The following is a 66,250-nucleotide window of genomic DNA, read 5'->3' as shown; positions in this document are numbered from 1 at the left end:
TTTTTGGTTCATATTGCTGATCGTGTCCATATCTACTTGAGAGAGCCATTGATGGGATGGGAGATGCTTGAGAGCAATTAGCCTGTCTCCTTTTACAGACAAACGTCTTAGAATTGATATGGTGTTTTTTGCTGCACCAGAACTCCTAATAAGGTGATGCAGCCCTATGTGGAGACCAATTCTCCACAAATATAAAATCACATTGCCAAGAAAGTATATACTTAACCTCATAGAAGAAAAACCTTCTATATTTAAAGTTACTTTATGGTAGTAGAGAAAGGAGTAACAAGGAAATGGATGGGCAAAAAATCATTCAAATGGCTAGGTAATTTTTTTAAAGTAACCTGTTGCCTGAAAGAGTAACCTGTTGTCTGAAAGTAAGCCATGTGACTCAATGAGGTTTCATGAACTGGCCTGGTTTGTCAAAAACTTTGGTTCGTATTTTGATTTGTACCCATCTCTATTCAAGAGAGTTCTCACAACGTGGCATCACAAGATTTCAGTTTTCCCTCTTTGTCAACTGATTTTGTTTTAATATTTTTTTAAAAATTCCCATCAACTTGGGAATATTGTACAAACCTAGAGGCTTTCCCCAGTTTTTATAACTATTCCCCCTGCCCAATAGATACCTCATTCCAGAATGAGAGGTTTTGGATCAGCACTCAGTGATATTCACATCACTTATTCCACTCCTGTCTTCCCGACAGGAATCCAAAGAGGCTTTCATTCTCATCTCCTCCATTTTATTCTCACAACAACCCTGTGAAGTAGATTAGGCTGAGAGTGTGTGGGTGGCCCAAGCTTACTCAGAAAACTTCCATGGCAGAGTGGGGGATACAATCTTGGTTTCCCAACACTCTCTGACCACTATACAATGTTGGCTCTTTGGAATGATACAGGGTATATACAGGGGCATGAGTGTGAATAAGAAATACATTAGAAAATCCCTTTCTCAGGTAGCCCTACTTCACTTCTCAAGGTAAGCAGAGCCTTAGCAGATCGGGGTTCTCAGGTAGGTACATATGGGTGAATGGGCCATATTAAATATTTGTTAGAAAGGTCAGTCTTATAAAGTACTCTTCCAATAGAGTCCTGAAGAAGGCTTCCAATGCCGCAATTAGTGAATGACATACTGAGCTAAACTCACCCAAGGTCAGAGGTTCCCCTGACAATATATGCTGAAGGAGCTTAGCAAAGCTTAATGAAGATCATCCCCAGGTACCTTTATATAAAGCTTGAGCTGAAATTTGTAGACGGAAGGAAAACAAGATGTCCAGCCATGGTAGGGAAAAACAGATCAACAACCGGCCTTCATTGTCCTCCATAATCTTATCACTGATACTAGTATTACATGGTAAGTGGATATACATGACACCTGGTACAGGGCACTTAACAGCATACATGAAGATTCTTTCTATTAAATGTATAATTGTACTTAGAATATTATACATAAACTGACCTGGTTTCAAGATACAATATTGTCCAAACCTAGTTTTAAATTAAAGATATTCCTCCCGCAGCCAAAGAGCTTTTCTGGATGGCCCTTCACTTCTTGTTCAAAAAAAAAAAATTCTGCTCCACATACATGAATTTAAGTGGAATTTATTTGGAATCTTTCTCTTCTCTTTTGTGGTGCTTTGCTATTTTTGGTGTGTAGACTGTTTTTGCTTTTGGTAGGGTGTGTGTTTTCTGTCTAAAACATTGAGCTTTAAACATTAAATGAAGTAAAATAATTTGTAAAACTCTTAAAGTCTGGTAGAAAGTTGTGTACTTGCTGTGTCAATGATTGTTATGTTACCCAAATAAGCAGTCTCCTAGTTTGTTGGGGGAATTAGCTTAAAGGAGACAAAGCGAGTGGGGGTAACTGGGATTCTCCACCTATGTTTACATGGATTATTCCATTAAAAGAACTCTTGAAAATAACCAGGCAGACATTCAACTAGAAAGTTTTTTTTAATTGAAAGAGAAAGAGCAAATGTATAGAAAACCACACATAGCACACATACAGGGCTAACTAGGAAGAAAGCAGGGAGGTGAGGGGAGAAAACAGTTTTGGGGAAGGCAATAGTTACCAGTCTCAAGGTTAGAGGTCCATAGAGGCAGCAGCAAAACAACACAAATTTCACAAAGAAGAAGAAATGGTCCAAACGTATTTGGGGTACGTGGATGGATCCAGAACACACACACACACACACACACACACACACTGGTGGCTGGGGAGTCCAGATATAGGGGAAAATGCTCCCTGGGGCAAGTTGATGTATTTGCTCCCCAAACAATGATTTAATGGGTTTCTCCAGAGGTGGACAATGGAGTTGGGAGAGGCTTAATGGGTCTACTTGAGGTGGACTATAGGTATAAATGGTACTTGATGACCCTTTGAGTACCGGATGGGAAAAGCTACCAGGTTTGCTGAATAGAGTTAGGTGGTGCTCCATCAGTGCAGACGGGTAAGGGCAGGACATTGATGAGATTATTTCTTAGGAGACCCATTGTCCTAAATCATGTCTTTCTCCAGGGCATGGAGGGGATGTCTAGTCAGCCAGCTGTTCTGACATTCCTTTTAAAATATTTTCCATGCCCTCTTACCTGGCTGGCATCCATTTTGTTTTATTTCATGCCAGGCAGTGCCTTACCCTTATGCTATATGAGGAATGGGTTTTATGATGTTATATCTATAAACTGCTCTTCAGCAGGAGGAGGGGTCTGACTGGTGACAGTCAGTGCAGCTAATCAGTCTCCTGCAGCTCACAATGTCACCAAGATGCTATTGGGTTTGTATGAAAAGAGACAAGTGATGGATCTCAAAAAAATCGTATCTCGTACCTTCCCAAGCAAAGAGGGACCCTATTGTGTGCCGGGTATCTTGGAAGAGGATAATGGGGGCTGTCCTGAATCAAACCAACTTCATGTGTGTATTTCTTTGTCTTCAGGCCTGTGTTTCAGCTCATCCTGGAAATGGGTCAAAGGAATCAGAGCGGCACAGAACAAGTGACAGAGTTCATCTTAACTGGCTTTCAACTTTCTTTGCACATGAAAGCCCTCCTCTTTGTGGTGCTTCTAATAGTTTTCCTGTTAACACTAGCTGGGAACATCACCATTATCATTTTGGTCTGCCTTGCCCAGCAACTCCAAACAGCTATGTACTTCTTCCTCTGCAATCTCTCCCTATTGGATATCCTCTTTGTTTTGACAATCACCCCAAAGATGTTGGAGAATCTGGTTTCCTTGAAGCAAACCATCTCTTTCCTTGGCTGCGCTGCTCAATGCTATTTCTACTTCTTCCTTGGCACTGCCGAGTTCATCCTCATCTCTGTGATGTCATTTGACCGTTATGTGGCCATCTGCCACCCACTTCGCTATGCCATCATTATGAACAGTCATGTCTGCGCTTGGTTGGTCTTAGGTTGCTGGATGGGTGCTTTCCTCTCGACCATTGGCCCCATTGCCTTGCTCTTCCAGTTATCCTACTGTGGCTCTAATGTCATCGACCATGTCTTCTGTGACTATGCCCCAATAATAAAGCTATCTTGCAATGACATACATTTCATCCTAGCCTTGGAGTCTATCTTATCTTCAGTAGTGTTACTCAGTTCATTATCTGTCACTGGTTTCTCTTATCTGTACATTATCACCACCATTGTGCGTATGCAGTCTGCCAAAGGTCGTCTAAAAGCATTTTCCACTTGTGCATCCCACCTTACTGTAGCCTCCACTTTCTATGGTTGCTCTATCTTCATGTACGCTTTGCCCAGCCAGGGACGCTCTCGGAATGTCCAGAAGGCAGTAGCCGTACTCACAGCTGCAGTGTCCCCTTTGTTCAACCCTTTTATATATACTCTGAGAAATGAGAAGGTGAAGGAGGCCTTCAGAGACTGTCTGAAGTGGTCAGCATTGAAACTGTAAGCAGAATGGAGCCACCTTGGACTTCCCTTTTTTCTGGTACAGACTCCCCAGTGGAGGTTTGATGGCTGAATGCTGATAGTCTTGCATTTAGAATACAGATTTTTTTTTTCTGGAGGAGCTTGAGAGGAATGGGTGGGAACCATTTTTAATCCATGACACTAAAGCATATTTGTCACCTATAGATACTTTAGAAATGGGAGTTAGCTAGGGGAAAAACCCTTAAATGTATATGTTCAAATTAGATTCCAAATTAGAAATCTTTAAATTTTAAACATTAAAATATTGGGGGAGGGGAGAGAGACACTGGGACAAAAATCTGTATGGCAGACATCTGATTGTTTATCAGCAGGGTTGTAGCTGCATTTCCAGGTGAGACTTCGAAGAAATTGTTGGTGATTCTGTGATTGCTTTACTTTAAACACTGGCTAAGATACTGCTAAATGGGTATATCTATTTGATCAATGAGTAATTTTAAACAGATTCCACCCAGAACCATCTAATGAGATCAAGAGACCGGGAACAGCTGATGGGCTGCAGCCCTTTGTTTTAGGACTTATATCAAAAGTCTATTTCCTTCAGTGTCATTTAATTGATGCCATCAAAGATGTAGAAATCCATTAAGAATTTAAGACAGCTGAACAGCTTTCTTCAAGATCACTTGGGCACTATGAAAGCACAGGCGCTCTTGGAAAATCCAACATCAGGATGTTGGATTGGGTCAAGCTCGATGGGCTAGAGGACTGTGATTTGACAGCGGGCACAAATAGCCCTGACCTCTTGAAAATCTTTTTTAAAAATGTTCCTATTCTCGTTAGGAAGTGTTAGTCTTTAAAAGGAAAGATGATTTTTTTATAAACCCATTTCTGGATTGGGGAGGGCCCAGTTAGTACAAATCAGTGTTTGCAGTGGGATGGCATATGTAGTGGCTCTCCCTGCATGTGGTGGTGTATGACAGTGTTGTGTCATGGTTAGAGTGTCCAGTTAGGATCTAGAAGACCCAGGTTTGTATCCCCACACCGCCATAAAAACTTGCGGGGTGACTTCAAGATGTCACATGCTGTTAGCCTACCATATTTAACAAGATTGCTGTGAAGATAAAATGGAGGAGAGGAGAACTACGTAAGCCACTTCAGGTTTTCATTGGACAGAAAGACTGAATAGAAATGGGGTAAATATATAAATAACTATTCAAGGCTGTGAATACAAATAATCAACATAATCCATGAATGCAGTAATTGACCATCAGTTGTCCATCCTATGCACATTGGTGTGTGTAGTGACATATTGACTAGAGATGGACACGAACCTAAATATGACCCCAAAAAAACCACGAACCAGGCCGGTTCAGGGTTCACGAAACATGGTTCATGGAAGCTCCTTTTCAAGGAACTTCCACGAACTGTATACCGGTTCGTTGGGTCGTATTTACAAGGGCAGTTTAAATGGCCATTTCCCCAGGGAAATGGCCATTTAAACAGCCCCTTTAAGGAACTTGCAAGGGCAGGTCCCTTTAAACTGCCCAAACCCCTGCCGCCTGCCAGCTGATAGTTTAAAGGGACTTGCCACGGCAGGTCCCTTTAAACTGGCCAAACCCCAGCCCCCCTACCCCCTGACCCCCCAGCCCCAGCCCCACACTTACTTTCCCCTGTGGTGCGGCCGAAAACGGCCTCCACCACCACCCTGTGGGCCCACAGGGTGGTGGAAAAGGCCAAAAACGGCCTCCCTGTCCCTCAAATGGCCACCGCGGTGGCCATTTGACAGGTGAGAAGACTGTTTTTGGCCTCTCTACCCCTAAAATGGCTGCCATGGTAGCCATTTGAGGGGCAGGGGGGCTGTTTTTGGCTTCTTCCACCACCCAGGGACCAGCAGAGCGGGGGCGAAGGCCATTTTTAGCCTCTTCTGCCACCCTGTGTGCCCCCAGGGCAGAAGAAGAGGCCAAAAATGGCCTTCCTGCCCCTCCCAGGAGGAGAGGAAGGACACTGCGCTGCAGGGGAAGGTAAGTGTGGGGCTGGGGGTGGGGCTGGGGGGCAGGGGATAGGGGGACTGGGGTTTGGACAGTTTAAAAAGCCTTGCCACTGGCAGGTCCCTTTAAACTATCAGCTAGCAGGTGGTGAGTGGGGATCCCCCCCCCCCCCGCCGCCTGCCAGCTGATCTTTTAAAGGGACCTGCTGCTTGCAAGGCAGGAAAGGGCCCCTTAAACTGTTAAATGCTCCTTTGCCTGCCACTGTTAAGGCCAGAAAGGGGCATTTAAACCCCACGAACTGGTTCATAACTGGGCTAGTTCCATGATTTGTGGTTCATGAAATAGAAGCAACTCAATATTCCTGGACAGTGGAGGGTGTGTGTGTTCTATTTACATTTTTGTATAAAACCAGACTCTGTGTGAAAGGAAGGTCTCTCTTTGTCTCAGCTAGAAAAGTTTTGCTAACTTTTAGGCAGATTCCTACAGAATGGGCCCCAGTGCGATGCTGTCTCTTCTAGGTTGCACCAGAAGTGACGTCATTGGCTAGGGATGCGGGCGCGTTCATGCCCATTTCCCCAGATTCTTAGGGGAATAGATTAGCTGGTCTTGTTGGTTAGATCCTGCCAGGCAATGCATTTTTTCTTAAAGTGTTCTTTTTGTACTGTATATTGCGGCTACGAATACTAGGAGCACGACAATTCTTTTTAATTTGATTGGTTGGCATTTGATTGTCTGAGCAAAAAATCTGAGCATAGGACAAGTACAAGAAAAAAAATCTCTAACTGCTGCTTAACACAAATTCAATCTCAAGCATACTTCATTTGAACTTTGATTTTTTTTGTTTGTTTTTGCTTCTGCTGCTTTGGGAAGCTGTTTGTGAATCCCAGGGGGAAACACACTGATGGAAATTAGTAGTTATGAGCACTAAAGAGATTTCAGCAGGGACCATCGGGGTACCATCATGAAAGACTAGCAAGACCTTTTCTTCCTGGATATTTCTTTCTTCCTTCCATAAAAGATAATACTCAACCCTCACCAAAACAGTGCGAAAACTGGCATGCTTCATCAGAAGAACATCTCTTTTCATCCCTGAGCTGAGAGCTAGATCCGATACTGCTTGTAGCAGTTGAGGGCTGTACAAGATATCCGAGGAAGTTTAAACTCCTATATCTACCTTCCCATTCCCTAAGGTCTAGCACAGAAAATCTTCTGATCCTCCCATCTTTTATCAGGTTGGTGACTACTATGGAGAGGACTTACTTTCTCCAAAATTTTGATGGCAATTACTTCTTGTCAAATTAAGAGCCTGGGTCCTTTTTTATTAGCATCGAGTATTTCAAGAGGCTGTTGCTCATTCACTTTCCATGTTAATAATGCTGGCACTTCCTCCAGCCCCAACTTCCTATCTCCTTCAGATGTTTTTATTGGCTTTTTGTAAACTGAATTTTAGTTTTGTGTGTGTTATATCAAGTCGCCTTCTATCTATGGAGACCCTATGAATGAAAGACCTCCAAAATGTCCTATCATTTACAGATTTGCTCAGATCATGCAAATTGGAGGACTTGGCTTCTTTGATTGAGTCAAGCCATCTCATTTTAGGTCTTCCTCTTTTCCTAATGCCTTCCACTTTTTCCAGCATTATTGATTTTTCCAGAGAATCTTGTCTTGTCATGATGTGACCAAAGTATGATAGTCTTTTCAGCTTTATTTTTCTTAAATTTTCCATCCTGAAAATTGTTACACTGTACATTTTCTAAGCAATAAAAGGGCATACAATAGCCTCAAAGGCAATTCTAAATATAGTCCAAGGGCCAGAGGTTTCTTATGTTCTTTATGTAGACAACTGGTGTGCTGAAGTGATTGAAATGTGAGGTTACAATGTAGGAGATCTGGATTCCAAGACCATTCAGCCATAACCTTAGACCAGCCACTCTATCACAGCGTTATCTACATACCACACTGTGTTGTTGTGATGAGAAATCAGAGGAGGGGAGAACCACAGATGCTGTCCTTGGAAGTAGGATGGGATAAAGATTTACTTGAAAAATGGGATCAATGGGAAGTGTGAGAGGTGTGGCTTCTCTTCTGCTTGCTTCTCCCTTTGCCATCTCAATATGCTACCAACCAGGGGGAAGGTTTTGCCTTGTAGAGGCTGGATTGCGACCTCCTCGGGACTCACAACTTATTCTCTTGTCACAGTATATCTTCTCTCTAAGCAGCTTACATCAGCACTTGGCTGTTGTGGCTTCCATTTTAGTTACTGCTAGGTAAATTTGGATTTGGGGAGGGGCTGTAGCTCAGTAGAATGGTCTCTAGTTTCCATGCAAAAGACTCCAAGTTCAATCCTTGGCACCTCCAACTTAAAAAGGACTATGTATTAAAAGACCTCTGCTTTCGACCCTGGAGAGCCACTGCCAGTGTGAGTAGACAGTACTGACCCTGATGGACCACTGGTCTAATTTGGCATAAGACAGCTTAATGTGTGTTCATTTAGCAACAGCCATTATATCCAAGATATGATGGCTGTTGCTAAATATCATTCTTTAAAAATATTATTTCTTTAAAGGTAACCAGATAACCAGTTTGCAGGACCTAAGCAAGTCTGTTAATGATAAAACATTTTGGAGGTCTCTCATTCATGAGGTCTCCATGAATCGGAGGTGACTTGACATAATGTAACACACACACAACCAGATAACATACTAGATGTTTGGTTGTTGTGGATTTTCCAGGCTGTATAGCCGTGGTCTTGGCATTGTAGTTCCTGACGTTTCGCCAGCAGCTGTGACTGGCATCTTCAGAGGTGTAGCACCAAAAGAACTAGATGTTTGTTTAATTGACATCCCACCATGCAAACTCACTATCGATCACCACCTATTTTTGTCTTTTCTGGCTTTTCCTTGCAAATCAGTCTGTATGTTTATGGAGATACCTGAGAAGGTATCATCTGTCCTGGATATATTTAGTTAACATCTCTTAATGACTGCACTACAAACTGTGCTTGTTTGTTTTCTTTTGTATAGGTACCCATGACAATAATTTCCTGTTTTTCAGAAGCTTTCCAAATGTCTGAGACAAACAAAACCATCAGCAGTGTTGATGAATTCATTTTGCTAGGCTTCTCTGTAGTCTGGCAGTTGGAGATCTTCTTCTTTGCATTGCTTCTTGTTGTCTACATGCTTACTGTCACTGGAAATGTGGTCATCATTACTGCAACCTGGATTGACCATCGGCTCCACAATCCCATGTATTTCTTTCTTTGCAACCTTTCCTTCCTGGATGCCATGGTGGCCACAGCCATTGCTCCCAAGATGATGAAGGATTTCTTATCCAAGAAGAAGACCATCTCTGTGTCTGGCTGCATATCTCAGTGTTACTTCTACTTCTTCTTTGGTACCACTGAATTCATCCTCTTGGCTGTCATGTCCCTGGACCGATATGTTGCAATCTGCAACCCACTTCGCTATTCCACCATTATGAATGTACGTTTGACAATCAAGTTACTGCTTGTGTCTTGGGTTGGGGGATTCCTTTCTGTCCTTTCTCCTATCATCATCATCTCTATGCTGCCTTTCTGTGGTCCAAACATCATTGACCACTTCTTCTGTGACATTGAACCACTTATCAGGCTCTCTTGTGCTGACACTACTGTTCTGGAGATGATAGAGTTTTATCTTTCTACTATTGTACTATTGAGCTCTCTCATGCTGACAGTGGTCTCCTATGTCTATATCATTACCACCATTCTCCGCATTTCATCCAGCACAGGGCGGAAGAAGACCTTCTCCACTTGTGCCTCCCATATTACTGTGGCCTCTGTCTTCTACGGAAGTGCCATTTTCATGTACATAGTTCCCAACAAAGGCATTTCCTTTGGCCTCAAAAAAGCAGTGACCCTCCAGACCTGTATTGTCACACACTTGCTGAATCCATTCATTTATACCTTAAGGAATCAGCAAGTCAAAGAGGTGATAAAGGATGCTGTATCTCGATTCTCCACCACCAAGAAGAGTCTGAAGAAAAATTCTGGTTAAGTTCTAGGTGATGGCAACATCTCTCTCAGTGGGAAGGTAAGTATAACAATGATAATCAATCAAAGGAAGAAAGGAGTTCTAGCACTTAGGGTTGCATTTACATGGAAACTTTTGTTTCCAAAAAGTAGAAGATTTGTTTAGGGTGGTGGCAAACCTGTCCTCTGTTCATCCACTTTTCAAGCTTTCCCAATCCTTGATAAATTCTTTCTCAGATCTGGTTTGGTAAACTCTTACCAAAAAGAACATAGACCAAGCTCATTAACAAGCTGACTCAATGGGAAAATGTACTTTTTCATAGATCCTGGCAATGTTGGAACCATTTTCAGTCACAGATCCAGAGGAGTTAGCCATGTTAGTCTGCAGTAGCAAAATATTTTCTAATTTTCAATCATGGAGGAATGTTATGGTTTTATTGTTGTTCTTAAATCAGTAATTGCAATTACGAAATGGGACAATAATGTCATAACAATCAGTTGTCATGATCTACTGTCCTATTTACCTGAAAGGAAGACTATTTTTTCCCCAGAACAGGCAGCAAGAAAAATAATGGATTGCCTTAAATTCAGGTTACAGGTACATACCATGATAAAAAACTTGTAGTGTATAACCTCAACTTAGGAAGATAGTCTTACATTTAGGGTCATCTTCTTTTTTGGCAGTTCCTCTGAGTTTCCAGATTTTATCAGCTAGAGGCTTTTGAAAAATAAAACCTGGAGATTTAGATTAACTAGTAAATCATGCCAATAGATGGTTATAAAGTTATTGTACATAGTACAGCAACAATTACAGACAATTTTTTAAAAGCTCTCAAAATTTTTTGGTGGTGCAGTAGGGGAGAAAATGCAGGAAAAAATGGTAGGTGCTATAGAACAATACGCAAAAAGCATTGAACACTCTATTGCCTGTGCGGATGTGTGGCTGTGGACTCTCTATGGCCAATGTGGATACATGTGTGTATTCGTGGGGGTGATGACAGGAAAATGGAAAGTTTGCAGCCCAGGTCATTTCCTCTGCAATTTTGTGCTAATTTCCCACATATCTATCTGTCCTTCCTTTTCTCCTTTTTATACTTTTGAACTTGTAACATATGTTTGAACTTTTCTTTTTAAATTTAAAAAAAAAATTAAACAAAGATGGGTACAAAAAAGAAAAAAAAGAATGTAAGACTTAAAAGAAAATGCAAGAGACACATTACAAGGACTATCAACACGTGATAAACGAGACTTTTAAAATATAGTTTTCAGCAGGGCTTTTTTTCTGGGAAAAGAGGTGGTGGAGCTCAGTGGTGGAACTCAGGACTGCACAATGACATCACTTTGTGTCAGCTGGAACAAGGGGGGGTGTTAAAGTTTAAATTGCCCTCGGTGAAAATGGTCACATGGCCAGTGGCCCCACCCCCTGATTTCCAGACAGATTGCCCTCTGTGCCGCTCGGAATGGAGGGCAATCTAAACTCCCCTCTGTCTGGAGATCAGGGGGCGGGGCTACCAGTCATGTGACCATTTTTAAGAGGTGCCAGAACTCCGTTCCACAACGTTCCCGCTGAAAAAAAGCCCTGGTTTTCAGATGTACCATATAATCATACTTGAGAATATTTCCTCTCTTCATCTTACTGAGCCTCACCACTAAATCAGCAGACTTTTAAAGAACTGTATAATCAAATTAATGTTTGAACTTCATAGACAGATGGGATAGGAACTTTAACATCCTTAATGCTTTGAGTTTACTGAAATCATTGTTTTATGGGTGTGCATTCAGGTATTTCCAAACTGAAACAATGCCCCAAATGTCCTGTTTCGTCTCAAGTTGAGGAAACAAGGTGGTGGTGGAAAGTGCTTTCAGGTCATAGCTGACTTATGGTGACCCCTGCTTGGGTTTTTAAGGCAGTGAGACTAACAGAGAGGGTTTGGCATTACTTTCTTCTGCATAAGAATCCTGGTCTTGTTTGGAGGTCTCCCATCCAATTACTAAGCAAGGCCAGCCCTGTTTAGCTACTGAGATCTGACAAAATCAAAAAGAGTCCAGTAGCACCTTTAAGACTAACCAATTTTATTTTAGCATAAGCTTTCGAGAATCAAGTTCTCTTCTTCAGATGCCTGATACAAGAAGAGAACTTGAGTCTCGAAAGCTTATGCTAAAATAAAATTGGTTAGTCTTAAAGGTGCTACTGGACTCTTTTTGATTTTGCTACCACAGACTAACACGGCTAACTTCTCTGCATCTATGAGATCTGACAAGATCAGGAAACAAAGCACTCCTGAAATGTTGAGGTTCCTGAAATTCGTTTCCCTGAAATTTTGGGAGTGTTTTGGGTTGCTTCTGTTTTCAGATTCTGCTGTTCTCAGTGAGCGGTGGAAATGGCATCCACAGGCCAGATCAGCAACCCGCTGAAAACTGTGCCAGTCGCCCTGGAGTCTGGATGCCAGGTATATTGAAATCAATATTTCTGAACTTAAAAACAAAAAACAGTTGTTCCTTGCATATGCAACACATAAAGCTACCATATACAAGCTATTTGTCTATCTAGCCACTGGGGTGGGGTGGGGGGGCATCAGCTCAGCAGGGTATCATACATAAGGAGTCCCAAATTTTGTTTCTTCCGATCTTGAGATTCTCTGGATAGAACTGGTACCTTCTGAATGCTGAGCATATATACTGTCCCTGGTTCATGGCCTTCTCCCCCTGAGGCAGCACAGTTCAAAATATAATGCTTTTCTAAGGTCAAAAAGTGAGCATAATACAAAAATAAAGCATTCTGAATTCAGATCTGCTGTCACAAATTTGCCTTCGACACTCTGCTCCTTTCACCTCATCTTTCCAGCAGTTGCTTAGTGTCTCATGTGCCATAAAACAGCTAGTTCAGTTCAGACTTTATTGTGTGTAGCCATATGCCATCACAAAATTACAAAGATTCCATTAAATAAGATAAAAATTAGGTAAAATACAACTATATACAATACAGATTTACCAAAATTCCATTAAAACAGACATCAATTAAAGCCATCAGTCAGTAAATTAACTTCTAATTCTAATGATGCCCTCTTTCTTTGCTGCATTAGACCTTATTTTCATAACAGCAAAGGCAAAAAGCGAAGCTCTGTATGAAATGTGTGCATCAACTCCAGAAAGCAAAAATGAGATTTTTTCTGCATCTGCATGTGTCATGTACGGCTCTACCCATTCATCCATGCCAATGTTAATTCTGATGCTTATGTTCTAATGTTAACATCATCCTGATGTAACTCAGTATTGTAGCTGATCTAATATTGTAACTGCTAGGTTGATTTCATAGACTGCGTGTATTGCTTCCGTTTTCTCCCTCTCACGGCCTGGCAACACAGCTGGCAGAGCTGCGGATAATCTTCTCCTTTGATGTTCCTTGAAATGACCTTGTGTGTCTGAAATGTTACGGTTCTCTATATCTTGTCTAACTAATGTATAAACTCCAGGAAGGTTTCCCAGACGACTGCTGAACTTGTGGTTTAGGAGGGAGGGGAAGGTTTGAGTATTTAGACCTGTACTTACTGTACACCCTATTCTTTTCAAAGAGAAGTTGTACTGCTCAGACGCATTCTTGCTTCCATGTAAGCCCATGGATCTGTGCATGTGGGAAAGGCTGATTTTCTGAATAAACATCATTTAACCAAGGACCTGTGTCTTGCATGAACGATCCAGAGATCTACCTGCCATATCCTGCCATCCATAGCCTGACAGCGTGTAAGCTTAGACCAGATAAAAATCCCACCAGAAACTTGGATCTGGGGTCAGAATATAAAGGGCAAAAAAGGATGAAATAAGGTAAACTTTCTAGTGTATGAGATCCACAGATACAGACCCTTTGGGCAATAGGAGTTTGAGAATAAGGTCTAGACAATATTGCCAAGGGCATGAATTGAAATCACAATAGGGTAAAGGGTGTTCCAAGATTATGATTTGAGATGTTAGCAAGATAAGGACAGTGGACATGGTCAAATTTAATAAATGTGAACCACGGTGCTGCTTTTGAATTTAGAATCTGGGAGCGATCAAACAGTGCATCGGAGTTAAAGCAACTAGTAAACCAAAAAATCATGCAACCCTCTTAACAAATTTATTCTAAAAATAGAATCCTTGCATTCTTTTCCAGTACTGAATTTTAATTGAACCACTTTGGAGATAGAATTTGTTTCGGATGGAAAGGAGGATGACCCGTACAATGCAATAAATAATAACAACAGCAACCAACACTTAAACCGTCAAGACAACTTAACATCCACTCAGAGCGGTCTACAAAATGTGTTGTTATAATCCTCACGACAATAACCCTGTGAGGTGGGTGAGGCTGAGAGCGGGACCACAAGTGACGCCTGACACAGCTTGGACACTTGCCAGCTTCCCTCAAGTTTTGATGGGAAATGTAGGCAGCTTGGCGGAATGTTGGACAAGTGACAGTTGAAAAGTCCATTGGTCAGAGAGTCAAGCTGCAAGATTAGGATGCCTACATTTCCCATCAAAACTTGAGGGAAGCTGATTAGTGTCCAACCTGTGTCAGGCGTCACTTGTGGTCCTGCTCTGAGAGAGCTCTGAGAGAGCTGCGACTGACCCAAAGTCACCCAGCTGGCTTGAAGCGGAGAAGAGGGGAATCCAACCCGGTTCTCCAGATTAAAGTCCTGCTGCTATTAGCCACAAGACCAACCTGAATAAATTAATTCATTAGTCTGATTTCAGGGGGGCAGGGGAGAATTGTTTTTTAAAAGTTCCAAAACTCTCTCATATGAACTTCAAGATTATAATAGAATGTGGTTGTTCAATTTAGGTACAGTAATGATGAGAGATCAGGGATTCATGTTTTCCCCCGAGTGAATTAACTACACACCAAAGACTCCAAGATATTCCACTGACTGTGTCTGATTAGCAAAAGAGAAATTTGCCAGTAAAGCAGCCAGGACACCTTACCACATGGTGAGATTTTGGTAAACATCTTAAATATAATAATTCTGCCTAATTTTGGAGATTTGTTTAGACAGAGGCAATATATAAAAATATTCAGCTTATGGATGGATATGTCTTTGAGTGATAGAGACCGAAGGGGAAAATGGCATCATCCTAGATCCTGCAAGAAGTCAGGCTGCTGAACTTCAGCAGCAAAGGAGAAGTCAAGGCTGTTGACACATCAGCGGCACCAGTGTGTCGCAAAGCACAACAGGGAAAGAGACATCTCTGCAGTACAGGTAACTCTAGAAGTCCCAACCATGGTTATTGAACTTAAACCACTATGAGTGTCTCACCTTTTCTAGGGAGTAGGCGTCTCTTCCCTTGCTTGTTTTACAGCAAATTAGACAAGTGGGAGAGAAAAGAGGAGAACACCAAAAAAAAAAAAAAGGCAAAAGAAATGGAGTAATGAAGGAGAAACAAAGAAAGGAGAATGTTATACTGTAAAGCATGAGAAGACTTTCCTAGATCTTATGGGTTGATTTTAAAGGTATGCCAAGATCTGGTGAAGCTCCAGGTTTCCCCATCCACAAAATATATGTTTCGGTTCATTTTCTGTTCCTTTTTTAGAGATGATTTATTGCTGCAGAAGAAGATCTGAGCATTGCCATAGACTGTGCCCACCTTTTCAATAAGTGCAACCCTCTTGGAAAGTGGCAAGGAGAGAATTCAGCTGTGCAGTTAAGCATACTAAAGAGCTCTTAAATCTTCCTGAAGGGTGGCAATTTTTGCTGATTCCCTCCTTCCTGCTGCAGCCCACCAAACACCACAAATTTTCTGCCTAGAGGTCAGCAGGCAACATACAAACAACATAGTGAGAGTCTGCAGTGGAAAAGGGGAATCAGCAAACATTGCCACTTCTTCTTAAGGAAACTAAAGTGCCCTTAAGTTCTCTCAACTCGAATGGATTCAGGGCAGCAGTTTCCAAACGTGTTCCCAGGAACCCTGAGATTTCTTGGAGACTTTACAGTCATCTTGTCTGAGAAGATAAAGTTGGACAATTTGCCAGAAAGTAACAGAGGGTGACGCACTGAAAATTCAGTTTCAGGATGAGACCTTTATAATAGAGGTGTGATATTGGATATTTTAGGAAGAGTTTTTGTGAAGCAACATTTCAGTCCCACAACACAGGATATGAGTTTGCTGGAATTGTTAGTATGTTCTAAAAACCTGTCCATTGCAGAGATTTGTGGAGAGGTGTTGCTCACCCAAAAATCCAAGTGAGAAACACTTTGTGCTTGTAGAAAGATGTAAAAAATTATTTCAGTAGGGGTTAGTATGAAAACAGTTAATATGGTAGATTTGATTAAGTAACACGAACAACAAACGAAGAGGCAAAACAGATCTTATGTTTAAGTATTTTCTTGCTTAAACTGGACGAGGAGTCACTTAAAACTATTTATTATCATTCTTGCTGAGAACTGACATGCATCAGATGAGGGGCAACTGGCACAGAAAACACCGTTTCAAGGAGAAGACCAAGAATCAAGTCCAGTGGCACCTAAAGAACAAGCTTTTGAGACTTAAAGCTCCCTTTGTCAGATACGAGCATTGACTCTTGTAAGCTTATACCTTAGAAATCTTGCTAGTCCTTAAGGTGCTAATGTACTCATATCTTGTTCTTCTATTGCAGACTAACACAGCTACTTACCTGAAACCATTTTAAGGAAATGCATTGGGAATTATGGGGGATGGGAGACCTAGCATGTGGCCACCCTGTGATGTTCAGGAGTGAGAAAGGAGACTTCTTTGACATATCATGTTTATTTATATCCTGATTTTGTGGCAACAGTTCCAGAGCCTAAGGGGCTCTGAATGTAAAATTAAACAAGAAAATGGTAATAATTGACTATATTATCTATTTAAGATCACTCTTCTTGTGTTCTTTCCCCATTTTTTTCTTTGCACAGTGATGATACAGCCAACCCGTTGTCATGCAGAACTTAACCTTGGTAACAGAATTTATTCTTCTGGGCTTCACTGATGTCTGGGAACTCCAAGTTGCCCTCTTTGTTGTCCTTCTAATTACATACCTGTTGACTGTATCAGGGAATCTTCTCATCATCTCCATCACTTTCGTGGACCAGCGTCTCCACAGTCCTATGTATTTTTTCCTCCGGAACTTTTCCTTTTTGGAAATCAGTTTCACTACCGTCATTATCCCCAAGATGCTTGCTAACCTCCTTTCCAAAAGGAAGACCATCTCAGTGACCGCTTGCTTCATCCAGTCCTTCTTCTATTTCATCCTCGGCATTGCTGAGTTCTTCCTCTTGGCTGCCATGTCTTTCGATAGATATGTCGCCATTTGCAACCCACTCCGGTACACCATCATTATGAACAGTAGACTTTGCATCCAGCTAGTGCTGAGCTGTTGGGTGGGCAGTTTCTTCTTTGTCTTCCTAACAACAGTCGTCATCACACGCCTACCATTTTGTGGTCCAAATCTCATTGACCATTTCTTCTGTGACAATTCACCACTGCTGAAGCTGGCCTGTGCTGACACACGGCTCATTGAAGTAGTTGACTTTATTCTTGCAGTCATCATATTACTGGGCACTTTAGCCATCACCACCATCTCCTACATTAATATAATCATGACTGTGTGTCGTCTTCCTTCCACCAAGGAGCGGCAGAGAGCCTTCTCCACTTGTTCGTCTCATATTACTGTTGTCACTATGTTCTATGGTAGCTGCATCTTCATGTATGTGAAGCCCTCGCAACGTGAAGGGATTGACCTCAACAAAGGGGTAGCCATTCTCAACACTGTAGTTACTCCTTTATTGAACCCTTTCATCTATACACTCAGAAACAAGCAAGTACAGGAAGTGCTGAGAGATGCCAGAAGGAAGATATTCATTAGGAATCTGAGAAGCTGAAGAGGGGAGCAAAGAATGAGGGAGGCACTGGGGTGGATCCAACCGGCTTTTCTGCTGGCAAAAAAGGGATTGGTTGAAGATCAAGGGACTTGCATACACAAAAGCCATATGGGTTGAAATCTGTAGTAAGGAGGGGGATTGGGTGAGACTGAGTAAGAAGTCTATTGGAATTCAACCCAACACACAAAGCACGGTGTCCGTGAAGCTAATATGCAAGGCTCTTGGGCCTTCCAGCTAAAGGTAAACTTCCATCCTATTTAGAATCCTTGGATAGCCCAAAGTTACGTAGCACCTTTATGCATATACAATTTAAGTGCCCCTTTTCCATGGTATTGTTGGTTCATTGCCCAGGATCCCCTTTTTGGATCAGTTACATCTCCGCCCCTTCCAGTTGGGAGACTCTCTTGTACACATTCTCCTGCAGTGCCCATATGGGCTCCAGTTTAGGCTAAAATGGTTTATGCCTTGTTTTGATAAGTGGAATATGTTTCCTTTAGTGACATCCAAGCAGAAGGTTAAATGCCTCTTAGAGGATTCTGTCTCCAAACACACTTGTTTTGTTCGATTTTTTAGAGGCCCCAAAGAAGTGTCAAAGGGAGGTGTTTCTATACATGGATTCTACGTAAGTCCTTTTTTTAGTCTTATTGTTCAAGACCTAGGTCTAAGAACAGGGGAAGAAGAAGAAGATACATATAAGGCTCTTAATAGTTGTTTTAAGGTTCTATCTCCTCCATGAGACAGCCTTCATCATAAAGTGATTTACATAATTCTTAACTTCTCCATTTATCCTCATAATACCCTAGGCTATCCTCATAACACCCTTGCTCAAGGTCTCCCGATGAGCTTCCATGGCAAAGTCAGGATTTGAATCTGGGTCTCCAAAATCCTAGTCTGACACTAACCACTATGCACCACTAGCTCTCTACAATACTATTAACCATTTGGAAAAACCTGGCACTTTACAGAGCATACCGAAGCGATTTAAAGACACGAACCCCGAAGAGGCAAGCTTCGGGTTATTCCAAATCAGTTTCCCGAATATTTCCTCAGTGCACATGCCTAGTAGGCATGTTAGTTTGTCTTCTTCAGAAGAAGTGAGCTGTTACTCATGAAAGCTCATACCCTACTACAAACTTTGTTAGTCTTATAGGTGCCACTGGACTCTTGGTTTTTTTTATAATTTTAGGCTATCTGCTATCAACAATATTGTGGACTTTGTATTTCATAGTCTCTGGCTATTCTAAGTATGGAGGAAAGAGTACCTATATTTAAGTGAAAATATTTTGTAAATGTGTTTGTAATAACTAGGTTGCATTTTTCATAAAGATTATATAAAGAATTTTGTTTGAATATTGGTTCAAACTAGACTGTTTTCACAGTACTTCTTATATTACTGCTATTACACTGTGTAGCCTTCTTGATATTGTTATTCTGTTGTAATTGACAATGCTTACTGTGATAGATCAATGGCCTGATGCAATATAAGGCAGTTTTGCATGCTCAAGAGTTCACAGAAGACCCCTATTGAGCATATTACAGCCATTTAAACTGAATATCACTAAAACACATGTAAAGGAGGCCTGATCCACTATATATAGGAGCAGCTGCAGTTGATGGATCAGCCTGCACTACTGGCTACACGTTTCTCAAGCAGTGTTACAAGCCTGCCCATTCTAGAGACTGCTAGTCAATCAAAAATAGGCTGTAAAGTCTAACCCTGGCTGGGTTTTACCCCCAACCAATAATACTTTCATATTGTCCAGATAAAGCTTCAGTTTGGTTGCCCACATCTAAGCCTTTAGTGCCTCCAAACACAAGATCTTTACTGCCACAGGGGATTTAGACAGAAATGAGAGACAGAGTTGTGCTCCATAAGATTCTTATAGCACTGTACTTCATGGATTTGATCCTATGATGCCCTTCCACTAAGGAGATACACTTCCAAGTCTTCTTCCAATAGCAAAATGCCTCTTTCAACAAATGACAACATTTCGCCATCAGAAAAAGCCATTTTCCACTGGAGGAAATCTTGCTCTGTAGGACAGTGTCATAGGAAAAGACTTGGTGAAAAGGAATCATAACATCTAGACAAGCAGTCCCAGAGGACACATATTCATACCACATCCCAATGAACATTAAACAGTGTTTATATTATGGAACACCGATCCCACTGAAGACATATCAAAGAAGGGTGGAAACATGCAGTCTAAAATAATTTTGTACAAATGTATATCTTTAGATGCATAATAAATACTGTGCTCCTCAAAGAAGCTGAACTAATGTTCCCTGTGGGCCATCAAGAGCAAGTAGATCAGATCTCTTGTGCTTTGCAAAGGGTATATGACTAGAGACCTAATGAATTAACACCAATATATTGGACCGCTTCCATGTATGCTCCTGATGCAAGGACATGGAGAAATGCTTTCTATGAAGTTGAAGCTTTTCCTACTTTGTGAGCCAAGAAGGCAAGGATTCTGCTAAAATACATTCAGGATCCAGAAAGGTACAGACTCAGAGAACAGATGTAAAGAGTGGGGCTTTCGTATTGATTATTTTTGTTTGACAAGCGGGGAGAATCAGCTTCTTCCCATGAGCAGATGCAGAAACCCAGGGTTGCATCCAGCCAGTTTTTGTTCATTTAATCCTGTCAAATTCTTTTCTATACGACATCTCACATGACTTTCTACATGCAGTTCATTTGACTCCCAGTATAGTCTTTTGGGCCGAGCAGATATGACCCTTTATTTCTTTTTCAACGAGAGGAACATTCGCTGGGTCCAGCCACCCCCCTAGGCAGAAGGCTGCAAGAGATCAGAATACTGATTTCTTCTAGCCAAAAATGGATAGCAAGTGGTGAGTATTTCGCAAACAGAGTCTCAGTGATATAGTTCTCAGACTCACAGGGGATATAAATAAAGTCAATAAATACACAAATAAAAGATCTCACTTTTGAGTGGTGAATCAGATTCATTTGTTATGTTTTGTACCAGAAAGGATCATATTGTAGAATAAAAGATTCACAGTGTAAGTGCAAAATAAAAAAAGAAATCCATTAGCATCTTAAAAACTAACAAAATTTATTCCAGTGTAAGTTTTCATAAATCAGAGTTCACTTTTTTCAGACGCATAAGATGGCAAATTCACTACCCTCAATTTATACAACCATCAGAAAAGGGGTAACTTATGGGAGCAGCCATGTTGGTCTGCAGTAGATCAGCAGGATTTGAGTCCAGTGGCACCTTAGAGACCAGGAAGATTTTATATGAAATATATCTGAATAAAGGAGCGCTGAATCTAGAAAGTTTACACTCTGAAAATCTTGTTGACTTTATTTGATTCTGCATGTTTATGGGAATAAAGTTAGCATTTGGATTAATTGCAGGGTCTGCTTTTTGAATTTGTGTCTATGTCAGCTGGTGCATTACTGTTAGTGAAGCACTTTCTCTAAGAGAAGAAAGATCGGTTTTTCTGACACAAATATCCCTACCCTATGATATATAGACCGAACGTTTGAGTAAAGCAATCTGTAGGCATTCCTTTGTGTCTGTCATGTAGGAGATCCAGAGGAGTTAGCCATGTTAGTCAGTAGTCACAAAATAGTAATGAGTCCAGAATCACCTTAAAGACTAGCCAACTTTATTGTAGCATAAGCTTTTGAGAATCACAGTTCTCTTTTTTTGTCATGTAGGAGGCTCTCTATGGATATCAGTCAGGACTTCTTGATCTGCTTCTTTATCACAACCTTGTAGCAACCATATGTTTTAAGTAACTTCTCTGTATTCTGCCATCTTTGTCTAATTGAACAGGTTAGTTCTTTAAAATATTGGTAATGGTGATGTTGATTGAACTAATAATGCCTGTAAAATACAGCTGTAACATCCAATTTCTGTTCCTTTTAGTGCGGTGTCAACAATGATGAACAGCACACCAGTGCAGGAATTCATACTTTTGGGTTTTACAGACAATCAGAAGCTTCAAGTCATAATCTTTCTCCTCCTGATGGGAACGTATCTTCTGACCATCTCAGGGAACATGTTGATCATTGCAATCACGTTATCAAATCACCGTCTCAAAACTCCAATGTATTTCTTCCTCCGAAACTTTGCACTGTTGGAGGTTGGATTCACCACTTCTATCATCCCCAAAGCACTGGCCAACTTGGCCACAGGGCAGAGGACTATCTCTCTAACTGGCTGCTTCACACAGTGGTTTCTGTACTTTGCCTTGGGGACAACGGAATTCTTTCTGCTGGCAGTTATGTCGTTTGACAGATATGTGGCCATCTGCCACCCTCTTCGTTACTCCACTATAATGAATGGCCCGATGTGCTCATTGTTGGTGGGTTGCTCTTGGGCTGGGGGCTTGTTGCTAATGTTGGGCCCAGCAGTTGTTTTATTTCAGATGCCGTTTTGTGGCCCAAATACTGTGAACCATTTTTTCTGTGACAATGGACCGTTGATCAAACTTGCATGTATAGACACAAGTCTGATGGAACTTGCCGACTTCTTCATTGCCATACTCTCTCTGATGGGGACCTTGGCAGTAACCGTTGTATCCTACGTCAACATTGTTTCCAGCATTATGCGCATCCCATCAAAGCAAGAGAGGCAGAAAGCCTTCTCCACTTGTTCCTCCCATATTATTGTTGTCTCCCTGTTCTATGGTAGCTGCATCTTCATGTACGTGAGACCTTCGCAAAGTCAAGGGTTTGACTTCAACAAAGGAGTCTCCATACTGAATACTGTGGTTACCCCTTTGTTGAACCCATTTATCTACACTCTCAGAAACAAGCAAGTACATGAAGTACTGAGAGATGTGGGAAGAAAGGTATTTATTAGGAACCTGAAAATCTGACGAATGTATAAAAGAAGCAGGAGAGGATAGTCAGAAGTTTCTCTGAAGCTCATCCAAATCTCTTGGTGGTTCTTTCTTCAAGATTAGTGTCAAGGTTCTATATTGAGTATGAAGTCCAAGGCTGTGAGGGCATTTTTTTCTGCAACACTGTGAAGCAAAACTGAGGATATTCTAAGTAGATCTCCTTTGATGGGCCTTGGTCATTGAGACTTTATTTACTGACATTGACTCTTCATTCAGGCAATGCTCTGGACCGCCAACCTGGACAATGTAGGCATGCCCAATCTCATCAGCTCTCAGAAGCTATGCAGTGTTAGTCCTGGGCCCTTTTCACACTGCTCCGGGGGACTTGCAATGAAGAGGAACATCATTCTACAAACGCGAAAAATCATTTTTTCTTGCGTGATGTCATGCAAATCTCGCACGAGAAAACACGATTTTTCGCATTTGTAGCGTGATGTTCCGCTTCATTGCAAGTCCCCCGGAGCAGTGTGAAAAGGGCCCTGGTTAGTTCTTCAATTTTTCACCAAATTTTTGTTATTCATATTCTATTGTATTATTTTTGAATGCCCCAACCATTGATTTATTGACTATATGATCTGTCATGAGTCTAAGTGAGAAAGGTGGACTATAGAATGATACTCTCTGACACAGTCACCAACCCCAGGCTTGACACAGCTGTACTTACCTGCCACCAGCCAGTTGCTCCCCCAGAGACCATCACAGACTCCCTCAGCCAGCTTACTTGGTCTGGGCATGGCTCGAGTGGCAATGGGGATGCCGGATGGGCCAGTAGCCCGAGAGATACAGCACAGACTCCGGGAAGGACATATGGTCTCAGAAGCCCAGAGAGCACCACCATAGTGGAGGTACACCGACCCAAGCTGGAATCAGAAGTGGACTGGGAGCTTGCTGGGGCTGGGGTAAGACTCCGCTGGCTACCAATGGACTGAGCATGGCCAGGCTAAAGGATGGGATCCTGGAGGAGGCCAGAGACCACCCGCCCAACCCAGGCACAGAGACACCCCAGGAAGTGGAGGTGGGCGCAACAAGAAAGGCATACCCTGCAGAGGTAGGCTGAAGACTAGTCTTGGTGGGAGGGAGAGTATGAAGTGATTCCGTAGGCTGTACAGGTTGCTTATTTTGTTATTGTCAGTTTTTGTATTGAGCAGGTATTAATGCGGACACCATGTTGTACAATTTTTATTAATAAATTAATTTTAAAGAATGGCAGGAGGGTAGCAGTGACAAAAGTGAGAACAGCTGGCAGGACAGCAGACATTTGTCGATTCCTGGACAGGGGCGGCACTGGGGAGGATAAGAGGGGCTCTTCCCAGTGAAGCCGAGGAAGAGGGAGACGATGGCATGACCTGAGAGTGTGAGAAACTGAAAACGAAACCCCTTTTTTACCCATATTCTGAGGTGAAGGGAAGAGATCCTACAGTGGCGAGGATGGCAGAGAGAATGGTGAAAGGGGCAGCCAAGGATGCGACAGACAGACAGACAGTCTGACAGACAGATAGTCTGTCTGTCTTTCTGTCCGTCAGTTGCATCCTTGACTGCCCCTTTCACCATTCCCTCTGCCATCCTCGCTGCTGCAGGTTCTCTTCCCTCTGCTTCAGATAGAGGAGTGTCCAAGTATTGCTCACCTGCCCATTCTAGAGACTGCTAGTCAATCAAAAATAGGGTGTAGGTCTAACCCTGGCAATAATACTTCCATCTTATCCATATTAAGCTTCAGTTTGGTTGCCCACATCTAAGCTTTCAGTGCCTCCAAACACAGAGTCTTTACTGCCACAGGGGATTTAGACAGAAATGAGAGACAGAGTTGTGCTCCATAAGATTCATATAGCACTGTACTTCATGGATTTGATCCTATGATGCCCTTCCACTAAGGAGATACACTTCCAAGTCTTCTTCCAATAGCAAAATGCCTCTTTCAACAAATGAAAACATTTTGCCATCAGAAAAAGCCATTTTCCACTGGAGGAAGTCTTGCTCTGTAGGACAGCATCATAGAATAAGACTTGGTGAAAAGGAATCATAACATCGGGATGATCCCAGAGGACACATATTCATACCACATCCCAACAAATATTAAACAGTAAAATCTATAGAGGAGAACTGTGAGAAATATTGTTTAGGTTACAGAACACCCATCCCACTGAAGACATATCAAAGAAGGATGGAAACATACAGTCTAAAATAATATTGTACAAATGTATACCTTCAGATGCATAATAAATACTGTGCTCCTCAAAGAAGCTGAACTAATGTCCCTTGTGGGCCATCAAGAGCAAGTAGATCAGATCTCTTGTGCTTTGCAAAGGGTATATGACTAGAGACCTAATGAATTAACACCAATATATTGGACCGCTTCCATGTATGCTCCTGATGCAAGGACATGGAGAAATGCTTTCTATGAAGTTGAAGCTTTTCCTATTTTGTGAGCCAAGAAGGCAAGGATTCTGCTAAAATACATTCAGGATCCAGAAAGGTACAGACTCAGAGAACAGATGTAAAGAGTGGGGCTTTCGTATTGATTATTTTTGTTTGACAAGCGGGGAGAATCAGCTTCTTCCCATGAGCAGATGCAGAAACCCAGGGTTGCATCCAGCCAGTTTTTGTTCATTTAATCCTGTCAAATTCTTTTCTATACGACATCTCACATGACTTTCTACATGCAGTTAATTTGACTCCCAGTATAGTCTTTTGGGCCGAGCAGATACGACCCTTTATTTCTTTTTCAACGAGAGGAACGTTCACTGGGTCCAGCCAGCCCCCTAGGCAGAAGGCTGCAAGAGATCAGAATACTGATTTCTTCTAGCCAAAAATGGATAGCAAGTGGTGAGTATTTTGGAAACAGAGTCTCAGTGATATAGTTCTCAGTCTCACAGGGGATATAAATAAAGTCAATAAATACACAAATAAAAGATCTCACTTTTGAGTGGTGAATCAGATTCATTTGTTATGTTTTGTCCCAGAAAGGATCATATTGTAGAATAAAAGATTCACAGTGTAAGTGCAAAATAAAAAAAGAAATCCATTAGCATCTTAAAAACTAACAAAATTTATTCCAGTGTAAGTTTTCATAAATCAGAGTTCACTTTTTTCAGACGCATAAGATGGCAAATTCATTATCCTCAATTTTTACAACCAACAGAAAAGGGGTAATTTATGGGAGCAGCCATGTTGGTCTGCAGTAGATCAGCAGGATTTGAGTCCAGTGGCACCTTACACATCAGGAAGATTTTATATGAAATATATCTGAAGAAAGGAGCGCTGAATCTAGAAAGTTTACACTCTGAAAATCTTGTTGACTTTATTTGATTCTGCATGTTTATGGGGATAAAATTGGCATTTGGATTTATTGCAGGGTCTGCTTTTTGAATTTGTGTCTGTCAGCTGGCGATTATTGTTAGTGAATAGCTTTCTCTAAGAGAAGAAATACCAGTTTATCTGACAGAAACATCCCGACCCAATGATATATAGACAGAAAGTTTGGGTAATGTAAGCTGTAGGCATTCCTTTGTGTCTGTCATGTGGGAGATCCAGAGGAGTTAGCCATGTTAGTCAGTAGTCACAAAATAGTAATAAGTCCAGAATCACCTTAAAGACCAGCCAACTTTATTGTAGCATAAGCTTCCGAGAATCACAGGGCCAAGCTACACATGACGAATGACACTTGAACAGCAAGTGTATTTCTCCCTGTTCACTTGACCTCCACTCAATCCACTTGCCGTTCAAGTGTCATTCGTCATGTGTAGCTTGGCCCACAGTTCTCTTATTTGTCATGTAGGAGGCTCTCTATGGATATCAGTCTGGATTTCTTGATCTGCTTCTTTAACACAACTTTGTAGCAACCATATGCTTTAATTAATTTCTCTGTATTCTGCCACCTTTGTCTAATTCAGCAGGTTAGTTCTTAAATATATTGGTAAGGGTGATGTTGATTGAACTAATAATGCCTGTAAAATACAGCTGTAACATCCAATTTCTGTTCCTTTTAGTGCGGTGTCAACAATGATGAACAGCACAACAGTGCAGGAATTCATACTTTTGGGTTTTACGGACAATCAGAAGCTTCAAGTCATACTCTTTTTCCTCCTGATGGGAACATATCTTCTGACCATCTCAGGGAACATGTTGATCATTGCAATCACGTTATCAAATCACCGTCTCAAAACTCCAATGTATTTCTTCCTCCGAAACTTTGCACTGTTGGAGGTTGGATTCACCACTTCTATCATTCCCAAAGCACTGGCTAACTTGGCCACAGGGCAGAGGACTATCTCTCTAACTGGCTGCTTTACACAGTGCTTTCTGTACTTTGCCTTGGGGACAACGGAATTCTTTCTGCTGGCAGTTATGTCCTTTGACAGATATGTGGCCATCTGCCACCCTCTTCATTACTCCACTATAATGAATGGCCCAATGTGCTCATTGTTGGTGGGTTGCTCTTGGGCTGGGGGCTTGTTGCTAATGCTTGGTCCAGCAGTTGTTTTATTTCAGATGCCGTTTTGTGGCCCAAATACTGTGAACCATTTTTTCTGTGACAATGGACCATTGATCAAACTTGCATGTATAGACACAAGTCTGATGGAACTTGCCGACTTCTTCATTGCCACACTCTCTCTTATTGGGAGTCTGGCAGTAACCGTTGTATCCTACATCAACATTATTTCCAGCATTATGCACATCCCATCAAAGCAAGAGAGGCAGAAAGCCTTCTCCACTTGTTCCTCCCATATTATTGTTGTCTCCCTGTTCTATGGTAGCTGCATCTTCATGTACGTGAGACCTTCGCAAAGTCAAGGGTTTGACTTCAACAAAGGAGTCTCCATACTGAATACTGTGGTTACCCCTTTGTTGAACCCATATATCTACACTCTCAGGAACAAGCAAGTACATGAAGTACTGAAAGATACTGGAAGAAAGATATTTATTAGGTATCTGAGAAGCTGATGAAGGTGTCAGTCTACAGAAGACAGGGTACGTTGAAGTTGACTCCCAACTCTTGCCGCAAGAAATCCAAGCTCTCTTGAGTACATGGGTCTTTATTGAGATATCATAGGCTTCGCCGGACATATGTCCCTAGGTTACACAGAGACCTGGCTGTACACAGGTCTCTTGTTAAGAATGACGCACTGACTACACGCTACATTATATCAACCCTTCTCCATGTCCCCCACCCCTCAAGTTCTCCCAGCAGAACATAATCAGTAGTGGAACAGGAAGGAGTCATCCCAAGGCCGCTGTGGCGAGCCATCCGAGATAAGGGCTCACCCATCCTGGAATCTGGAAAGCAACAAGGGAACAGGTGCACGAGGCTATTGCAACATATCATAAGCTGAGTAACAACTCCACAGCTCTGAATAGCCTTAAGCAAAGATTCTATATAAAGATATTTAAAAGCATTGGGGAAAACATTGAATGCTTGTGGAACACCTCATGACAGTTCCTCTAAAGCCAAATCAGCCTCTCCAAAAAATCCTCTCCCATCGATGTGTTACCAAACCCTGGAAGCAATGGAGAGAAAGACTAGACACTCAAATCGGAATTGAAATAGTTTAACAAGAACGAATAGTAGGTGTTTAATCAAATGAACAAAGAAGTATTGCTCTTCTCAACTTGCGTCCAGGAATCATCACACCAATTTGTGAAAATGTATTGAAATCAGAACTTTGAAAAAAGTGAACTGAAATTATTTGAAAGACTAGTGGTGGTTGTTTTCTCCACAGCTATGTTCTCTTTCCTGGTGCTTATACTTTAATTTTCTAACAAAATGTTCCTATCATAACGATCAGCAATGAAATCTTGGGAAATAGCCAACTTGTTTTGGCTCTGCTTGGTTTGAACAGGAGCACACAATGAGATCCTCGGGTACCTTTTAGAATAAATGGTGGTGCCTTGAACCAATTACATCAGACACACGGCTAACATCCCTTGTGTTCCCTAAGAAGCAAAGTGGATTTTGTCAAAGCCATAAGCTCAGGGAAACAGCTGAGCACACCACTGCCAACTGGAGGGAGCTGCAGCAAAGAGATGGAGAAATGGATGCAATCAATGTTCAGAGTTTGTGAGCTAACAAAGTGACGTATCTGCTAAATGGCATTAAGACTCAAAAATGCTCTTGTTACTTGGTCAAAAATGGTCTTGTTAAGTGAAACTTCTGCATATGCTTACTTTGCCTGGGCAGCTTTATCTCGTGGCCTCTTTCGGATTCTTTCTTAGCTATAGCCTGGTGGCTCTCAGGGCTTCTTTGTCATCTGAAGAAAGAAGAGCACAGAACAAAACGCTGGGAGGCCTTGTATGTATGTCCTTTTGGCAAATAGGTTTGCAATTGAGTATTTTGCTAGGAATACACATTTGGATGGGGAATAAAAGAGATGCAGGGACATGCTAAACAGAGTTAATGAACATAGAAAAGTGTACCTTGAGTTAGAACGGCAATGTAAATGTGTCACATATGGTATGTTTTCATCTGCAATAGAACATTTGACTTACAACAACTAATCCTTACAGCTAGGTTGCAATATTTCCATATGCAACCTGCTGAAACCTATTACATTGAGTAGCATCTAATTAATTAAGTTCATAAGACATTCTGCATTATACTCTAAAGCTGAATTACATAGTTCATCCATCACGGCCAGAAATGTATTTCTGCTTCCCAATAGCTGCATTTTCCAGTGGGGAATTCATCCAGCTCGATGAAGTATCCTGAAGAACTGAGAAACTTGCGCTTTGTGATATTTTGGCTGCTCTTAAAATAGGTATTACATGTCTTGTTTTGGGAGATTTCTTTCGACCAACAATGCTTACCTAAAATCTCTATTTTGTAACAAATTGTGTGCGTATTAAAAAGGGTAGGATTTTTTCCCCATTTTTTTGGTTAATATAACAATATGTTCCTCTTATTCTCTTTTCCTCTATCTAAAGTGGAATTCTCTTTGATTTTTCATTAATTTATCTTTGAGTTTCTTTAACCATGTGATAATGTACAATTCCTCACTTGTGGATTTCTGCCTGCTGTTGTGCCTCTGTAATATGATACAAAGGTTAAAAGCAGTCTGATGCAGCAAGAATATGTTTGGGAGACGTGCTGGCTTGTGTTTAATTTTTTTAATAACTCATTTTGTTATTTATTTTTCAACTATGCTCATAGTAGATGAAATAAATAAATGCATTTCTTCTTAGAGATCTAAATCAAATCTTCTTCTTCATGAAAGATGAATTGCTTGAAAACTAACTCGAGTTCCAAAAAAGAGGACTAGAAAACAGATTGCTGGATTTCAGGGAGAAATTCAACAAAGGCACTAAGAGAATTCCACTTGGTTCTAGTGAGGGATAACATTCACCATTCATATCTGATGGCTAGAGTGTACCATTAGTGGCCCTATTTATGGTAATCAAGCCTTCACCTTGGTTGTCATGGGCTCAGCCTAGAGCAAAATTCATTGTAAACTGGGAGGTTCCTCATTAGGGAAGGAGCCTAAGAAATTATGAGCAAGTCTTAAATCATTTTGAGAGGCCTAGTTACATTTCTTCAGGTGTGTGTGTGGGGGGTTATTGCAGCTCAAATTTCTATCTTATCTCAAACTCCATTATACAGGTAACATACCTCTGATACCCACATTCTGGGGAGAAATTAGTTGACATTTGACTGGCCACTTTAGAGACATGGTACTCAGTCAGATTCTGAAAGTTCTCCCTCCCCTTTTCCTTTCTTTCTTTCTTTCTTTCTTTCTTTCTTTCTTTCTTTCTTTCTTTCTTTCTTTCTTTCTTTCTTTCTTTCTTTCTTTCTTTCTTTCTTTCTTTCTTTCTTTCTTTCTTTCTTTCTTTCTTTCACCTTAAGAGGCTATCCAATGGTAATTCCATTCTGCTTCCAAGCAGAAAGGGAAAGCAATGTTAATTCCTTATACATCAGTTGTGGCGGGAGATGCTGCCCTTCAACCCCATTTGCCTACACAGGACGGCATGAAGTTTTAGGCCTTGACAGGACAAAAAGAGCTCCTTTCTCAGTGTTCTATTTGGTGACCTCTCCTTAGCCCAACAAACCTGTTATATTAATAATGGTAATGTTGACTTAATGGAAGAAAAATAACATGAAAAATGCTTTTTAAACACACCTCTGACATCTTTATTTCTCTTTCTTTTAGAGTGGTAGCTAAAATTATGAACAGCACGATGGTACGGGAATTCATACTCTTGGGTTTTACTGACAATCATGAACTTGAAATCCTCATTTTTCTTGTACTCTCTGGGACATATACTTTGACCATCATGGGGAACATGATCATCATCGTGATCACATTGGTGGATCACCGTCTCTACACCCCAATGTATTTCTTCCTCCGACATTATGCCCTCTTAGAGATTGGGCTCACCACTTCCATTATTCCCAAAGCATTGGCCAACATGGCTATGGGCTGCAGGAGTATCTCCATATCTGGTTGCTTCACACAATTATTCCTGTACTTTGTCTTGGGGACTACAGAGTTCTTTCTGTTGGCAGTAATGTCTGTTGATAGATATGTGGCCATCTGTCACCCTCTTCATTATTCAACTATAATGCATCGTAAAGCTTGCTCGTTACTGGTGCGTGGCTCTTGGTTTGCAAGTTTTATTTTGATTCTGGGTCCAGCAGTTGCATTATTTCTGATGCCATTTTGTGGTCCAAATACAGTGAACCATTTTTTCTGTGATAGTGGACCGCTGATCAGACTTGTATGTGTAGACACAAGTCTGCTACAACTTGCAGATTTCTTCCTTGCCATACTCTGTCTCATTGGGACCTTGGCGATAACCATTGTATCCTACGTCAACATTATTTCCAGCATTATGCACATCCCATTGAATCAAGAGAGAAAGAAAGCCATCTCCACTTGTTCCTCCCATATTATTGTTGTCTCCCTGTTCTATGGTAGCTGCATCTTTATGTATGTGAGACCTTCAGAAAGTGAAGAGTTTGACTTCAACAAAGGAGTCTCCATACTGAATACCGTAGTTACCCCTTTGTTGAACCCATTTATCTACACTCTCAGGAACAAACAAGTGCATGAAGTACTGAGAGATGCGAGAAGAAAGATATTTGTTAGGAATCTAAGAAGCTGATGAATGTATAAAAGAAAGCAGGAGCGGATAAGCAGAAGTATCTGTGAAGCTCATCCAAATTATTTGGTACTGTTTCAGTGATCAGTGCCAGGGTTCTATATCAAGTCAAAGGATTTGAGCGGGAATTATTTCTCCAACACTGTCGAGCAAAAATGATGATATCCAAAGTAAATCTTCTTTGATGGACCCTGGACATTGAGACTTTATTTACTGACATTGACACTTCAAGGTCAATTCCAGGTTGCTGGAGACAGGCAATTGTGATACCTGTTTACAAGAAAGGAGGTGGAAATGATCCTGCAAACTGATGTCCAATTAGCCTCTTCTCAACTGTGGGTAAATTGTATGCTGCCCACCTTCTTAAACTGGAGACTTGAAGGCACGGATCTTCAATCCAGGAGTTTGAAGAAATTTTCGGGTTCAGGAGAGGAAGTTCAGCCCTACATTATATCTGCATCTAAGCTCGCCTTGTCAGCAAATATACATTAAAAAATGGGAAACTGCATGCTGTGTTTATTGGTCTCCAGACTGTGTTTGACTCTTGAGAGTACTTATGAAAGAGACTGGCTACAGCTTTGATTCCTCCCAGGATTCTTGGCCTAATGATATGATTACATGTTTCCTCTAATTTGAAGGTGCATTAGTGTTCTCAAGTGAAATTAACTAATTCTATTACTGTTTACATATGGGGTGCAGTGGAAAACTATGTTCTAGCTCCAAAGGGCCAAGCTACACATGACGAATGACACTTGAACAGCAAGTGTATTTCTCCCTGTTCACTTGCCCTCCACTCAATCCACTTGCCGTTCAAGTGTCATTCATCATGTGTAGCTTGGCCCTCAGTTATTCAAGTTTTATCTGTCTGATTTACCTCCAAAGTTTTTTTTATTAGATCTTTATCCTTCAACAGTCTTCCGATTGCAAAGCTTCTATATGCAAATGATAGTGTCGTTTTTGCTCTGACCGGGGCTGGTGCTACCATTAGGCCAACTAGGTGACCACCTAGGGAACAGATCTCAGAGGAGCAGAGAACTGACCTGAGGTACACAGTTTTATACAGATTAGTTTCTTTTAAAAATGCAACTGACAATTTATATTTTTATTTTAAAACATTACAACAGTGCTATAGAATGTAATTCATTGTAACATCTTATCAAAGCTTTCTCTGCACCCATTATCATTTACAAAAGTCCCATTATTGGCACCAGCCACTGTGGTCTGCCTCCTGGGCAGGAGTAGAGGAGAAAACTCACTGAGCGTTCCCCAGCAGCGTAGGGAGAATGGTCCTCTCAACAGACAATCATGAGTGATGAGGATTTCCAGTAAGTTTTGATAGATCCCTGCTGAGATTGCAAAAGAGCTTGGAATACTACCAAACTTTGAGACAGAACAAGTTAGAAAAAGGAGAAACAGTAGTTTGAGTATGAGGCCCAAGAAGAGGCAAAACAAGATCCAAATCAGACATTCAAAGTAGGTTTCTATTACGCTTTTCTTCCTGTTGTGCTTCAGAATTGCTGCAAATGAATTACCAAAAATCATACATTTTTTTCCATATCTCAGTGCCAACAGCAGCGACCTTGTGTTTCAGTCAGCCATTACCTTGAGCAAATCCATGCTTTTAATTATTTTGGCTCAAGGCTGACTCAGCCTTCCATCCTTACAAGGTCGGTAAAATGAGTACCCAGTTTCCTGGGGGTAAAGTGTAGATGACTGGGGAAGGTGTAACTTCTCTTTTCATGGGTTCTATGGAGCGGCGCCACTTTTTAAATTTCTCTTTTCATGGGTTCTATGGAGCTTAGGAAGCACCTTTCACGCAATTTTAAGAAAGTGTTTTTAACTTGTAACATTTTTTTTCTTTTAAACTGTTAACAATTAATAACATACAGCTTTTTTTTTAACTAACTCATAAGTGCAACCAGACAGAAAACTTTAAATCAACAATGTTTTTGAAAAGGTAAATCAGTTCAACATTTCACGAAGTGGTGAGTCCTTTTTCATTAATTTGAAGCAACTGTATCCCAGGCTTCTGTCTTCTTGTTGGGGAATTACAGCCCTGCAAAAATAATACACGCCCAGGAACACCAACCAAACACAATACACAAACACCACTTTAAATCATATGGTTTACATACAACATTTGATTACCTTATTCAAGATGATAAGAGCATATAAATTATTAAACTCCCCAGCAACCTGCCTCCGCCTCAGCAGCCTGCCTCTAGCTTCTGACTCCACCCCACTGGGCTAAACCAATTCACCTCATAGGGGTTACAAAGGCAATGGCAAACTACCCTGTAAAAAGTCTGCCAATGATGCGTCATCCCCCCATGAATCAGTAATGACTCAGTGCTTGCACAGGGGGACTACCTTTACCGGTTTTTTTTCACTTCACTCATCTATTTCCTGGGATTTCCAACTGCAGTGTTATAGGAATAGCATTAGAACGACTTTAGCTGTTATCCACAGATTTTATAAGACCTGTAGTAGGCAATCTGCTCCTTCGGTACTCCAGATTTTTAAGACCAAGATTCTGTCTCAGCTGTTATATGGTGCTCCCTATGAATACGAGCTCTTATAGTTCCAAGCTGGAAATCATTCAGAAAATATTCTTGCATGCAATTTTGGGGTGCCTTGTTTTTGAGTTCTCTTCTACCTTTCAGCATGAATCCAGCTTTAAGTCACTTATTAATCTTTCCCAAACTGCAGCTATACATTTTAAGCTAAACTTCTTTCAAACTCCCTCTGCTTTTTACTTGAAAATCTCATATATTGTTCCTTTGAGACAACTTGGAGCCACCAACAGGTAGATGCAAAAATTAAAGCTCTGGGTTTTTCTGCTTCTCAGGGCGAAGCTACAAGTGATGAATGACACTTGAACAGCAAGTGTATTTCTCCCTGTTCACTTGCCCTCCACTCAATCCACTTGCCATTCAAGTGTCATTTGTCACTTGTAGCTTGGCCCTTAGTTATTCACTCTGGAATTTAAAAGAACCTTTACTGCAATAAAGAATGGCCTTGAGCGCAAGATTGGTCATCTCTTACAGTTGATGCTAAGTGTGTCTGCTCACCTTTTGCTCTGAGTGTTTGATCCTCAATTCCTTTCAAATACAATCAAAATTTATAGTTCCTCAGTGTGCCAATTTGTTAGTATTATTCCCTGGCTAGATTCAATGATTTGTGCCCTGACCAGGATAGACCAGGTGAGCCTGATCTTGTCATATCTCAGAAGCTAAGCAGCGTCAACCTTGGTTAGCAATTGGATGGGAGACCTCCAATGAATACAAGGATTGAAGAGGCAGGCAATGGCAAACCACCTCTGTTAGTCTCTAGTCATGAAAACCCCACTGGGGGTGGGGGGTGTCTCCATAAGTCAGCTATGACTTGAGGGCACTCTCCTCTCCAAATTCAATGCTGGGCATTCTGCAGACCTACTGCTGCTGCCCCAGAAGTGATGTTTTCACAAACCAAATGAACTGGTTTGCAAAACAGAGCAAGTTCATAAAAGTTCGTGGTTCGTGGTTTGTGAAACACAACAAACCATGAACTGCACAGTTCGATATTTTCCCAGTTCATGCCCATCTCTAATTATCACCCTTGAATTTAATCTGATCTTCTTTGATTATTTCCATTTTTTAACTCATTCACATTTGTTTCAACCACTTGATTCTGTCATTGATTTATAAATTGTTCAGATTTGGGGGGGGGGGGGTTCTACTGCACTTTGTTTCAAAAACTTTATATTAAATTAATATAATATAATTAATTAAATTAATATTAACTTTATATTAAATTAATATATTAATTTAATATTAAATATTTTGTATTTTAATATTTGTATTTTAATATTAATATTAAATTAAATGTTTAATATTAATTAATATTAATAATTAATATTAATTAAATTAATATAATATAATAGTAAATTAATATAATATAATACAAAAACTTTATATTAAATTAATTATATTAATTAAAAACTTATTGGGAGCTATATAGTGCTGCCATGAAGAAGTTGTGATTGCTCATTTCCTGTACAGCATTTCTGAAAACCTTCTAAAATTCATGTGATTTGTATAAAAACAGGCAATTGAACATATTGTATTGTAGCATCATTTTATAATACTTTCTCTTAGCCTTTAAGCAATTGAGCTTGTAGAAATCTTTTCCAACTAATGAATCTAATCTCAGGCCCAATATCCCCTTGGGCACCCTAACACATAATGAGGTAACACTTTGTGTTCTGAAAAGGCCAGTCTCACCAAAGTTCAGAATCTTAATAGTTTAACAAGAATAAATAGAATGCGAATGATCAGATGAACAAAGAACTCTTATCAACTTGTATCCAGGAATCATCATGCCAGTTTGTGAACATGTATTGAAATCAGCAGTGGCATAAATTTACTGGGAAAAGACTAGTTGTTGTTTTTCCCCACAGCTATGCTCTCTTTGCTTTTGTTTATATTTTAATTTTCAGACAAAATATTCCTGTTATAATGGACAGCAAAACCTACACTGAAGTCTTGGGAAATAGCCAAGTTGTTTTGGCTCTGCTTGGTTTGAACAGGAACACACAATGAGATCCTTGGGTACCTTTTAGAGTAAACGGTGGTACCTTGAGCCAACTATATCAGACACATGGCTAACATCTCTTGTGTTCCTTAAGAAGCAAAGTACCAAGCTCTTGTGTGTTTTATCAAAGCCATAAGCTCAGGGAGACAGCTGAGCACACCACTGCCAACTGGAGGGAGCTGCAGCAAAGAGATGGAGAAATGGATGCAATCGATGTTCAGCATTTGTGAGCTAAGAAAGTGACGTATTTGCTAAACGGCGTTAAGGCTCAAAAAATGCTCTTGTTATATGGCCCAAGAATGGTCTTGTTCATGCTCAAAAATGGTCTTGTTGAGTGAAATTTCTGTATTTGTTCACTTTCCCTGGGCAGCTTCATCTCATAGCCTCTTTCGGATTCTTTCTTAGCTATATCCAGGAGACTAAAGCACAGAACACAGCGCTTGGAGACCAGAAAAATAACATGTATGTCCTTCTGGCAAATAGGACTACAAGGGGTGAGTATTTTGCTAGGAGTTCACATTTGGCTGGGGAATAAATGCTGGTTACAGGACATGCTAAACTGAGTGAGTGATACCATTCTAAACCTCACTGAAGTTTATGGACTTAGAAAAGTGTACCTTGGCTTAGAATGGCATTGCTAATGTTTTACATTTGAAATTTGTTATCTGGGATAGAACTTTGTTTCAATGGTTTTATTTCCCTCTGACTGCTAGTCAATAGTATTACTCACTTTATCTTCCATTGTCTCTTTATTTCAACAAAACTATTCTCTGTTTCTCTCCATTCTGAGTCTTGTATGGGATGTAGGTGCTCCATGCTCAGCCTAAGGCAAAGTTCATAGTGAACCTGGATCTCCTCATTAGGGGAGGAACATAAATTCTGAGTAAGTCCTAAATCATTTTGAAAAGGCACTTTACGTTCCTTTGGTCATTCTCAGAATGGAGAAACACCAGCCCTCCAAGTTCTTCTCATGCCTGGCTTGTCACATGCTCAGCCTAAGGCAAAATTCATAGTGAGCCTAGATCTCCTCATTAGGGGAGAAACATCAGAAATTCTGAGTAAGTCCCAAATCATTTTGAAAGAGCACTTTATGTTCCTTTGGTCATTCTGGGGAGAAATCAGTTGACATCTGACTGGCCACATTGGAGACAGAATACTGGACTAGATGGATATCAGTCATATTCTGAAAGTCCTCCCTCCCTCCCTCCCTCTCTCCCTCCTTCCCTCCCTCTCTCCTTCCTTCCTTCCTTCCTTCCTTCCTTCCTTCCTTCCTTCCTTCCTTCCTTCCTTCCTTCCTTCCTTCTTCCAATAGTTGAACATCAACTGATCAACTATGTACCATCACAATTAGTATGGTCACCTTAAGAGGCTATCCAATGGTAATTCCACTCTGCTTCCAGCTAGAAAGGGAAAGTAATGTTAATTCCTTATACATCAGTTGTGTTGGGAGATGCTGTCCTTCAACCCCATTTGCCTACACAGGACAGTATGATGGTTTAAACATTGATGAGACAAAAAGAGTTCCTTTCCCAGTGTCCCCTCCTCCTTAGCCCTACAAACTTATTGTATTAATAATTGTAATGTTGACTTAATGATGGATAAATAACATGAAAAATGCTTTTTAAACACACCTCTGACTTTATTTCTCTCTCTCTTTTTTAAGGTAGTAGCAAAAATTATGAACAGCACCATGGTGAGGGAATTCATACTCTTGGGCTTTACTGACAACCATGAGCTTGAATTATTCATTTTTCTTATACTCTCTGGGACATATATTTTGACCATCATGGGGAATGTGATAATCATTGTGATCACATTGGTAGATCGCCGTCTCTACACCCCAATGTATTTCTTCCTCCGACATTTTGCCCTCTTAGAGATTGGTTTCACCACTTCCATCATTCCCAAAGCACTGGCCAACATGGCTATGGGCTGTAGGAGTATCTCCATATTTGGTTGCTTCACTCAATCTTTTCTTTATTTTGTCTTGGGGACTACAGAGTTCTTTCTGTTGGCAGTAATGTCTGTTGACAGGTATGTGGCCATCTGCAACCCTCTCCGTTATTCAACTATAATGCATGGTCAAGTTTGCTCATTACTGGTGCTTGCCTCTTGGTTTGGAGGTTTTATACTGATCTTGGGTCCGGCAGTTGCATTATTTCTGATGCCATACTGTGGACCAAATACCATAAACCACTTTTTCTGTGACAATGGTCCATTGATCAAACTTGCGTGTATTGATACGAGTCTACTTGAAATTGTGGACTTCCTAATTGCTATACTCTCTCTCATTGGGACTTTGACAATTACCATCGTATCCTACGTCAACATTGTTTCCAGCATCTTGAGCATCCCATCATCTGCTGGGAGGAAGAAGGCCTTCTCCACTTGTGCCTCTCATATCACGGTGGTGTCCATCACTTACGGCAGCTGCATTTTCATGTACATAAAACCCAAAGGCACCAGTGAGTTCAACTTCAGCAAGTCAGTGGCAATTCTTAACATAGTTGTGTCTCCCTTCCTGAATCCATTCATCTACTGTTTGAGGAACAAGCAGGTTCAAGATGCCCTGAGAGCTGCTTTTAAACATGGTGTTGGACTTTGTCAAAGGTCAACATGAGCCTTGTCTAGAGCTACTCTTGGAAACTTGCTCTCACTGAGGTTGGAGAGAGCAATAATCAATCAGCTAATCTATCAATAAATCTTTATAATACAAGATAATATCAAATGTTCATCAAGATAAAATTAAACAAAAAAATCTAGACTTTTTCATAGAAAAGATAATAATACAGAATGACCTTTTAAAATAGCTCATAATAAAAACTCCATATAATCCAAATGCTAATGCCCCAGAGTACAGCATTTAGTTAGTATACATGTCAATCATGTTTGGGTTAGTATATCTTTTTTTTTGCTTTTATGACATTAGCAGCAAACCTTGCCACTTGGAGAATAATGGATTTTTTTTCTATCTGTCAACAATAATAATAAAAATACTTTCTTTTGATCTGACCACCCTGAGAGATGAGATATAACAGCCCTCAAAAATCTGCAGCCCTCAAAAATCTGCTGAAATGTGACATGGGACAAATCCTCAATGGACTTATAATCACAGGAGCACACTCTTTTAGTATATGTAATCCTATTGAGGAGACCTTCCAAAACTGTATAATAATTTACATTAGGTAGGTTTGTTTTACAATAGGAGATGAAGTATCTTAGCAACTTTCTAAGACCAATTTGAGTATGAGATATTAGAAGGGTATCCTCTTCATAAAGCAAAATTGAAACAGCCTCTCCCCCTGCACTTACTGGAAAAAATTGGGATTCCAACAGGTATTTCACCATATCATTTATGTATAAATTAAAAAGTAATGGGACCGAATTGTAACCTTGACATATCCCTTTTGAGGTTCTAACTGTGCCAGACAGTTGGCTGTAAACTCCTAATCTGATCTTTAAGCTGATGTCTGTGTAAAGGGCTTTTATATACTCTAGCAACCTATTACCTGTATTCATATTCATTAAGTATCTCCACAAATGGTATCTTGAGATGGAATGGAATGCAGCTTTGAGATCAATAAATGCTACGTATATTTGCCTAGATGATCCTTATGAATATTTATGGTGTTACAAGAGAAGGCAGTGGTTCAGGCTCAAATGTCCAGGTCTAAATCCAATTTGCTCTGGTGCTAACAAGTTTATTTTCAATTTCCCATGCCTCCAGGAAATGTCTTGCATAAAGCTTTCCTATTACATCCAGCAGGTTTATAGGCCTATAGTTAGCTGAATCAGTACATTTTTATAAATTGGCATGATCATAGAAGAGATCAATTCCTGGGGGAACCTATCTGACCTATCTATATAAGTAAATAGGGTGGCTAAAACTGGTATCCGCTAGTCCTGGAAAACTTTAAGCAAATCATCCAGGGCTTTATTGTTCCTGTTTACGGAAATTAGGGATTTTATTTCACGAACAGATACAGGTGGCCATTCAGGTGAGTTAGTTGATGGGATAGTCATAGGGAGTTCAGCTATGATAGCCTCATGAATATGATCATTAAATAGTTTGGAAAACTGTTCTTCCCAGTGGTCCTTGGATAAGTAAGAATCTCTCTCATAGCATACTCTCCCCTTCTGAGGTTGTCACGTCTTTCTGAGTTAAGGCCAAGTGCCTGCCAAGATTCTCTTAGGGCCAAGCTACAAGTGACAAATGACACTTGAATGGCAAGTATATTTCTCCCTGTTCACTTGCCCTCCACTCAATCCACTTGCCAGGCAAGTGTCTTTCGTCATGTGTAGCTTGGCCCTTACTGAGGCAAGTTTCCACCCACCTACCCTTCAAAATAGGTGTTTATAGTTATTACAGAGCTTGAAGAAGTATTTGGTTTTGTTTCAGTTTGCTTGGTTTGTTTCAGCCTCCCTAACCCTAACAGCCTTCGTTGCTTTTTCATATTTGAGCATTCAGTGCCAAACCAGCTGTTCTTAAATTGCCCTCTTCTATTTGATATGCTAATGGTCTTAATGAGGAAAGGCCTCAAGGATATCATCATCATCATCATCATCATCATCATCATCATCATCATCATCATCATCATCATCATCATCATCATCATCATCATTATTATTATTATTAAAAATTATAATCTGCCCTCCCCTTGGACGGGCTCAGGGCAGATTACAACATACAGGTAAAAGCATATAGATAAAAACACATTGATAAAACGGTACATTAAATAATGATAAAAGCCAGATTTAACAGCATAAAAACAAACTCTGCACTATGTTCTGACTCTGCCCTATGTCCCAGGTTCACTTCAACCCTCCCTGCCAACCACAAGGGAAGAGAGGGGTGGGGACGTGAGTTGGTGCGAGATTAGCAGATGACATGGGGCAGATGACTCAATATAGCCCCCCACTAATAAGAGACAGGCAGGGAGGCCAATTGGTGGGTCTGAGTACTGGCCTCAACCAAATGCCTGGCAGAACATCTCTGTCTTGCAGGCCCGCTGAAAAAACACAAGGTCTTGGTGGACCCAAGTATCCTCTGACAGAGAGTTTCACCAGGTTGGGGCCAGTACTGAAAATGCCCTGGCCCTGGTTGAGGCTAGTCAAGCCTCCCTAGGGCCAGGGACCACCAGTAGATGTTTTCCTGCTGATCTAAGCGCTCTCCGGGGTCTGAGATCTAAGCGCTCTCTTCCTGCTGATCTAAGCGCTCTATGGGGAGAGGCAGTCCCTTGGGTAATTAAGTCTTCAAAAAGTGTCAGGGCAATCTCAGTGTCTTGTGCTTCAAACATTTTTTCCCTTGAGTTCAAGGAGTGTCTTACTGGTCAGCACATGTTGCAAATTATTTTGGAGTGTATAGGTCCATTTCAAATGGATATCTGCTGTGATTTCAAAATAAGGTATTGATGTCCCACAAAGCTTCAGAAACACAAATACAAAATGTAAGCCATTGGGGGTCACTTTCCGGAAGTGACCCTACTTCAAAATGTAATCTATTGTTAATATATAATCAATTACACTTTTGCTCTACTAGTTATAAGTGCATTTCCCATATTCATCTCCCTAAGCTGACAGGAAGAAAATGGATTAATTTGAAATGTGATGCTGGAGGAGAGTTTTGCGGATACCATGGACAGCCAAAAAGACAAATAAGTGGGTTCCAGATCAAATCAAGCCTGAATTCTCCATAGAAGCTACAATGACAAAACTGAGGCTATCATACTTTGATCACATCATGAGAAGACCAGATTCTCTGGAAAAGTCAATAGTGATAGGAAAAGTGGAAGGCAGGAGGAAAAGAAGAAGAGCTAAAATGAGATGGCTGGGCACAATAAAAGAAGCCACGTCCTCCAGGTTGCAGGATCTGAGCAAGTGTGTTCATGATAGGATGTTTCGGAAGTCTTTCATTCATAGGGTCACCATAGGTCAGAAACAACTTGATGGCACATTACCATTTTATATTACAAAGCTGAGCTTGTTGATCAGTTGGCTGAAAATTGCCCCAGCTGAGTTAACCAAGGAATCTTTTGTAATCCTCCTATCATAACAGAGGTCATCATAATAGACATTTACCCTAACCCTTAAGCGACCATTTCCAATGCAAGCATTGATATCACCTACCAGTATTATTTCTGCCTTGGGATGTTGAACCTCAAGTTCATAGATGTAGTTTTCCAAATCAGGCCAACAATGCTCATAAAAAAGGGTAAAGAACGAGGAGGGATATATACATTTACAGCCAAAATTACCTGATCTTTAACAGTCAAAAGACAGGCCATTGCTAAAGATTATGGGGGACAGAGCAATACTTCAAAACACTTAACTGATGTAGAAATCAGACATGCCAGCCCCTGACCAGGGTGTCCTTTAGTAGATGGGTGGGGGTAGCATTTAATGTATAGGTGATGAATCCATTTAATACAAGTTTGATGTTAACTCAGACTCTTGGATGGAAATTATATCACAACATTTTATAAACTTTAGAAATGGTGGGTCTTGGATTTTATTTAACCATCCTGCCACATTCCATGAAGTACATTTCAAATTATGCTCCACCTTGGTCCCTGGATGCCAGTTTAGTGTATCTATCTTGTACATTAGAATCCACTCAGATGGATCCGTTTTTATACATGGCACTTCGACCGAATTAGACGGCCCGTGTGGACAAGAAAAATAAACTGCCTTGAAGGCTCTGCCCAGAATTCTTCAGAAATTAGACTGCACAAAAAGTTGTGGGTTTTTTGTGAGTCGATTAATACTTTTATGTCTGTGTTAGAGGTAGCTCTTGTTGTAAAATAATACAATTGGAAAAGACTGGCATTGAAATGAGAAGATTAAAAAAATATTGACAATTAGAACCACAGTTACAAAAATGGCTATCAGTGCAATCCTCAGAGGAGCTACTCCAGTCTAAGCACATTGGAATCAATGTGATTGTAAGTGATGGCTGTTAATTAGCGAGCAATAATGTCCCTTTGGACATACTTAAAAGTAATGATGCAACAATTTGTGCTCTGTAAAGGCGATGTGTTCAGGGAAATGGATGCACACGTTCTTTTTCGTTTTTGGTAAGTTCTGGAAACAGGAGAGAGAGCAATGTGTGCAGAACTGCACATTTCAGAGTTTGCGAAATAAGCAAAGAACCTGCTGAAGGATATTCAAGATCCAGAAAGTTACGAGTTCAGAATATTATCTTGGACAGCGAGATTTTTGCATCCACTCTCTTTGCTTGGGCACTTTCAGCAGGTGGGGTCTGGTGGCTGTTTTGTCAATTTAGACTGTGAGTTGTGGTGAGTATTTTACTATTAGCAAAGAGAAGTCTGGCAAATCAAAGGAATGTTATTGTATCACATGTTGTGGATTACATGTTCAGAGCATCAGTGTATGAATGTTATGCAAGGGTTTCCATTGCAATTTCAGCAGGCGGAATACATGTGAACAGCAGTGACGTAAGGGGATACCTGGTAGATGCATGAACCTTTTTTAAAAATCAAAAACATCTGCAAGAGCTGAGATCAGAAGAGTGGTGGAAGCCCATTTCCCTGCCACTCTTCTGCTGAAATGGATAGCCATTTAAGAAAAAAAAATCAGTTGGGATGCTGTTTACTTGTGTCTCATATAGTGTTTCTTTCTGCCCCAGATCTGTGTGCCCTAGAACTGCATGTTTTTTTGAATTGCTATGCAATCCTATCCAGAGTTAGTCCAGCCTAAGCTTATTGATATCAAAGGGTTTATACCAAAGTAACTTCACATAGAACTGCACTACTAAACTGTACAGATGTCCACGTGGCTTACTCAGACCAGGATGTTAAGATCACGGACCTTCCCAAGTTCATTTCGTGCATTGATCGTCACTGGATTTAGCCCAAAATAAAATGCAAAATGAACTCCTATTTTTTCCGGAGATGAGGAGCCTGGTGTGTTTGTGAGCTGATTCCTTTACTAGCATCCACACAGCCCTTATCTGTTTTCACCCTCATGGGTAAATGTGGGCCTCTGTGCACTCCCTTTCAGCTCCTGGTTAGATGGGGGGCAAAAAACATTTGACTGTCCTGGGGCTCTTCTGTGCTTTACCTAGCTCACATTGTTATTTGAGGAGGATCAAGCAACACCTTGTGAGTTAGCTGAGGAAGGGGATTTTTTTTCACTCACTAAGGGCCAAGCTACACATGACGAATGACACTTGAATGGCAAGTGGATTGAGTGGAGGGCAAGTGAACAGGGAGAAATACACTTGCCGTTCAAGTGTCATTCGTCATGTGTAGCTTGGCCCTGAGACAACCCCAGTGGTAAAGCATCTAGATACTAGGTATTTCCTGAGCCAGGGCTGTTGTCTCACTCAGCCACCCTTCCTTGTCATCTTTTTGTGGAACCTGAGAGCCAAAACACACGATAAGAAATACCCAGGTTCAGCACGTGTTCTCTTACCTCAAGGTTTGCCGGGATCTGTAGGCGTCCTGGAAGCTTAAAGTTTAGCATTTACAGAGCAGCAGGAAGGGAAATACAGGCGCCTGTATTCCCCTTCCCCTTCCTGCTGCTCTGTAAATGCTAAACTTTAAGCTTCCAAGACACCTACACTTCCCAACAAACCTTGAGGTAAGAGAACAAGTTTAGCATTTACAGAGCAGCAGGAAGGGGAAGGGAAATACAGGCGCCTGTATTTCCCTTCCTGCTGCTCTGTAAATGCTAAACTTTAAGCTTCCAGGACGCCTACAGATCCCAGCAAACCTTGAGGTAACAAAACATGTGCTGAACCTAGGTATTTCTTCTCGTGTGTTTTGGCTCTGAGACAAGCAAAAAGTGACATCTTAGCTAGTGGATGTTGTTTCTGCAACTTTTGTGATTGAGCCACTGCACACATTCCACTTAAGTCGGGCTTGAAAGAGGCAGATTTACTTCCCTTTTGCTTGCTGCAGTCTATTGGGTGTCGCTTGTCTCAAAATAATCTGGGCTGCCCTTTTTGTTTTGCAGTCATAAAAGGAACAGTTGGTTTGCTTGCTGGAAGGCTAATCAACATTTCATTTCTAAGGATTATTATCCAACACCCTCCACATCCCTCATGCTTTATAGGTTTGGTTGTACGCACTGTCAACTCACAACCAACTTATGGTGACCCATTTAAGGGGGTTTTCAGGCAAGTGAGGAACAGAAGTGGTTTGCCATTGTCTTGGTGGTCTCCAACCAACTATGGATCATGCTTACCTTCTAAGATTGTAGGGGACCATGCTGTAACATGCTGCATTCCCACACCTTAGCCTTCTTTCAATAAGAAGCAGAATAAAATTAGCAGTGAGCATTCCGGCTGGCAGAAGTGACACCGTACAGGCCGTGTGATGTTGTGGTGACAGTGTCTAACTAGGACCTGAGAGATCCGGGTTTGAATCCCCACTCTACCATGGGAACTGGCCGGGTGACCTTGAGCCAGTCAAAGTCTCTCACTCAAGTCTTCCTCACAGGGTGGTGGTTGTGTGGAGGATAAGAAGGAGAAGGGGACAACGTAAACTGCTTTGGATCCTTTCGTTGGAGAGAAAAGTGAGCTATAAATATCTAAATAAATACAGTGGTGTGCAGGACTGGATGCATTCACACACTTTGGTATCATTCCACCTTCCTGCCAACAGAATTAATTGATAAAGTTAAGGTCTCTCTCTCTTTGAGATCCAGTTGGCTCTGTTCAGGAAAACAAGCTGCTGCCTTGCGAGGTGAGCCTAGTGCCAGCCTGCCACTGGAAAGTATGAAATGACATGAAACACACAAACTTTTTAATGGGAGGAACTCCCAGATGTGGGCCAGCATTCTAAAAGCTACTTTAAAGAACCAAACCAGCGAGTCTTGTGCGTAATAGTGGGTTCCCCCCCCCATCATGTATAACCCTAATACATATTACTTCCAACCCTCATAGAATCATAAAATCATGGAATCTTAGGGCCAAGCTACACATGACGAATGACACTTGAACGGCAAGTGGATTGAGTGGAGGGCAAGTGAACAGGGAGAAATACACTTGCTGTTCAAGTGTCATTCGTCAAGTGTAGCTTGGCCCTTAGAATCATAGAAACATAGAGCTAGAAGGTATCTCCAGGTCATGTATTCTAACCCCTTGCACAATGCAGGAACTTTACAAATACCTCCTCCTACCCTCTAGTAACCTCAGTTCCATGCCCAGAAATGGGGGGGGGGGGGAAATCCTCCAGGACCCCTGGCCAAACTGGCCTTGAGAAAATTGCTTCCTGACTCCAAAGTAGACATGGGCACAAACAGCAATATGAACTAAAAAAACCCCACGAACAGCCCAAACTGCTGTTCATGAACAAGCTCTTCATGAGGCCCCATTCTAAATAACAGGTGGTCATTGCAAGCATTGTCCGTTGCTGTTCCTCAAGCCAAACAGTCTGGCACCTGCAATCAATTCCCTTGGCAACTGGAGGCAGGGACTGCTTGAACTCTCTCTGAACTCCTGCTGTTGCCCTGGAAACCCCAATCTAAGCCCAATTTAGCTTGGTAGGCAGGTCTTCCTTCCAAATGTGGACTGGAGCTCCAAATTTGTTATAACAAGGGAGCAAAGAGCAGGGGGAAGGGGGGCTCCCAGCTCTGGCTTTCAGGGAGAGACAGCTGCTGTTAGAGATACAGGGAGAGTGCATTGGAGCTTGAATTTTCTTTGTGTGTGGTGGGATAGGGATCTACCCCTTCAGGTTCCAGGGCTGCTGCCAGGCTCTGGGGCCAAGCTATTATTTATTATTGGTACCTTTCCTGCTGCCTTCTCAGGTAGGGTTTCTGAGAGTGGTGCAGTAGGGATCTACCCCTTCAAGTTCCAGGGCTGCTACCAGGCTCTGGGCCAAGCTATTATTTATTATTGGTACATTTCCTGCTGCCTGCTCAGGTACGGTTTCTGGGAGTGTTGCAGTAGGGATCTTGATGGCTAGAGAGGGCCTGCTGGCCCCCACAAACAAGGAACAACAAACATGTTCATGAACAGGATCATGTTCGTCAATGTTCGTTGTTCATTGTTCGTGGTTGGCAATGAGCAACGAACACCATGTTCATTTTTTTTCCTAATTGTGCCCATGTCTACTCCAAAGTGGTGATCAGCATTACCCTGGGCATGTAAGAAGGGGCCACAAAAACTAAGCACTGATGTAACCCTTCCTGCCCTCCCTCTCATGATCTGCCTAGGTTCACAGAATCAGCATTGCTCTTTGTTTGTGTTATGGGCTTGATAGTGAGCAGTCTTCCTTTAAAGTATTTAGTTTCTGTGTGTAAACTGCATAAATTGTCTTCCTATATGCACTACCTGAACATTAACAGTATTGAACGGAATGGGACTAAAGGCCCACTTAGCATTGAGCTGCGTAGCAAAGAAAAACAACTTTGGGTTGGATCCAGTTGACTTTTTCACTCAATTCTATTAAATTTTCCTCCTAAACACCCCCTCCCCAATTCTACATGGCCATTGTAAATGCAGATTCCAGGGTCTCCAGCACAGTTGGCCAAAAGGGACTCCCCCTTCCTATTCCACTAGCAGAAAAGCTGGTTGAACCTCACCCATAAGCTAGACACCTTCAACCTTTACTAATTTTCCCTAGTAACTATTTTATCATTGCCATCTGAAGAGAAGTGGTATTGTATTTATTGTATAAAGCTGTTTTAATGTTATTTATATAATGTTTTATCTGTTTTTAACTGTTATTTATGTAAATTGAAATGTTGTACTCCGCCCTGAGCCCACCCGGCGGAGAGGGCGGACTAAAAATCTAATCTAATATATGTAATAAATAATACTAGCATACTCCTTTATGGGCAGTGATTCATGTTTGAAAATGTATCGAAAGCAGCAGTTTGCAAAAATTTACTGAAATAAGTCCTGTTGTTGTTTTTTCCACAGCTCTGTTCTCTTTGCTTGTGTTTATATTTTAGTTTTCAGATGAAATGTTCCTGTCATAAAGAACAGCAAAACCTACAGTAAAGTCTTGGGAAATAGCCAAGTTGTTTTGCCTCTGCTTGGTTTGAACACGAACACCCAATGAGATCCTGAGGTACCTTTTAGAATAAATGATGATGCCTTGAGCCAGCTTCATCAGATACATGGCTAACATCCCCTGTGTGACCTAACAAGCAAAGTGCTAACTTCTTGTGTGTTTTGCCAAAGCCATAAGCTCAAGAAGACAGCTGCCCACACCACTGCCAACTGGAGGGTACTGAAGCAAAGAGATGGAGAAATGAATGCAATCAATTTTCAGCGTTTGTGAGCTAAGAAAGTGAATGATTTTCTAAAGTGGTATAAAGGATCAAAATCTGCTCTTGTTACAAGGTCAATAAATTGTCTTGTTAAGTGAAATTTCTGGCTCTGCTTACTTTGCCTGGGCAGCTTCATCTCGTGGCCTCTTTCGGATTCTTTCTTAGCTATACCCTGGAGGCTCTATGGTCTTCTTTGTCATTTGGAGAGACAAGAACACAGAACACAACGCTTAGAGACCAGAAAAACAAAGTGTATGTCCTTGTGGCAAATAGGGTGAGTATCTTGCTAGGAGTTCACTTTTGGCTGAGGAATAAATGCTGGTTACAGCGACATGCTAAATGAGTTTATGGACTTAGAAAAGTGTGCCTTATCTTAGAGCGGGACCACAAGTGACGAATGACACAGGTTGGACACTTGTCAGCTTCCCTCAAGTTTTGATGGGAAATGTGTAGGCGTCCTGGTCTTGCAGCTTGACTCTCTGACTGCTGTCCAATGGACTTTTCAACTGTCACTTGTCCAACATTCCGCCAAGCTGCCTACATTTCCCATCAAAGCTTGAGGGAAGCTGGCAAGTGTCCAACCTCTGTCAGGCATCACTTGTGGTCCCGCTCTTAGAATGACACTGTTAATGTGTTCCATTTGATATTTGTTATCTGGGATAGAACTTCATTTACATGCTCTTATTTCCCTCTAACTGCTAGGCAATAGTATTACTCACTTCATCTTCCATTGCCTCTTTATTTCAACAAAACTATTCTTTGTTTCCCTCCACTCTCAGGGCCAAGCTACGCATGACGAATGACACTTGAATGGCAAGTGTATTTCTCCCTGTTCACTTGCCCTCCACTCAATCCACTTGCCGTTCAAGTGTCATTCGTCATGTGTAGCTTGGCCCTCAGTCTTGTGAGGGATGCATGTGCTCCATTTAATGCTGCGTGATCATTTGACTTACAGGTGATTCTTAAAAGTTTTCCTCTGAAACTCACCTTTTACATTGAGCATCACCTAATCTAATTAAGTCTGAACGTCTTTATTCTACTCTGAAGTTGAACGATGTGATCTTTCCAACATGGCCTGAAACATGTACTTCTGCTTCCCACCAGCTGCCCTTTTCAGTGGTGAGGGGGGGGCGGGGGGGGGGGGTTCATCCAGCTTGATTAAAAGTTTTGAAGAACTCAGAAACTTGCACTTGTTGAAATTTTGGCTGCTCTTTATAATAGAGATTAAATGACTTGTTTTTGAGATTTCTATGGACCAATAATGATTTCCAAAAATCTCTATTTTGAACCAAATTGTGTGAGGGTTACCATACACCATTCATATGTGATGGCCAAGTACACAGTTTATTGTCCTGTATAGTTAAGAACACCAACCCGCCAAGTTCATCCCATGTCACATGTCCAGCCTAGAGCAAAATGCATAGTGAACCTGGATCTCCTCATTAGGGGAGGAACATAAGAAATTCTGAGTAAGTCTTAAATTATTTTGAGAGAGCATGGTGCATTCCTTTTGTCTGTCTTTCTGTCTTCCTTTCTTCCTCCCTCCCTTCCAAAAGCTGAACTGCAATTGGTCAAGTATGTACCACCACAATTAGTATGGTCACCTTAAGAGAGTATCCAATGGTAATTCCACTCTGCTTCCAAACAAAAAGGGAAGGCAATTTAATTACTTATGCATCAATTGTGTTGGGATATGCTGCCCTTCAACAGCATCTCTCTACACAGGATAGCATGAAGGTTTAGCCATTGATAGGACAAAAAGAGTTCCTTTCCAAGGGTCCTGTTTGGTGACCCCTCCTTAGCGCAACAAACCTGTTATATTAATAATGGTAATGTTCACTTAATGGAAGATAAATAACTTTAAAAAAAATAATTACCTTAAAAATGCTTTTAAAACACACCTCTTACTTTATTTCTCTCTCTCTCTTTTTTAAGGTAGTAGCTAAAATTATGAACCGCACAATGGTGAGGGAATTCATTCTCTTGGGCTTTACTGACAACCATGAGTTTGAAATCTTCATTTTTGTTGTACTCTTTGGAACATATATTTTGACTGTTATGGAGAACATGATAATCATCATGATCACATTGGTGGATCACCATCTCTACACCCCAATGTATTTCTTCCTCCGACATTTTGCACTCTTAGAGATTGGGTTAACCACTTCCGTCATTCCCAAAACATTGGCCAACATGGCGATGGGCTGTAGAAGTATCTCCAAAAATGGTTGCTTGACACAATCTTTTCTATACTTTGTCTTTGGGACTACAGAGTTTTTTTTGTTGGCAGTAATGTCTGTTGACAGGTATGTGGCCATCTGTAACCCTCTTCGTTATCCAACTATAATGCATAGTCAAGTTTGCTCATTATTGGTGCTTGGCTCTTGGCTTGCAGGTTTTATTTGGATTCTGGGTCCAGGAGTGGGATTAATGCTGATGCCATTTTGTGGCCCAAATACCATAAACCACTTTTTCTGTGACAATGGTCCATTGATCAAACTTGCATGTTTCGACACGACTCTACTTGAAATTGCAGACTTCCTCACTGCTACACTCTCTCTCATTGGGACTTTGACAATTACCATTGTATCCTACGTCAACATTGTTTCCAGCATCTTGAGCATCCCATCATCTGCTGGGAGGCAGAAGGCTTTCTCCACTTGTGCCTCTCACATCACGGTGGTGTCCATCACTTATGGCAGCTGCATTTTCATGTACGTAAAACCCAAAGGTTCCAGTCAGTTCAACTTCAGCAAGTCAGTGGCTATTCTTAACACAGTTGTGTCTCCCTTTCTGAATCCATTCATCTACTGTTTGAGGAACAAGCAGGTTCAAGATGCCCTGAGAGCTGCTTTTAAACATGGTGTTGGGCTTCATCACAGGTCAACATGAGCCTTGTCTAGAGTTACTCTTGGAAGCTTTCTCTTACTGAGGTTGGAAATAACAACAATCAATCAGTCAATCAATCAATCTTTACAATATATGATAATATCTAAATGTTCATCAAGATAAAATTAAACCAAAAAAATCTGGACATTTTCATAGAAAAATTAAAATACAGAAGGTGTAAAAGGCAAACCGTGTTGCTGATGACTCACTTCTTATCCCTGCACATATGCAGTACACTGCACCTGCATAGTACGTGGGGATAAGAAGCGAGTGAGAACAAAACCGTTTGCCTCCCCGCTGCCTCCTTGGGGTTTCTATAGACTTGGAAAGGCCCAGCCTGGCAGCTGCCTCTGAACTTTTGGAGGCCTGGGAAGGCCTGGTGCAGCAGGGAGACGACTTGCCACTGTGGCCCTGGGCCTTACTGCCACTTCTGGGCCTGATGCACCATGGGGCTGCTCACCCAGCATGGACAAGGGGCAACAGCAGAGCCCACCACACAGCTGGGCAGGGGAAAGATGGGCATACCATTGCTTTCTCCATGCCAGCTTATCTACAGGCAATAGGGGGGTGGCGGTGGAGCCCACCTTCCTGGCCATTGCTCAGGTGGTCAGAGAGAAGGCTTCCTCCTTGCGCAGCTGATATGCAGGCATGGGAAGGGCTGAGGCTTCCCTTCCCTTCTGCCAGGGGAGGGGGGAAAGGTCGCCCACCTCTTAAGCCACCAGCCTCTCATGCTGCCGGCCTCGAATTGGGCCAGCCAGGCTGTAGGACAGGCAGGTATGCTTCCTTTCCCTTCTCTACAGAGGGAGGGAGGAAGAGCCGCCCACCTCTCAAGCTGCCCACTTCTTAAGCTGCCAGCCTCAGATTGGGCTGGCCAGGCTGTAGGATGGATGGGCACACTTCCACACCCTTCACCACTCGGGGAGGGGGGAGGGCCTGCCTGCTACCAAACGTAAACTCACTCAGTGTTAACTGACATGATAGTTTTGCATTTTGTGTTGGGGAGAAAATTTTACTTTATAAGTGAGCTCCCAAAGCAGAGCAATTTTGAAAATTGGTCCTTCTTCAAAGATGTGGGACATCACAGATCTGTCTCCCCCACCCCCTCCATCTGTCACAAGCAACTTGAGGTGTCATACATAGCTCTCAGCTTGACTTCATAATAGCCCTGTAAGGTATGTTAGGCTGAGAGAGAACAATTGCCCAAGGTAACCCATTGAGCATCAATGTCTGAGAAGGGATTCGAACCTGGGTGTTCCTGAATTATAGTTCAACACTCTAACCACAACATTGCAATGGCTCAGCAACAGAAGTTCACCAAGTAGATGCACCCACACCATCTGCATGTGTATGGCCAAGGGTTTGCTACTCCTGAAAGGCACAAATTTAAAGGAGCAAAGGCAGGTCAGCCTTTCCCCTGCTTTCTCACCATGCAAGATGTTGTTTGCAAGCCGAAAAGAAACAAATTCTGATCAAAGGCAGCTAAATTGCCTTCTGCATTCTCGTGAGTGCAAAATTGTGGAGGGGGAGGAGCAAAAGAAATGGGCATCGGAAGAATATCTTTCCACCTGAGCAAGCTAAAAGGCACAAATAAATTTCCAATGAGAAAGAACTTAGATATCTTAAAATATTCATAGCCAGTGCAGCTGTCAGAGCCAAGGAAAAACAGGTCCCTCCACTTCCACTGCAGTCAGCTCTGTGTTTGTCAGGCAGAGATGTAGGATGGGACACAAGACCCTAAGGAGGTTTGGGATAGCGACCCATCATATCCAGCATCCTGTTTGCAAGTTACAATCATGACTTTTAAGGCCGGTTCGTAGGTTCATGATTGGCTCATGAAGCCAGACAGCCTGGTGCCAACCCATTAATTCCATAGGCAACAGAGGGGGTGAATGGCTGCAGACCTTCTGCAGCTGTGGAAACATCAATCATAGCCCTCAAAACCTTGATAGGCAGCTCTAGCTGCCAACCAGAGAAATTCCATTCTGCTCTATGACAGCAAGGAGCAAGAATTAATTCCCTAGGCAATGGAGGGGATGGACCTTCTGTAGCCCTGGGAACACCAACCTTAGCCCTTAAAACCTTGATAGGCAGCTCTAGCTGCCAACCAGAGAAATTCCATTCTGCTCTATGACAGCAAGGAGCAAGAATTAATTCCCTAGGCAATGGAGGGGATGGACCTTCTGCAGCCCTGGGAACACCAACCTTAGCCCTTAAAACCTTGATAGGCAGCTCTGGGAGCCAACCATAGAGCTCCCATTCTGCTCTATGAGAACAACGAGTATATAACTCTGAACTGTCAGCCACATGGTTCCACTTTCCAGCAAGCAGAGATGGAGTGAGGAAGTGCAGTTGGAAGTTGAAGAGAGAGGGGGGGCAGATTTTGGAGGTTTTTGGTGGAGTTGCTGCTCAAAAGGAGACTGATAAACGATCTCTTTATTATTTAAAGCACCTTTCTGTCTGGGAAGGTGTTTGTGTAGTGGGTTAGGGGCCTTTCCTCCCATCATGGCCACTGCCAGGCTCTGGAGCCAAGCAAAGTGGGTACCTCAACTGAGGGCTCACAGTACTCTTTTTTATTTTGTTTGTTAATTTTTCTTACTTTGTGCACTTTTCTGTCTGGGAAGATGTTTGTGTAGTGGGTTAGGGGCCTTTCCTCCCACTCCAGTCTCAGGGCTGCTGCCAGGCTCTGGGGCCAAGCTTTGTGGTTTTCTCAGCTGAGGGCTTTTTTTATTAGCTTCATGAGGGTTAGAGTGAGGGGCAAGGGTAATCATGGGGGGAAGAAGTCCCAAGCTCTTCCTGCTGACCCACCAGTGCTCAACAATAGTGGGGAGGTCTCAGAGTCAAAGCCTCTTTTTCAAGATCCGTTTGTGGGGATGGAGGAGGAGGCAGAAGAGTTATCAGCATTGCCAGAGGAACAGCATCTGCTAAAACTTTTTGGGGAGGAGGAGGAGAGATCTCAGGGTGCATCAAGGGGGAGGGGTTGGAGAAACATCCAGCTCGTCTACATCCCAACCTCTTGGGACTGCCTCTGCCTAGAGTCTACCCCTCACACCATCCTCCTGGCTCAGCAACAACCATCCCGGTCCCTGTTTCAGGCCCACACTTCGGCAGCACTTCCTAATCCTCCGCAATGACCCCTGTGTGGTGCGCTGCTGGACCTGTAATGCCCTGGTGTGTAGGGGCTTGGACCCCAAGCATCGGTCATCCTCCGCCCTCTGTAGGCATCTGCAGAGGCACCACCTGAGACTGTTGCATTCAGAGCAAGGAGAACCATCAGGCAGGGGGACGAAGAGGGCTTCTGGGCAGGGAGAAGGTGGAACGGGAGTCCACACCGAGGAAGAAGACTTGCGCTTGCACCAAGGGTGCTGTGGGTGGGAGTGGAACTTCCAGTCAGGCTACTTTTCAGGAGGTTGTTCACTCGGGGTTGGTGGCACTGCCAAGATAAAAGAAACAGAGGGAGGGCTCAGGAGTTGGTCACTCACGTGGTGGCAGAGATTATTGCTCTGGACAGATGACCTTTGTCTGCTGTGGAAGGTGTGAGCTTTCAGAGGGTGCTGAGTCATTTAGCCCCTGGTATTCCATGCCCTCACAGTGGACCATAGGCTGGCAAGTCTTGCCATCTGTCTACTGCTCTGTGGTAGAGCTGGTTCATAACAAGATGTCCAGAGCATAAGGGCATACCGTACACTTCTCAGAGGACCCGTGGAACATCCATCAGCATGGCTACCTCACCCTCACTGCCTACTGGTGGCAACTAGGAGGGGCATCCCAAGCACCAGCTCTTTGGAGACATGCCCACCCATTGAAACTCCACCTATGTCATTATGACTCGTCTGTTGGAGCAAATAAATGTGGTGCAGGATATCATTCCCTCTGTGCCCATTTTTAGGAGGGAGAGGAGCTCAGCATTAGCTCTATGGACTGGCTAGCCCACTCCCAGATGGTCTGTGTCCTGAAGCCATTTCAGGAGACCACCAACCTCATCTGTTCCTACACGGCCAGCCTGGGGCAAGCCATCCCCCTGATCAGTGGGCTGGAGCAGGCACTGGCCAAAGAACTGGAACAGGGGGAAGTCAGGGACTTGGTGAGGAGCTTGCAGGCATGCTTGGCTGCCCACCTGCATCTTCTCTGCCAAGAGGGGGTATACAGACTGGCCTGTATCTGTGATCCCCATATAAAGGGCAGCATTGCCATGTGCAATGCTGAGCTCCAGCTATGGATGCAAGACCTCTGAAGAGAGGTGCACAGGTTCCAGGCAAAATGATCTGGCCAAAGGGAAGAGGGCATGGAGGTGTGATTGTTGGCAACGGTGGTGGAGGCGGATCAGCCCAGTGCTTCCACATTGGAAGTTAACCTTGCCCCCCCCCCCAAACTGTTGTCTGGGCGTATCATGGCTCCGACCACTCTCTGGGTCACTGCCAGGTGGAGGGGTTCCTCGTTATGGAATGCAATGCTGTTCCCCCAAGGTCTCCTTTCCCCCAGGATTAACCTCCCCTCATGGATTGCCTCTGTCCTTTCCTGTCCAAGAATATCCTGTCTCCGCAAGGAACATCTTCTCCTTCCCCCAAGATTAACTTCCTCTCATAGATTGTCTCTGTCCTCCTCTCCTTTAAAAGAAATGTTCCGGTGTCCCCAAGAACATCTCCTTGACTGGGGGAGGATGCCAAGGGGGGGCAAAAAAGGTGGGCAGAGACAAGGAGCTTACGATGAGTAGTTGGCAATGAACGAGTGAGTTGGAGAGATGAGAGAGTGTGACAAGAGTCCCAATGCAGGGAGAGAGGCATCCCAGGTGTCTCCAACCCCCTCCTCCCTCCATATCTGAGGCTTTCCTTGAGCTTTAGCCACTGCCCAGGCCAACCTGGAGGGTATGCCACCCCCAGGCTCCAACCAACCTGGCCAGGAGCCTGATACAAGCTAATTGGCATTCGTGGCTGGCTCCCATTATATCTAATGGAATTTTCCTGGGGATAGCAACTTTGGGGGTCTCTAACTCAAACATCTGAATTGCTATTTTCACCAAACCTTGAGGGTGGGTGGAGGAGAGCCTGCTGAAGTAATCCCTGCATGTTTGGCATCTCTCACAGTGAAGGGGGCTGTTCTAGGGCCTTGGAAGCAACAAACCATGAACCCAACAAACCAGGTCGCAAACTGGGACAAGTTTGTGAAAGTTCATGGTTCGTGAAATGCGATGAACCATGAACCACATGGTTTGGTTTTTCCTGGTTCATGCCCATCTCTACTCAGTACATCTCACGGTCTTTTTTAACTTTTACATCAGCAGCAAACCTTGCCATTTGGAGAGGAATGGATTTTTTTTCTATCTGCTAATAATAAAACCAATTTCTTCTGGTCAGACCATCCTGGGAGATGAGATAGAACGGTCCTCAAAAATCTGCTGCACTTGGCCTCAGATTTCGGACACTGAAATGTGACATGGGGCAAATCCTCAATGGACCTATAATCACAGGAGTACGCTTCTTTTAGTATATGGAGTCCCATCGAAGAGGCCTTCCAAGACTGAGATGTTCTCATGGTGCCAAGTCTGATGTTAAGTCAGACTCTTGGATGAAAATTATACCATAACATCTTATAAACTGTAGAAATGGTGGGTCTTGGATTTTATTTAACCATCCTGCCACATTCCATGAAATACATTTCAGATAATACTCCTTCTGGGTCTCTGGATGTCAGTTTAGTTTCTCTATTTTGTACATTATATTTATTCATTTAAGTCATTTATAGTCCGCCTTTCTCATTGAGACTAAAAGCAGATTACACAGTATGAGACTAGTACAATCAGTAGCAAGTACATTTCCATACGGTGCCAAGGACATTTCTATAAATGTGTGCATGTGTATTAATAAATGTGTATTAATAGAAATACACTGCTGTTTTAATGATGTTCTAATGTAGATGCATTTTTATTGTATTTTAATATGTTGTTATCCACCCAGAGCCTTCTCGCGGGGAGGGTGGAATAGAAATTTGAAATAAATAAATATACAATGCCATCGGGAAATACAAACAAGTTTACAAAGGCATTCCCGCTCGGCGGGGAGAGTGGACTAAAAATCTAATCTAATCTAATCAATAAATAAATACCATTACCAAGGGTCCATTACAGAGCAGAAGAAATGCTGGAGCAGAACATAATCAATTCTAGGACTAACATTTGACAACATGAAGCGTGGTAGTGCATAGGAGTTCATATTTAAAGCAGCAGATAGTATTTAAGGCAACATAGTGGTGAAGTCTATGGTTCCTAACTCATTAGTGAAGCATCTGAGACTTCATCCCTACAATACAGCCTTTCTATCTGAAGAAAAAGCCTTTTTGAATAATTCTGTTTTGCATCGTTTGCGGAAAGCATTAGAATCTACTGGTTGTGTGCACTGTCAACTCACATCCAAGTTATGGTGACCCATTCAAGGGGGTTTCAGGCAAGTGAGGAACAGAGGTGGTTTCCCATCATCTTGGTGGCCCCCAACCAACTATGAGCAATGCATAACTGCTAAGATCTTATGGGGCCATGCTATAACATGCTGCATTCCCACACCTTAACCCAATGGCATTGTTTATGGAAATACCTTTGATATTGACTGTACTAATCCCACACTGCGTAGCCTGCCTTGAGTCTCAGTGAGAAAGGCAGACTATAAATGGCATAAATAAAAAATAAAAAATAATAAATTAAACATAGTGGGATTTACCTCTGAGGAGGCCTATTTAGCATTGTGCTGTGTGGCCAAGAAAAACAAATATGGGCTGGATCCAGTCCAGTCCTTTTCACTCAGTTCTATTCAATTTTCCTCCTTAACACACACACCCCAATTCTACATGGCCTTCGTAAATGCAGATTCCATTTGGCCAAAGGGGACTCCTCCTTCCTATTTCACTAGCAGAAACGCCAGTTGTATCTCACCCATAAGCTTGACACTTTCAACCTTAAATTGAAATAAGGAAAAATTGATGGCATACTCTTCTTTATGGGCAGAGATTCATGTCTGCAAACCTTTGATGCTGAATATGCGCAGCACAGAGGGCAATCTGAACTCCCCTCTGCCTGGAGATCAGGGGGCGGGGCCACCAGTCATGTGACCATTTCAAGAGGTGCTGGAACTCTGTTCCACTGCATTCCAGCTGAAAAGAAGCCCTGTTGTTATGAATGAATATACTACAAAGTTGGGAAAGTGAAGATGTATTGATCTCAATATTTCTGCTGGTTCCTGGTGTGTAGCCCTGTTGGCCTGCAATAGAACAGCAGTATTGGAGTCCAGTAGCGCCTTAAAGAGCAACAAAATTTCCAGGGTACAAGTTTTCAAGAGTAGTTAAGTTCTGGACTTGAATGTTTATGCAGTTTACTTGTATTTCAGCTAAATAGTTTTAGATGTCAGCTGGAAAATATCAGCTGTTGAAACAAAATCACTGGATATTACATCCATCCGTGAAATATTCAGCGCACTGAGGGCCAAGCTACACATGACGAATGACACTTGAACGGCAAGTGGATTGAGTGGAGGGCAAGTGAACAGGGAGAAATACACTTGCCGTTCAAGTGTCATTCGTCACTTGTAGCTTGGCCCTTAGTTGAACATGCATGCTTTCAGAGAAGCCTCCAGTGATTTTTGAACCAAAATGTCCTTCAATGAGAAATGGAGAGGAGTCAAACTATTTGAAGTCTTTAGGATTCCAAAATAGTAAATATCTGACCGAATAAATTACTAGTTTTACATTAATAGTATTTGGGTTATTAGTATTAGCATTATATTATGGCGTTTCACTGCATTGTTCCTCAGTTTTGGTATCCTGATTTATTGTCTGTATTATACGGTATTTTAGTGTGTTGTTTTTATAAAGTTGTTGGTCATATGTTTTTACTGTTCTTACTGCATTGTTAAAAGAGCCCCATGGTGCAGAGTGGTAAGATGCATTACTTCATTCCAAGCTTTGCTCACAACCTGAGTTCAATCCTGGCAGAAGCTGGGTTCAGGTAGCCGGCTCAAAGTTGACTCAGCCTTCCATCCTTCTGAGGTCAGTAAAATGAGTACTCAGTTTTCTGGGGGTAAAGTGTAGCTGACTGGGGGAGGCAATGGCAAACCACCCTGTAACAAAAAGTCTGCCAAGAAAACATTGTGATGTGACATCCCCCCATGGGTCAGTAATGACTCGGTGCTTGCACGGGGGACCACCTTTACCCTTTACCCTACTGCATTGTTGGCAGCTGAATCTCAACAAAAGAGATAGACCAGAAACGAGGTAAATAAAATAAAAAATATTGAATAAACTTGTCTCATCTGACATGGTTCTCAGGGGAGAAAAACTAATGTCCCTTATGCACCTTACCTAGTAAAGATGTAACAATTCCAGTGGTCTGCAAAGGCAATGTGTTCAGGGACAAAGAGGCAAACCTTTTGCTTCTCTGCTCACTTCTGGATCCAGAAGACAGAGCAATATGTGCAGAAGTACACATTTCAGAGTCTGTGAAATGAGTCTCGGCAATAACGACATACATAATTGAAACAAAATAAAAATTATCGAAGAAACGTGCCTTATCTGACATGCTCCTCAGAGGAGAATGACTGTCCCCTGTGCACCCTAACAGGTAATAAATTAACACTTCTTGTGTTCTGTAACGGGAACGTATTCTCAGATATGGATGCATACGGAGCCGTGTGTGCATTACCATTGCAGAGTTTATGAGCTAAGGGAGTAAAGGAGCTATTGAAAATAGTCAAAAACCAGAAGGTTACGGACCCAGAATATTCTCTTGGACAGTGAAATTTCTGCATCCACTCAGTTTGTTTGGGAAGTTTCATTAGCTAGAATCTGGAGGCTCTCACAACAACTTGATTTTTCATCTTAAAAGCAGGAGCAGAGGCACAAACCGTCAGCAGGCTAGGGAGGGGGCAGTGTGACCGTCTTGACAACTTAAAACTATCTCTATGGTAAGTATTTTATTAGAAGCAACAGTTGTGTGGTGAGTCAATGGAATTTTAATACATCACATGTTCTAGTTGTGGGTTAGAAGTTACATGTTCAGTGCATGGTTTTATAACTGATAGGCCAAGGTTTTCATTGCAATGTCAGCAGGAAGAACACATGTGAGCAGCAGTGATGGAAGGGAAAACCTAGACGATGCTTGGCAGATGTATGAGCCTTTTTAAAAAAAAATGAAAAACTTCATCAAGGGGTGAAGAGAGCCCATTTCCCTGCCATTCTTCTGCTGTAATTGAAAGCCATATAAAAAGACAAATCCTGCTGGGAAACCGTTTTGGTGTCTCCCATGTAACCTTTCATTTGGCCCTGACGGGTTTTTGCCCGAGCATTGTATCTTTTATCCGAACGGATGTGCAATCCTATGCAGAAGTACTCCTTCCTAGCCTTATTGATTGTGATGGGTTTAACTGGACTAGAGTGGAATTGCACAGAAATCACATGGCTTTGGCTTACTCAGTCCCAGATATACCAATTGATGTGCATTTGATCCCTCATAGCAATTTTCATCTGGGTGCCCAAGAAATTGCTGGTTTGTGGAAGTGAATTCCATTCAATTACCTTCCTTACTACAGCACAGCCCCCAACCAGCCATTCCACATGGCCTTTGAAAATGAAAAATCCACGGTTTCCAGCGTAGGTGTCCAAAGGAAACCCTTCCTATTTCACTAGCAGAAAAGCTTGTTGCATCTCATGCATAAATTACAGACTCTCAACTGCAGCTTAGAACAGAGAGGAATTAATGGCATGAGCCTTCTTTATGGGCAGTAGTTCATGTGTGAAATCCTTTATAGTTAAGCTAATAGGATGGTGCTAAAGACCTTCTCTGCTGCCAGTCAGAACAGACAATACTGAACTTGATGGACAAATGGTCTTAATTAGTATAAGGCAGCTTCATGTATTCATGTGTTCATTCTATACCACCATCAACCTAGTTGTGAAGACCAAGAACGTTTCCTCCCCAGTCTCCATTTTGGTGGCTCCTCCTTAGCCCAACAGACCCTGTATTAATAATAGAAATTTTGATTTAATCGATGATTAGTAACATGAAAAATGCTTTTAAAACACGCATCTCACTTTGAATTTCTCTCTCTTTTAGGATGGTAGCAAAAATTATGAACAGCACCATGGTGAGAGAATTCATACTCTTGGGCTTTACTGACAACCATGAGCTTGAATTATTCATTTTTCTTGCACTCTCTGGGACATATACTTTGACCATCATGGGGAATATGGTAATCATTGTGATCACATTGGTGGATCGTCATCTGTCCACCCCAATGTATTTCTTCCTCCGACATTTTGCCCTCTTAGAGATTGGTTTCACCACTTCCATCATTCCCAAAGCATTGGCCAACATGGCCATGGGCCATAAGAGTATCTCTATATCTGGTTGCTTCACTCAATTCTTTCTGTACTTTGTCTTGGGGACTACAGAGTTCTTTCTGTTGGCAGTAATGTCTATTGATAGATATGTGGCCATCTGTAACCCTCTTCGTTATTCAACAATAATGCATGGTAAAGTCTGCTCATTACTGGTGCTTGGCTCTTGGCTTGCAGGTTTTATATTGATTCTAGGTCCAGCAGTTGCATTATTTGTGATGCCGTTTTGTGGCCCAAATACCATAAACCACTTTTTCTGTGACAATGGTCCATTGATCAAGCTTGCATGTATTAATACAAGTCTACTTGAAATTGCAGACTTCCTCATTGCCATATTATCTCTCATTGGAACTTTGACAGTTACCATTGTATCCTATGTCAACATTGTTTCCAGCATCTTGAGCATCCCATCATCTGCTGGGAGGCAGAAGGCCTTCTCAACTTGTGCATCTCATATCACGGTGGTGTCCATCACTTACGGCAGCTGTATTTTCATGTACATAAAACCTAAAGGCTCCAATGAGTTCAACTTCAGCAAGTCAGTGGCCATCCTTAACATAGTCGTGTCTCCCTTTCTGAATCCATTCATATACTGCCTACGGAACAGGCAGGTTCAAGATGCCCTGAGAACTGCTTTTAGACAGGCTGTTGGGTTATGTCAAAGGTCAAAATGAGCCTTGTCTAGAGCTATTCCTGGAAACATACTCTGAGGTTTGAGAGAAGAGTAAGTCCCTTTGATGATTCACCTAGAATTTTTCAGGAATTAAACAATCTGCACAAATACTAATTTCTTTGAGAATTGACTGATACCTTTTTGTCTCTGTTATGGGGTAAGTCTTGTTGAAAGAAACTAAAATAATTAGGAAAAAAACAGTCATTTAAACTAGAAGATTAAAAAAAGAGAATTATTGATAATAAGAGCCACAAGTACAGAAATGGCTGAAGAGATGGCTGTCAATTCGAGATGCAATCTATGTTTGAAAAAGGGAAAAAACCCTTATAACTATGTATTGAATATGACATTTCTACCTCAAAACCAGAGTGCTACAAATTGGTAGCAAGTCTCAGTTATTTTAATTTTAACTACTTCGTATATTTAAAAAAATCTGGCGAATACACTCTATTGTATTAAAATTTGTTAGCTGGATTTGAGTCCAGTGTCACCTTAGAGACCAACAAGATTTTCAAGATGTAAGCTTTGAAGAGCCAAAGCTTTCTTTTTCATGTATCCTTTGACTTCCATTAGCTTATACCATGAAGATCTTGTTGATCCCTAACGTGCTACTGATCTCAAATCCTGCTGTTCTACTGCACACCGACACAGCCATCTAGTTGGAGCTAAAAAATTTCAGACACTTTAGTTTATGGGTTAGCCATACTAGTTCAAAGTGAAATCCAAAATCAAATATCCTGTGGTTAGGTTTACTGAGAACAACCGAAATAATATGAAACAGTATACAATGTTTTAACTTCTCCAGATCTCTTTATACATTGGATACTAAAAAGTAGGTATGAGACAAATACCTAAAGAGAAATTCCTATGTGTGATAGGTATCAAATAGTATATCAAAACCAGAAATACCAATCTCTGCAAAATATCCAATAATAAAAACTAGTATACTGCTGAAGTTCTAAAACTGAGTTATACATTGTGTAACAAACACGTAGGTACGTGACACTTTTTAATGTTCTCATACACACATATATTAAAAATGAAGATTTTTGAGATGAACTGATTTTGAAAGTTTATGACTTTATTAAAAGTTTGTTTAAAATGTAGTTTGTACAGAACTCTTTTTTGGGAATGTGTTGAATATTTTTGATATGTTGAACTGACTTAAACTAAGAGCGGAACTACAAGTGACAAAAGGCACAGGTTGGACACTTGTCAGCTTCCCTCAGGTTTTGATGGGAAATGTAGGCAGCTTGGCGGAATGTTGGACAAGAGACAGTTGAAAAGTCCATTGGACAGCAGTCGGAGAGCGAAGCTGCGAGACCAGGACGCCTACATTTCCCATCAAAACTTGAGGGAAGCTGACAAGTGTCCAACCTGTGCCTTTTGTCACTTGTAGTTCCGCTCTCAATCTTGTTGCATATGTAGTATCAAGTTGGGAAAATGAAAATATATGCATTTTAATATTTTTGTGGTTTAGTTGTATTTGAGCAATTAATAATTTCAGACATCAGCTGGAAACTATCAGCTGTTGAACCCAAATCTTTGGATATCAAATCCATATATGAAATATTCAGGCCACTTGATCAAACATCAGAGAAGCCCTCGGTGATTTTTGAACCAAGAAGCCCTCCCAGGAGAAATTGAGAAGGGCCAAATGACTTGAAGTTTTTTGGATTCCAAAACAGTGAACACCTGACAAAATATATTATTAGTGTTACATTAATAGTATTATTAGTGTTATAATTACATTATAGTATTTCAGTACATTATTCTTCAGTCTTGTTATCCTTTATTATCTGCGTTATACTGTTTTAGTGTGTTGTTTTCTGAGTTTGATAGTTGTACGTTTTTACTGATTTCCTTGCATTGGTTATCACTGCAATCTGCCCTAAGTCTCAGCAATAAAGTCATATATAATTGAGACAAATAAATTAAAAATTATTGAAGAAACTTGCCTTATTTGACATGCTTCTCAGAGGAGAATGACTGTCCCTTGTGCACTCTACAGGTAATAAATTAACTCTTCTTGAGCTCTGCAATGGGAATGTATTCACAGATATGGATGCTTATGGAGCCATATGTGCATTACCATTGCAGTTTGTGAACTAACAAAGCAAAGGACCTGCTGAAAGATATTCAAGATCCAGAAGGTTACAGGCTCAGAATATTCTCTTGGACAGTGAATTTTTGCATCCACCTACTTTGCTTCGGCAGCTTCACCAGCTAGGGTCTGGAGGCTTTCACAACTTGATTTTTCATCTCAAACATACGAACAAAGACAAAATATATCAGGAGACCTGGGGGGGGGGACCAAACAGCTGTGTGACGCATCCTGTTGATTTAGGCTGTGAGTGGTGAGTATTTTCCTATGAGCAGACAGTTGTATCAGATGTTCTAGCTGTGGGTTACAAGTTCAGTGTTCAGGACATCATTTAATGAATGGCATGACAGGGTTTTCATTGCAACATCAGTAGGAAAAGTACATAGGACCAACAATCATAGAAGGGGAAACCCAGATAATCATTGGTAAATGCACAAGCCTTTTGTAAAATGGAAAACATCATCAAGGTTGAGTTCAGAAGAGTGGGAAGGGAGCCCATTTCACTGCCATTCCTCAGCTGAAAATGTATTTCATCACTGTGATATTCATCCTCATTGGGACATTGTTTCCCCCAATTCTCTTTCTTATAGCAACTCCCCCTGACAAACACACACATGCACAATGTTATTTTATATGCTGGTACCATGATACACAACATACCCTTTTTGCATGGTCCAAGGGGATACCACCTTTATTTTTTCACCAGCAGACAAATTGGTTGGATCTAACCCACGGTGACTGGGTAGAGAACTTTCATCATCCTAACAGTGAAGATAAAAGGCTAATTTTGAGAATTTTTGTAGGATTATTAGCTTCCTTTTGGTATTTTTTGTCTGCTGCTTCCCACTAATTCCAACTCTTTTTCAAGGTCTGAATCTTTAGAATGATAGTGTATTTTTTAAAATATATATAAATAGCATGTGCCAATAGTGTATAAATAGTGTATTTCAGTATATATTTAATGTAAACATACTGAGTATAAAATGATCGTAAAGTAAAATACAAATACTGAGCATAAAATGCCAATGAATGATTGGACAGGAGCTATAAAGAGGTAGATATTCAACACTAAATCTGAATGATTAAATTTTGTGATGGTAAATATGTATAAGAAGGAGATTACAGGATCTGGTTTGGGTTGAAAATTGGAGAGAATCTAAACAGCAGAAAGAAAATGTCTCAAGGGCTAAAACAGAAGTGGCTGGTTAGTTGAAACCAACAGGATAAATTCTTTAACATCCAGCGATTTTTAATGCCTAGCGATTTTGTCCCAAGAAGTATTTCCTTCTTTATCCAAGAATATACATACTCCCATGATCATTCATAAACATGGCCTTATTTTTTCTCATTAGTGTCTTCTTTGTTTAATCCCCTATCTTCTCTGCCTTGACCTCAAATCTTCTCCGTCACTTATTATTTCTTCAGGCTCCTCCTCTTCTCCTCTCCTTTGAAGTCTTTCCCCAGCCATCTTACCTGTAAATTCTCTTCCACCCTGAAGTTTCGTCTTTCTTCCTGCAACCTCATGGACCATCCATTCCCCTCACTCGAGCCCAGCCGACCCATCAACTTTAGAGGCCTCAGAAACAAAAGCTCAAAATTATATAGCAGGAATCTTTTGTGCACACAACTCTTTCCAGTTTGTGCAAAGTAAAGGAAGACTGCAGGAGTTTGGAGCTGATGG

General features: G+C 41.6%; 9 protein-coding genes across 9 annotated transcripts; all 9 read left to right on the top strand.

Annotated features, from left to right (window-relative positions):
• Window positions 1-2,958: 2,958 nt before the first annotated feature.
• Window positions 2,959-3,906, top strand: LOC129339829 (olfactory receptor 6M1-like). The gene has a single exon (XM_054994407.1). It carries the CDS (start codon window positions 2,959-2,961, stop codon window positions 3,904-3,906), a length of 948 nt encoding a protein of 315 aa, XP_054850382.1.
• Window positions 3,907-8,964: 5,058 nt separating this feature from the next.
• On the top strand, window positions 8,965-9,903 carry LOC129339828 (olfactory receptor 6M1-like). The gene has a single exon (XM_054994406.1). The coding sequence runs from the start codon at window positions 9,046-9,048 to the stop codon at window positions 9,901-9,903; it is 858 nt and encodes a 285-aa protein (XP_054850381.1). The 5' UTR covers window positions 8,965-9,045.
• A 6,904-nt stretch (window positions 9,904-16,807) lies between these two features.
• Window positions 16,808-17,749, top strand: LOC129339827 (olfactory receptor 49-like). Its single transcript, XM_054994405.1, has one exon. The coding sequence runs from the start codon at window positions 16,808-16,810 to the stop codon at window positions 17,747-17,749; it is 942 nt and encodes a 313-aa protein (XP_054850380.1).
• Window positions 17,750-21,661: 3,912 nt separating this feature from the next.
• Window positions 21,662-22,603, top strand: LOC129339826 (olfactory receptor 49-like). Its single transcript, XM_054994404.1, has one exon. The coding sequence runs from the start codon at window positions 21,662-21,664 to the stop codon at window positions 22,601-22,603; it is 942 nt and encodes a 313-aa protein (XP_054850379.1).
• A 4,023-nt stretch (window positions 22,604-26,626) lies between these two features.
• LOC129340045 (olfactory receptor 49-like) lies at window positions 26,627-27,568 on the top strand. The gene has a single exon (XM_054994595.1). The coding sequence runs from the start codon at window positions 26,627-26,629 to the stop codon at window positions 27,566-27,568; it is 942 nt and encodes a 313-aa protein (XP_054850570.1).
• A 3,213-nt stretch (window positions 27,569-30,781) lies between these two features.
• Window positions 30,782-31,720, top strand: LOC129339825 (olfactory receptor 49-like). Its single transcript, XM_054994403.1, has one exon. It carries the CDS (start codon window positions 30,782-30,784, stop codon window positions 31,718-31,720), a length of 939 nt encoding a protein of 312 aa, XP_054850378.1.
• A 6,247-nt stretch (window positions 31,721-37,967) lies between these two features.
• Window positions 37,968-38,909, top strand: LOC129339824 (olfactory receptor 49-like). The gene has a single exon (XM_054994400.1). It carries the CDS (start codon window positions 37,968-37,970, stop codon window positions 38,907-38,909), a length of 942 nt encoding a protein of 313 aa, XP_054850375.1.
• Window positions 38,910-50,479: 11,570 nt separating this feature from the next.
• Window positions 50,480-51,421, top strand: LOC129339823 (olfactory receptor 6C74-like). The gene has a single exon (XM_054994399.1). The coding sequence runs from the start codon at window positions 50,480-50,482 to the stop codon at window positions 51,419-51,421; it is 942 nt and encodes a 313-aa protein (XP_054850374.1).
• A 10,103-nt stretch (window positions 51,422-61,524) lies between these two features.
• LOC129339822 (olfactory receptor 49-like) lies at window positions 61,525-62,466 on the top strand. Its single transcript, XM_054994398.1, has one exon. The coding sequence runs from the start codon at window positions 61,525-61,527 to the stop codon at window positions 62,464-62,466; it is 942 nt and encodes a 313-aa protein (XP_054850373.1).
• The last annotated feature ends 3,784 nt before the right edge of the window (window positions 62,467-66,250 follow it).

The sequence above is a fragment of the Eublepharis macularius genome, chromosome 12, assembly GCF_028583425.1.
Source record: "Eublepharis macularius isolate TG4126 chromosome 12, MPM_Emac_v1.0, whole genome shotgun sequence".
NCBI lineage: Eukaryota > Metazoa > Chordata > Lepidosauria > Squamata > Eublepharidae > Eublepharis > Eublepharis macularius.
Note: the sequence above shows the minus strand (reverse complement) of the source record. Positions and strands in the feature narration are given on the sequence as shown.

What these genes read in the sequence shown, in the direction of transcription:
- LOC129339829 (XM_054994407.1), top strand. Translation starts at nt 2,959, where the DNA reads ATGGGTCAAAGGAATCAGAGCGGCACAGAACAAGTGACAGAGTTCATC.
- LOC129339828 (XM_054994406.1), top strand. Translation starts at nt 9,046, where the DNA reads ATGCTTACTGTCACTGGAAATGTGGTCATCATTACTGCAACCTGGATT.
- LOC129339827 (XM_054994405.1), top strand. Translation starts at nt 16,808, where the DNA reads ATGCAGAACTTAACCTTGGTAACAGAATTTATTCTTCTGGGCTTCACT.
- LOC129339826 (XM_054994404.1), top strand. Translation starts at nt 21,662, where the DNA reads ATGATGAACAGCACACCAGTGCAGGAATTCATACTTTTGGGTTTTACA.
- LOC129340045 (XM_054994595.1), top strand. Translation starts at nt 26,627, where the DNA reads ATGATGAACAGCACAACAGTGCAGGAATTCATACTTTTGGGTTTTACG.
- LOC129339825 (XM_054994403.1), top strand. Translation starts at nt 30,782, where the DNA reads ATGAACAGCACGATGGTACGGGAATTCATACTCTTGGGTTTTACTGAC.
- LOC129339824 (XM_054994400.1), top strand. Translation starts at nt 37,968, where the DNA reads ATGAACAGCACCATGGTGAGGGAATTCATACTCTTGGGCTTTACTGAC.
- LOC129339823 (XM_054994399.1), top strand. Translation starts at nt 50,480, where the DNA reads ATGAACCGCACAATGGTGAGGGAATTCATTCTCTTGGGCTTTACTGAC.
- LOC129339822 (XM_054994398.1), top strand. Translation starts at nt 61,525, where the DNA reads ATGAACAGCACCATGGTGAGAGAATTCATACTCTTGGGCTTTACTGAC.